Below are 63,421 nucleotides of genomic sequence, written 5' to 3' on the forward strand. Positions count from 1 at the left end.
TGTGTTCTAAAATCCACACAATAAACCCAATGAATATGAAGAAGCAAGCGGTAGTGACCCATAGGTCTAAGCTCCATGGTTGGAGAAAAAACCATGTATTGTTTTCATTGTCCTTCATTGGTACCAACATAAACACACCAGACTCTGTGTATGGTAACGTGAAATCAACAGACAAAAACCTATTTTCTCTGATGGTTATATCTCCCACAGCTGCGTCGAACATCTGTCTCATTTATTAATCATCTTTTTAGAAAACACACATCAATAGATAGAGCTATATAATCTTATTATAGAGATCGCTTTTTTTAATATGGAAGTGGATGAACAAACAACATTTATATTTTGGATTTGTAAGAAAAAGAGAACTAACCCCATTATGGACTTGCTCTACCAGAGTGTCGTAGCTATGATTTGGAGTATCGAAAGTGACGTAGCGGTGAATGACAGAGTAAGGCAACCTTTTAAGAGCAGCTTCAAAGACATCTATGGAGTAACCTGTTGGTATTGTTGCCTTCCTCGGATCAGCTTGCTTTACATCCACAAAGCCTAAAAATCCTCTCTTCAATGGAACACCTACTTTAAATATTTTCTTCCCGTCCGTTGGAATCTCCCATCCTCTCGGAATGACTGTCGACTTCCCGGGCCATATCACAGGACCCAACCTCTCACTTGTTGGATTTTCATTCACAAGTCCGTTGGTAGGTGTCCAGGATCCGATAATCCTCTCTTCTTTTCCAATAAAATTGATGATATCAAAAGTTGATGACTCGAGCTCCATGTTAACGAGTTTAAATTTTCCTGCTAAACCGTTGAAGTCTACATCCGACAGAGCCTTTAGAAGACTTGGACCGTAGCGAGAGACCCCTAGTGTCCCCAAATCCGTCGTGTTATTTAAGGATGCGCTAATAAGTTTATCATACCGTAAGTTCTTTGTGTCCGCTTTCTCCACGGCCATGGCCAATGCAGTTATCGAATCATACGCCCGTAACGCAAAAACGTTTGGTTTTGCATTAGCCTGCCCAAATATTGTCTCCCATCTCAAGCTGAAGTTTCCAAGCTCTTTTGAGTTGGGGATACGGCTTCTCAAACCCAACACCCCTTGCATATTCTCCAAGCTGCTACCGTGTTCGGTAGAGCTAATCCAATTCGTCATTCCATCTGTAAATATCCATACGTACCCTTCCCCCATCATCCCAATATCTCTAGCTTTCTGAATAACCCGAAACCCAAGATTTGGTGGCATGTGGGCAACAAACACCCTTGTCTGCATTGTCATGAGCTTGTAAAGCTGGTTTGTAATCTGATCATTGCTAGCCTCCAGTGAGATCACACTTCTAATCTTGTAAAGCGTCAGCCAAGTATGGCATGATTCCTTCTCCGAATTCGTTGTCCACATAAATTGCGACAACACTTCTCCATTCAAAGGATTTGACAATGGCCGCAATGGCTCTGACCTGTGATAAGTCATTAAGAGTGGCTCGGACGAAGTAAGGGGTCTTGGTAGATGTCAAAAGAGGGCTTGTTGCCGAGAATGTGATGACAGGTACTTGAGATTTGTTGGCCAGTCTAATCATAAACTCGGCTTGCAGAGAGCTTCGTGGTCCGATGATGGCGCTCACTTTCTCGTTCTTGATTAGGTCCAAAGCTGCTTGCAACACAAGAAACACACAAATGAAAATATTATGAGTAAGTTATACATCAATAACTTTCTGAGTCTAGACATTGTTCTCAAACTAGGTTTCTTATGTACTGTTGCTTTATCTTTTTTCTTTGATCCATTTTAAATAGTTTTGGGTATCTGAGTTTCTTTGTATATTTACTTCATTTCATTCTTTAATTTTTCTTTGTTGAAAAGGATCAACATGTTAATAGAAAAAAATCAAAATTATTTTGTGATTATGAGTAGAGTTTATCAATGTATAGATAAAGAGGTTAACAAGTTCAATTATATTTTAGAAAAGAAATTCAATAATAGGTATAAAGAGAGTAACTAAAATAAAGTATGTGTATTTAGTTATATTTCATTCCATATTAAAAAAAAAAATCAAGAGTACGCAAATGTGTGTGATTTGAAATTGGTCAATCGCTAAGCTATTAATTTTTTTGTAGCTCAGTTTGTTAAACTTCATTCAAAAAAAAAAAAATTGGCCAATAGCGAAGCCATTTTAAACTTACATGATACTAAAAATGTGCATTTACGTTTTTTAATGTATAATCGTTTGTCATCATTTAAATAGATTACATAAAAGTTCAGAATTTTTATGGATTTATTATTGGTGGTCTATTGCAGGTTGGAACATAAATGCATCCAACATTCACTACTTTTACATTTGTATTCATAAAAATTCACATTTATCTATATTTTATAGTTTTTATATTACAAGTATATAATATGTATCAAAGGAGAGTGGACTGATTTTCAAATACTCAAGGAAAGCAAAGTTCTCAAATCTAATATAATGTCTATGGGCTCCTCTCTTTTTTTTTTTTTCTGTCTGCTTCGATCCATTATTCCTGTGGGACTAGATATTAATTTTTCACTCTAGCTGTACGACAGGAACTTTGGTTGGTTAGATGTAGAAGACGCGGATGCGGGTGTGATAATTTCCCGAAACTGGTGGTTTCAGTTTCAAGTATTATTATGCCACTCATATGATCAGTATAGCGTTGAAATACTTATGATTAGTTGAATATTGAATGAAATAGCAGTTAAACAAAAAATTATTAGTATAATTTTATTCTACAATGATAAGCACGTCAAAAACTATATTATTATAGTACAATATTAAATATTTATCTCAGTATAGTTAGAAATAAAAATAATATGTATAATACCAATTTATATTTTTTTAACTTTTAGTTTGTATGAATGTCTAGTTTCAATTTAGAAAAAGTACTTTTTTGTAGAAATTAATGTTTGATTCCAAAATAATAGGTTGTAGATTAGATATATTAGCAATCGAGAAATAAATTATCAAGAAATTTTTAATTTTAATATTTTGTAAATATAAATTATGATAATTAATTAGTGAATATTAACTAGACAATGAAACTTTATGTTTATCTTTTTTAAAATAATGTTTAAATTTACTTATTATATGTATTATGATTTTAAATGAATTTTGTCTATTTCAAAGAGATTTTTTTAATAACCATATGTAACCAAACACATTCAAGGAAATTTTTTATGATTTTGAAAATCTAGAATGTTATAAATGATAAAAAAAAAGCATTTTCAATAATTGTTACTAAACGCCAATAATCTAATCGCTACCATCCGTTAGTTCGATGTTTTTGTAGGGGAAGAAGGACCATCTAACTCCAAACACTTGAAAGATAAAATGAAAATGGAGATATTAATTGTCCATCAACAATTTTCTTTAATAAATACAGACCACAGGAGATAATATTTCTTCCGTTTTCTGAATAGTCAACAGAATGTTTCATCTCTCTTCCAACGAAACAAGTTCATACAGATATTATCATATCACATACGATTAAAATTAGAACAGTGTGAGTCCATGTGTGTAAGAAAAAGAAAACCTCCATTTCCTAGTTATTTCCATTCTACCAAAGAACTTTCTTTAATAAGTAACAAAATTAAATCGGCTATATTTTGCACCCACCAAGAAAACAAAGTTGGAGTTTGAAAACCTTTTTTGTTGAATATTCTTGTAGTTTTGTGAGAAGTTAAAAAGGTTGAGAATAGCCGTTCATATATGGCTAAATACTTATAACAGAAAGTACTGAAATTCATTTAAGAAATTGGTTTAATTAACTCTGGCCGTAAACCTGGCCTTAGTTCGTAAGTAGGTGGTAGTACTAACGTTTCATTCAACAGCAACAGCGGAGAGGCAAAACAAGAGAGACAGAGAAAAGAACCTAACCTGCAGCTGAAGCCTGAACAGGATCTTCCAAGGAATCTCTTATATGAATCGCAAGTCTTGTGGTGTAATTAGAATGATTTTCGTAGAAATCAGACAACGACATATTAATGGAAGTGAGGCAGATCTGGGAAAAAGGAGTTTGGAGATCAAGAACTATTCCTATTTTGATTTCACTTGTTGGGTTTTTTCCTAAACCAACGTTCATCATCATAAAACCCCAAACGAACGGGACTCCCAAAAAGATATTATTAGCTTTTGTAGGGTTCATCATCTTCGTCCAAAGATTCTGGAACTTTATGTCACTCTTTAACTTTGCCTTTTTCTGTAGGATATATAGGACAGAAAACAAGTTTTATTCCAAGAATTATACATACAATTGAAATTAAAAAATAAAATTCATTAAAAGGTATGAAGATAAATATCTATTAATATATAATAATTTAAATATATTAAAATAAAAAAAATATTAATAAAAATAAAAAAATAAATAGATTTTAAATCCAAAATGTATTTATTTTTAAAAACAGAAAATGCGGTTCTAGGTTTTAGTGTTTACTGTTTAAAGTTTAGATTAATTTAGTTTTTCCTATTTAATAAAGAGAAAACTGCCAAAATAGAATGAAAGCAGCTTCTTTGTCCCTTTAGTAAAAAATATTTTTTGTCCCTTTTTTGACACAATTACACTTACCCTTTTTTAGACTAAATGAAATAAATAGTCTTAGGAATTAAAAAAAAATTATAAAAAATAGAATCAATTGATGAAATACCATATACAAACTGATATTTATTTGAATTGTAAAACTTGTTAAATTAAAAACTTTAATTATGTTCTACGGAAAGAAGATTTCATCTTCTACGATAAATGGCATGATGAAAATTGAATTCTACTTTAAACAATTTATTCTATTTTCTCTAGAACCAATAATCTACTTTTAAATAGAATTCTAAATACGAGGAATGCGATGTCTACGCATTGTAAATGTAGCTACATTTATTCTAAATGCAGCTTCTACTTCTATGAACAATTCTAAAGTTGAAAACAAAATCTAGACACGACTCAAAATGCTACATATGGTAGAATCTACTTATGAATTAGTTGTATGTTCTTCACATAGTGTAGAAGCTACATTCTACGGATAAAAATAACCATATTTTCAAAAATATTCTGAAAATATTTGGAATTTTTTTTACTTTCCTAAAACGTATTTCAACGATTTTGTTGTAGAAAAAATAGAGTTTCATTTATTTCTTTTGATTTATTTTCAAAAAATCAAAAAAAAGTAAATTTTTTTATTTCTTTTAAATTATACTTAAGAATATATATATATACATACATATATATATGTATATATTTAAAATTATAATTTACATAGATTTTCATTTATTTTTTTTGGTTATGAGATATTAAATAAAATTTTAGAAAAATAAAAATTGTATAAAAATTATATAATTATCAAAAGTAAAACTAAGCAGAATTCATATATTAAAGTAATTTGGGAATTCTTTTTTTTCTTTTTTTTTTGTTTCCATTAAGATTTTGCTTTAATTAGATTTTGGTTTAATTTGTTTTTGTTTTCTTTCTTTTTTGATCAAAATTCTTTTTTTTTTAATTGATGTTTTAAAATTGTTAATTGTTAAAGTACGATTTAGATTTTTTTTTTTAGCAAATACTATATTAAAAGTACTAATTTAAGTTGGCTTTATACTAAGGGGACAACATATGTTTATTTGTTCTATTGTGGCAAATTTTCCTTTAATATATACTATCCTTTTATCCTCTCATCCCCTATATATTAATTGAGAAATATTACAACTTCTTTTTGTAGCCACGTATCATCATTAAGTTGATTCTTTAAATCTCTAGAAAAATAAGTTGGTCCATCTAATTATATAATAATTTTTTTATTAAACTAACTATAAATTATTTATTAATGTTCTTTATTATTTCCTTAAATAAAAGTTACAGAATTGCTTAATATGGCTAAAGTATATATGACAACTAATGATTTTGAATAATAAAGATTTAATAACAATTATTGTATCTTTTATCATATTTGTTTAATTTTAAACTATTACAATAAATTAAACAACCACATTAACCATATAATAAAATTTTAGATTTTTTGTATATTTTATATTTTGAATTTTTAAAAACGATAATAAATAATTAAAACTGTTAAAAGTCTCATATTCAAATTTTGTGATCCATGGTTTAAAGTTTTTGTTATGACAAAATACAAATGATTACAAAATCATATAAGTAAAAAATCTAATTTAGTTAATTATTAAAATGTGTTAAAAATAATTATTAAGATTAAAAGATATATATATATATATATATATATATCATTTTAAATTAAACTATACACCATTTAAAATACATAAATATTCAAATTTTGAAATTTACTTTGAACAATGTTTTGACAAAAGCTTTGAACGAATATTGACAACTTAATTTTAAAAAAAATTATAGTTACTAAAACTATGAATCTCACAACAAAAATTTTGTTATCAGTAATTTAATTTTTTTGCTATAAAAGATACAAATGATCAAAAAGACCATACGAATAGAAAACATCATTTAAATACATTAATATTAAAAATGTACTATGTATGTTAATATCATTTAAATTTAATTACATATCCTATGAAATAGAAAAAAAAATATTGTTTGGATTAATAAATTGATTTATATGTTCGCACCAATTAATTATTTATGTAATAGTTACTGACTTTTTTATTATTCAGCATATATCTATAATTTCATAAAAACATATAATACATAAAATAATTTATATTTATAATGTTCATCCCGCACAAAACGCATGTATTAACCTATAAAAAGTAGGTTTTAATGTTTTTTTCTTGAAAAAGAGATGTTTTATATTTTAGGCAAAAGATCTTCTTTGAGTTTGACTTTTTTTATTTACGTTTTATTTAAATTAGCTACTAATTAACTGAGACCTATAAAAAGTAGGAAAATTTGTCAAAATAGACAAAAAAATACGCTCTTAGTCCCCTTAGTATAAAACTAACCTAAATTAGTCTCTTTAATATAATATTTGCTAAAAACTCAAATCTAACCCTTACTTTATCAATTAAAATTTTAAAAAACCACTTTTAAATATCAATTAAAAACAAAACACGAATTTTGACTAAAAGAAAGAATACAAAAAAATAAATTAAATCAAAATCCATTAAAACAAAATATAAATATAAACAAAAAAAGGAAAAAAAAACCCAAATACTTTAATATATGAATTCTGTTTTGTTTTTTTTTGTTGAGATAATTATCTAATTTTTGTTTCATTTTTTAATTTTCTACAACTTGATTTAATATATCTTAACCAAAACAAATAAATGAAAATCTATCTAAATTATAATTTTAAATATATACATATATATATTCTTAAGTATAATTAAAATAAATAGAATTGTTTTTTTTTTTTGAAAATCCTTTTTTGAAAATAAATCAAAAGAAATAAATGAAAATCGATTTTTATTTTGAAAGGAAAATCGTTAAAACACGTTTTAGAAAAGTAAAAATATTTCGAACTTGCCATATTTTTGAAAATATGATTATTCTTATCCGTAGAAATAGAATTTAGCTTTTACACTGTTTAGTGAACATACAGTTAATCCATAAACAGATTTTACCATATGTATCATTTTGAGTTGTGTCTAGATTTCGTATTCCTAGAATTTTAGAATTGCTCATACAAATAGAATAAATGTAGCTACCCTTATATTGCGTAGACAACGCATTCCTCATATTTAGAATTCTATTTAAAAGTAGAATATTGGTTCTAGAAAAAATAGAATAACTTGTTTAACGTGGAACTCAATTTTTACCATGTCATTTTTCGTAGAAGATGAATTTTTTTCCCATAGAACATAATTAAATTTTTTAATTTAATAAGTTTTACAATCCAAAAATACCAGTTTGTGTATATGGGTATTTCATCAATTGTTAAAATTTTCTATTATTTTTCTATTCCTAAAACTATTTATTTCATTAAGTTTGAAAAATAAAAAAGGTAATTATATTAAAAGGGACAAAAAAAAGAATTTATATTAATGGGACAATGAGGTTGTTTTTTCATTTTACTTTGGCAATTTTCCCTAAAATGTATAGTATTCCTTTCAAATGGGTTTAAATAAAAGTGAGTCTGAATAAATAAATAATAACGTGAGTTCAAATACATAACACCCAATTAAATGAAACGTATTTTTTCTACATTTTTATGGGATCAACTAAAAACATTTGTGGGATAATAACATCTTAAAGAAAAATAACTTGGTAGGGTCACAACATTTTTGATTAAAGAAAAGAAAACTTAAATTTCTAAAAAAAAAAAAGAAAGTATACTAAAACAAAAACCACCAAATTTCACGCGGGTCTCCGAGACTAGGACATGAGGACGTATCCTATGGGCAAATCCAAAACGATGAAAAAAGTCTAATAATTATAATTTTTTATCATTAATAATGTTAGGAAAAAATTTGCCAACTAACCCATTTTAGAGTCAAAATTAAGAGAGTAGCTTTGATTTTGATGTTATTAAACTGATAACATTTTATACATGTTTTGTCTGGTTATGTCCTTACAATTTTTAAGTTACCGGTGACAGAGTGATCAAATTATGACATCGACGAAAACACATATGGCTAGAAGAAATTAAGGTTGAAGATGGCGAATCAATAAATATGTAAAGCTCAATTTTTTTTTTGTTTGGCTTTTGTTACAATCATCAGATTTGATGTGTAACTTTCAAAAAGATAAAATGCAAACATAATTTACAAAGAAAGATGACAAACGATGGAGCAATGCCGACAACATTGTTTTCTATGTACAAAACAATAGAAAAGAACACCAATAAAATTACATATTAAATAGCTTATTCTATTTAGAAATGAATTAAAACATAATATATAGTATAGTAGAGTTTAGTGAAATTAACCTGGCCCTCAACCTCACCCACCCTATAAATATTAAATCTTAAACCTCATTCACTAAACCTTAACCCTAAAATATAAATCCAAAACCTAATTATCAAAACATTATCAAATAATATAGTAGTAGAAGATATAAAAAACACATTTAAAAAACCATCATATCGAATGGAACATGATAAAATAATATAATAGTAGAAGAAATTGTGTACATAAGTGAAATGGAATATCAAATGAAACAAAACAAGGCCTGGGCATTCGGGTCCTCGGATCGGGTTTGGATTGGGTCGTTGCGGGTCCAGGTCCTTCGAGTTTAAGAGTTTATATAGGACCCGACATGGTAATTTGAAATTCTCGGTTCGGGTCTTCTCGGGTCCGGATCGGGTCGGATCTTAGATAATTGGACCCAATATAGTAATTAGAGTTTGTCGATTTGGATTCGGTTCGGTTACGGATCGGGTTCGGTTCGGATCATGTCGGGTCCAACCCAAACAAATACCTAAAAACACAGAAAATATCTGAAAATAGTTAAATACCTAAAAAATATGAGAAATTTTATCTAAAATCTGATCCAAGGACATGAAAAATATCTGAAATTTTATCTGATTATCCCAATTATATTTTAAAAAATCTAAATTTTTATCCGAAACCCAAAACCATACCCAAAAACTAAAATTTGAAACTTAAAAAAATACTCATAATACCAAAAATAAACTAAAACATCCATATATACCTAATATATAGTAGAATTTTTGGGTACCCCACTCGGATCTCGGGTTCGGGTCGGGTCCAAGACCCGCGGGTCCATCACAACAAGACCCAATAGGGTAAAAGGACCGGGTCAGTTTCGGACCGGACCGGGATTTTTCGGATCGGTTTCGTGTCGGGTCTCCGGGTCCGGGTATAATGCTAATATAAATTTTCTCATCCCTAAATTAACCTTTGAGCAATCAAATAAAATAAAATTTAAAATTAGTTTAGATATTAAAAATGTATTAGGAATAAAAAGAAATTAAAATTATAAAAAATAAATAAATAACAAAGGCGCCAAAAGCCCCACGTGTAGTATATATATTCATCATAGAAGAAGAGTTTGTTAAAATCACAAGAAAAAACTATAGAGAAATCATGTACTAATGAAGAACAAGTTCTTACAAATTTTTTATTTTTTGACAAGAAAATCACAGGTACATGTTTTAGGAAAGTAAAAAAAGTTTCAACATATTTTTAGAATATTTTGTAACTCAATTTTTGGAAATATTATTTTTATCCGTAGAATACATCTTTTACACTGTGTAGAGAAACAATAACTAATATGTAAGCAGATTCTACTATATGTACACTTTTGAGTTGTGTCCAGATTTCGTATTCGTAAAACTTTTGAATTTCTTATAAAAGTAGAAACTGTATTCGGAATAACTTCGCATTCATCATATTAGAATTATATTTTAAAGCAGTTTATGATTCTAAGGAAAGTAGAATAGTTTGTTTAATATGGAATTAAATTTTCACCATGCCATCTTCCGTAGAATATGACATCTTCTTTCCGTAGAATCAGTCACGATTATTTACTAAATAATTTAACATTTAAAAAATATAGAATACATGTTCTAACTAGGTAGAGCGATTACATATGGTCAAAATATAAATTACAACCCGATTAAAACGTAGCATACACGTAACAACTAGATGTATTGTATTTTATAATTAACATTTTCGAAAAATCAAACGTAGTAAAAAACCTACAAACAATACATATGTATTGTAATTTACAAATAACAAAGAAGTACGAGTACAATAGAGGTTGGTGTATTTTATATTTAGATAGATCGTAGAGCAAACTTTAAAATATATACAACAACTTCTTTAAAACATAGAAGGAAAGTTAAAATACACATTATATCCATGTAAAATGGTTATATTATAGAAAACCTAGATTAAAATATATAAATTTTAATTTAATTTTTGTATAGTTAAACAGGTTAAAAATTCACAGATTTTATAGATTTTTTATACTATTCTGAGTTGTATATAATTTTTGATAATTAATTTTATTAATATAAGGGAAATTATCTCCAATATTGATAGAAAAAAATACAAAGGTATACATGGAGAAATTTATTTTCAATATGGCCTATTTTTCCAATTTCTCCTAAAATATTTATCGAGAAATTTTGTAAAAAGGACAAAAAATCTCACATTGTCTCCCAATAGTCTATTTTAGTCAAATTTACTCATTTTTCTTGTAAAACCCTTACTCAATTATAAATAATTGTAAATAAATGTATATTGTTAGAAAAATAGAAAAATAGACATTATAAATGTAATCTACTTTTAAAATAAATGTTTATTTTAAAATTTTGAATGATTTTTTCTACGAATTTAGAATTCATTCTACTTCAAAACTAGAGTAGAAAATTTTTTCCGATTTTTAAACTATTTACCATATGTATAACATACATTCTACCACTTACTCATTGATCTACTTCTTGCCAGTTGACACTTTATATCGTTCTTTTAGTTTTGTAAGGGAATAGAGAAAATTCCATAAAAATACCTTAACTAAATTTTATTAAACTTTTTACTATCCAAACTTTTTCGGTACCTAGTTTAATATCCCAACTAATTATTTTGTTTTTTTTAATACACAAACTTTTGAAACTCTATTTTTTTAATACGCAAACTTTGTTTATTTTAAATTAAAATACTAATAAGTTTCAAACGAAATTTAAAAAACCTCTAAAATCTAAGAAAATATTAAAATATTCTAAATGTTTTTTAAAATTTAGGAAGGAAGGTAAATTAGTGACAAAATTTTAAAATTTAATTTTGAAGGAAAATAAATAATTTTTTTTTCTATTTCAGAAAACAAACTAAATTCAATATTTAAAAATTAAAAATTTTATTACAAGATTTAAGGTTATACACAATTTAGTTACTTTTATTTCTCAAAAAGAAAATAAAATTAGAATTTTCAGAGATTTTTTTGGTAAATTTTATAGATTTTTTAAATTTACTTTCAAATATATATAAGTATTTTTAATTAAAATGAACAAATTTTGGGTATTAAAATGGGCATAGTTTTAAAAGATTGTATATTAAAATGAGAAAAATAATTAGTTGGGGTATTAAACTGTATAACGAAAAAATTTGGATATTAAAAAACTTAACGAAATTTAGTTGGGGTATTTTTATGAATTTTTTTCTTTTTGTAAACTATTATATCGTTTCTTTATTATTCTACCGATTCTATTCATGAATATGCATTTTACCATTTCTTACTTTTTACTAATTTTTATAAAAATTTATCTAGTAAAAAGGGTCCAGATCTATATATATTTTTCTTAGATTCAATTTTTTTAACTCTTCTATACTCATGAAAACAAAAGTTATTTTATAAAAGGTGAATTGGTTAAATAACCAAAACAAAACTGAAATTAAGAAATTAACCATGGCCTAGAGAGATTTAAGAAGAAAAAGAAAGAAAGCGCAAAGAGAATTTCGTTAGTTTTTTAATTTTATTTGTTTGTAGGGCCAAATTTCTCTTTTATAAATCCACAACATGAATTTGGTCTTTTTATTTTTTTCAGTTCAGGGTGTTATTTAGGAAAATTGGGTTGTATGACCAAGAAAAAAAACATAATGCGGTACATAGCCATATGCCCTAGATTTTTTATATACACATTCAATTTTATGTAATAATACATTTATACCCGTGAAGCTAACCAGTGCAACTTGCTGGAAAAAAAATTCTTAATTATTTATTGTTAAGTTACGCGTGACTTAATTATATTCACATTATTTCTTTTAACTTTATTTGGTACATTTTAAGGAAGTTAAAGGTCTCTCTATCAACGGTTTGCTCCACCCCATCGAACCCCCACCGCCGGCGACGTCGTCCATGTATACGTTTATTAGCCATCTCGAAATGTGTTGTGAAGGGGATATCGTCTCTGCTTCTTAAATCGCTTGAGACAAGAGGTCGTTACACTACAATCGGCGAGACGGAGCAATCCGAGCTTCTTTTACTTCACATCGGCGATTCGTATGAGGACTGTTGAAATATTGTAAGTTCTCGGTTATGTGCCTTCGATTCTATTCTTCTGATGCTCTTTTCTCCTATTTGAGATATAGTCAGCGCAACTCAAAACATAGTTCTTAAATCTAATCCATCGATGCCGCTGCATATCAGATCTGATAGGACTAGTAGAAAAAAATGATTTAGGGTTGAACTTGTCATGGTTGGTCGGACTCATCTGTTTACTACGAATTGTTCAGATAATTATGTTTGAAATGTGAATTCAAACTTTAGGAATTAGATCTATATTGGATTTCTATGCAGCTTGAAATGAAATAGCTTGGATACTCTATGTTATGTTAAATAGAATGCTTTGTTAAATATAATAGTTTACACTACTTAATATTATAATTATACTCAGTTGTACTATTTTTCTGGAATGAATTAGCAATCCGTATGAAGATTTCCATTTCATTTCCTGTTGCTGTTTATTCTGTTTTATGCATATAAATACTAGACTACATAAAATATAACTAGTAATTGACGACTATGCTGACTTTTCATATTATTTGCATATCTCATCTACTGACTTCACATGTTATTTAACTATCTCAGGTTTTTCATGGATGAGTTGGGTCTTCCAAGTAGACTGTTTGCAACAGGCTTTGAACCAGTTGGAAATAAAAGAGTTAACAACTATTTCAACTTCCGATGGATGGAGGTGATCAAGACTGCATTAGAGGATGAGCATTTGGTGATGTTGAATGCATCCCAGTTTGGAAAGTACTGCAGATGGGGGCCCACAACTTCTCAGTCATGTTTGTATATTACATTCTTGGTAACTCAGAAGGACTTCGAATTATGGTGCCTTGTGTAGAATGGAACAAAATTTTGTGCTATTTTCTATGTTTTGCTATTTGGGTTGGGATTTATATTTCTGTCGTGGGTTTAGTGATCAGTGGTTTTGTGTTTAGTATGGAGGGTTTTGGTTCACTCTGGCAAAGCAGTAGATAATTCAATGTCAGCATATAAAAATTACAGAATTTGAACAATCTCTTCCATCTTATTTTACCTTTTCTTATTATGTGCATATTCTACTATTTTGAGTATATATAATAGTACTTATATACCATTCATTTCATAACATATGTTTCTATTTGTTATGTAAATAGACACGGCTTTAACTTTAACAAGGTACCCATTTCTTTAATTTTCTTATTGCTTTCGGTTAAACCATTTGTGCTAAATTAATCTTTTGTATTTAGTGTGTTTCGATATGTGATTCTCATAACACTACAAAACCAACGACGTTACGTACTACGTCATCTACTCTCTCTTAAATTTCTATTTTAAGTGCCCCATGTAGCATGAAACATGAATTGCTACAGGTTTTACTTTGACACCATTCATTTCGCCTGATAGAGTAAAACTATCTTTCATAATTACATCTTAATACGTGCCTTCTTGGTATTATTTCATATGTCAAATATGTTACCAAGTCTTGGCTATTTATTCCATCGCCTATGTCATATTTTCTCACACCTGGTGACCTCGTCTCCCATGACATACATTCACCTACTTCAACAGTTTCTCTATTCTATATGTCTCGTGTAGAATAGAACAAGCTATTGTATTATTTCCATGTTTTTCTATTTGGGTTGGGTTTATATTTATGTTTTGGGTTTAGTGATCAGTGGTTTTGGGTTAAGTATGGAGGGTTTGGTTGACTCTGACAAAGAAGTAAGTAATTCAATGTCAGCATATAAATATTACAAAATTTGAACAATCTCCTCCTTCCTATTTTACCTTTTCTTATCACGAGCGTATTTTATACTATTTTAGGCATATAGAATAGTACCTATACACCACTCAGTTCGTAACATATGTTTACATATTTGTTAAGTAAATGGACACAACTTTAACTTTAACATAGCAACCTTTTTCTCATTTTCTTACTGCCTTTGATTAAACAATTTGTGCTAAATTAACCTTTTCCATTTGATGTGTTTCGATATGTGATTCTCATAACGCCACAAAACCCACGATATCACATACTATGTCACTTGTAACTGGTAACCTGTCAAAGGAAATGACAGAACTGGATGAATTGTGTGTTAAATACATGACATTATATTTTGTCAAAATCAAATATTACTTACCTAATTAACATGCGATATATGGCTACTTAGCCCTGGGACGGATCTGGATATCTAGGAAATTTAGGGTATCCGGATCCGGATCCGGATCCGTCGGATCCATGGATTTAATATCCGGATCCGGATTCGTGGTTTCCGGATATCCGGGTTTCGGATATCCGTCTCGATATTCTATTATCCGCGGATATCCGGATCCGGATCCGTCAATATAATTAAAAATAATTTTTTTAACAAAAAATACTAATTTTTTTAATATAATGCATAAATTAAATATTTATAAATATATTTATATATGTTTATAATATTGTAAAAACTAAAATATAATATTATAAGATTAATTCATGTATAAATATTAATATTAATAAAATTTAAAAATTTAATGTATTTTAAAAATACGGATCCGGATCCGGATATCCGGACCAAAAAATTAAGATATCCGGATCCGGATTCGGTTTGCACGGATCCAAGATTTTACTATCCGGATTCGGATCCGGGCACCCTGGATATCCTATTTTCGGAGCGGATCTCGGATCGAATCCGGATCTCGGATAATAAGTCCCAGGCCTATGGCTACTACGCAAATTAATCCTATTATTACCATTGAGACGGGCCTGACAGAGACGATAACATTGTAAAACTAATAACATGAATCAATTATATAACAATATATGTAACAAGGATTACATGGGATCAGAGTATACCATGTGGGTTAATTTTTTAATTTACCTGTTCACCGCATTTGAGCATTTGACCCACAAAAATATTCCCACATTGGTCAAGAACCTCTTAGCTCTCGACTCTCGACTCTCGACTCTCAACCAGTAAATTTTTAACGGAAGATTCCTGAAGTAGATTTTTTTAGTGCACCCTTCGGTTCTGGTAATTTAAGGACCCGACCTCCTTACCATTTTTCCCTATAAACACTCTTGTTCAATCATTTAAACTTATTTATTTTCGCGACGTGTGTAATCAAACCAATCATAAAAGCTACACCTTTCTAGGGGTTCGTTTACGCTTTTCTGTTAATCATGTTAACAAAATAATTAAACGCATAATCTTATATTTTATGGTTCGGTTTTGATATATAGTACCACCTTTGTTTAATTCTTAAAAAATAATAAAGTTTAGTGATCATTATGTAGATCCAAAATGGAATCTACGATCCATGATGACTGGTGAGCTTTGTCTCACTAATAATCCATGATGAATATAGAGCATTGTCTCACTAAGAAGAACAAAAGAAAGAATTTTATCTTTAAAAGACTGAATTAAATTGTTATTTTTGCGTGTTGTGCCCAATATTGAACCTCAATATTAAATAACTTGATGCACAATTTAGCCTTTGTTTGGATATGAAAAAAGGAACGGCCGTTAATAACGCGCATACTGGTAAAGTATGTCGAAAACTCTCCATTATCTTAAGACTGTTTGGCTTAATGTTCATTTCTCTCTCAAAAAAAAAATTAGCATATGTATTGCTACTTCGAGTATACCTCGTGACCTTGTAAAATGGTTATTGTTGTTTTTGAAAAGAAGTTTATTATTTATTAGTATCATATAAGTATGGACATGGTTAACAAAAAGGAAATTATGCACATGATCTGTATAATGTAATGGTAATGGTCAAACCAAAATTAAGTTACTGACAAAACATATTAAAATAAATTAATTGAAAATTTTGATATATTTGACCAGTCAAATGAACATTAAGCCAAACAGTCTTAAGATAATGGAGAGTTGTAGACATACTTTACCTAAATGTGCATTATTAACGCCATCTGTCTTTTTTTCGTATCCAAAAAAAAGATAAATGCAAAATTATATATGAAATGTATATTTATTCGAATTTCTCAGTATAATACGAAAACCAATTTTTGACTAACCAAATATTAGTCAAATGTTAAATACATATGAGCCAGCTTCCTAGGAGTATAAGAAGATGTCAATCGATGACACAAACGAGATCATGTTAATTAGATAAAAATTATACTGCTTGTGGTAATCAAACGCAGGGCAAGCACTTCCTTAGCCTCCTACGTTGACCACTAGGACAAAGCACATGTCGATATTAATCATAAGTGGTAAAGTATTAGACTGATTTTGTGCAGTAGTATTATTAGATAATTGAAGTGTTACCAATATATATAGCGATTTTGGTTGCTAAAAACTCTTTATAAAGGAGGAATGGTAGAAGCTCTGCCTTCTCTCTAAGATTAAGAGAGAGAGTCTTCGTGGTGGTTTCTCACGACAGTACTGACTCTGGCACACGGTGGTCTCTTCGACGCGGTGTGGCCAGCTCTGACTCCGGCGTTGCACCTTTCTCACAGTGGATGGCTGGCTTTTTGACTCCGGCGTTGTACCTGGCTTTAAGGTGAACGGCCGGCTTTAAGATCCGCGTCGTCTGATCCTTCGCAGTCGACGGATGTTTTATTTGGAAGCGTTCTCTGACTTTGATCTCGGCGGATGAGATCTCGTGACGATTCCGATGGAAGCTCTCCGGCGTTGAGTTTGTGATGATGAGGATGTAAGAGAACGGGAAGGATGAGATCTCGGAGATGGCTTGCTGAAGCTCTCCGGTGAAAGAGTGGGTGACGAAGTTGGGCGCGGTGGTTTATCTCCGGCGTGATTCGGCGAAAATCTCGGCCTTCGGATCACGGAGTGTGATCGTATGACGCGTGTTGCGGCGGAGTGTGATCGTATGACGAGTGTTGCGTGCTTTCGGTGGGTTCAATAAGTGGCGTCCATGCGAGTTGACCAGACGCGTGTGTCGCGTGATAATGGATTCAACGCATGGATGAACACGGGTGTGGGTTTGAGCTTTTAGGCCCAGGTTTTATGTTTTCCCTTTGTTTCGGGCTTTGGTGTGTGTTTTTTTATTGTAGTTTGGTTTTTGGGCTTTTGGCCCTTTATTAAATAAAATTAGATGGCAAAAAAAATATATATATATATATATATATATATATATAGCGATTTTGGTAATTTTAATTTCAAAATGTTCAATGTGAAGAAGTAATGAAAGTAGTCATGACATATGGTACGGCATCTGGCCAATGTATTAACTTTGACAAATCTTCCTTACTCTTTGGTAAGAGGATTAATGCAACTACTAGGCAAGAGATTAAAAATGTACTTGGCATACATAATGATGGTGGGATGGGAAAGTACTTGGGAATCCCAGAGGATATTAGTGGCTCTAAATGCAAACTCTTTGCATTTCTAAAGGATAACCTGATGCATAGAGTAAATGGATGGACAGATAGATGGCTCTCAAAAGGCGGAAAGGAGGTAATGATCAAATCCATTTTGCTTGCTCTTCCAACATACATTATGTCGACGTTTCTGCTCCCATTGGAGATTTGCGAAAACCTCGCTAGTGGCATTGCACAATTTTGGTGGACTTCGAATCCACCAAAAAGAGGAATACACTGGGCGAAATGGAAAAAGGTTTGTCTACCAAAAGAAGAGGGCGGGATTGGCTTCCGTTTAATCCAGGAGTTTAATCTAGCACTATTGGCAAAGCAATTATGGAGATTAATGCAGTACCCTGATTCACTGGTTGCCCGAGTCTTGAGGGGCAGATACTATAGGATGACCTCGCCATTAGGAGAAATCTCTGCAAGTAGTCCGTCATATGTGTGGACAAGCATTTACGCCGCAAGGAAGCTTTTGCTTCTGAGGATCAGATAGAAGATTCATTCTGGTTATGAAGTCAAGGTGTGGGAGGATCCGTGGATTCCAACGATACCTGCTAGACCAGCTACACCTGTAGCACCTGTGATGCACCCGAATATGAGAGTTAGTGACCTCATTAACCAGGAATTGAAGGAATGGGACGTAGGGCTACTAGAGGAGAAATAATGGAACTAAGTATCACTAAACTTTAAGCCTTTTCTTGGAAGTTGAAAGCGCCAAGGAAGATGTGCCATCTTATATGGCAATTGATAACGGGTCAGGTGGCAGTAATGAGGAATCTAGTAAGGCGGAATATGAGGTGCGATAATTATTGCCCAAGGTGTGGAGAATTAGAGGAATCTGTAACACATGCAATATTTGAATGCCCTCCAGCACTCCAATTATGGTCCTTATCAGCAACTCCTACAAACCCAGGTATATTTCCAGTGGCAAGCGTCTACACAAACATGGACTATCTATTCTGGAGGAAGAATGAAATCTTAGAACCAGACCAAGACAAGGATCCTTATCCCTGGATAATATGGTATATTCGGAAGGCTCGTAATGATAAACTTTTCAGGGGAATAGACAGAGAGCCCTTGGAATTAGTTCGATACGCAGAAAGTGAATGTCAAGTCTGGTTTAATGCGAATGAGATGATACCACCAGTAGTACATGCCAGCAATAATGAGGAAAGTCAGGTCTTAAGCTTGGGTAATATTTGCTTGTTAGATGGATCTTGGACAGCTTCTGATCGCTTTAGTGGATGTGGATGAGTCTGGATGGATAGCGGGGAGAACACACAACTTATGGGAACACGGAATTTCACTCGATGTGAATCAGCATTGCATTCGGAGGTAGAAGAACTGCGATGGGCGATGGAGAATATGCTCCAACACTCGCCATGCCAGAGCTTTGGAACAGACTGCAAGGAGCTGATTGCAATGATAAAGGAACCCCAAGAGTGGCCAAGCTTTGCGACAGAATTAGAGAATATATTGACGCTGCAGATTTGCTTCCCGGATTTCAAAATCATCCATGTGCCACGAGTGCGCAACCAGTTTTCTGATTTTTTGGCTAAGACTGCTAGGACCTTTCGTAGGGAGTTACTTTTCATTGGTTGTTCTATTCCGGTCTGTTTACCCAGACCACCTCAAGCTTGAGTAATAGAATGGCCGTTCGACGTCAAAGAAAAAAAAAAAAATTCAAAATGTTCAAAATTTTATACATCAATTTATTTTCCATTTCAACTTTAGTTGATCTATATAAATTTATTCTAATTAGTTTTTATCTTTAATTAATTTAATTTTTGTTATTCCTAGAACAAAAACAAACTGTATAAATTTTAAACTGAAATAAAATCTGATCTAATCATATTTTATATATTGTTAAATTAATTATGAAAATATATTTTATTTATTTATAGATATATTTACCAAATCCAAAATGACTAATTTCAAAAAAATAATTAAATTTAATTATGAAAAATAAAGACATTTTAAATTATTTTAAATTAATCTTATAATGTTTTCTCTGTTTTCACAATTCAGTATATATTTTAGACTATAAGATCTTCTTGGTCTGCATTTATATCACTAAGGCTTCGAATGGGAAAAGTGGATCTAGTGTTGCGGATCAAGCGGAACAAGAATGGGTCAAGCGGATCTAGCAGTACAAGAGTGGATCAAGCGGATCTAGCGGTCCAAAATATATGTATGAATGGTGAAAGTGGATAAAAAGTGGTTCAAAATACTGTATAGATTTAAAATAATTTATATTACTTTTTAATTTTATAAATCAAAGTATTTATTTTAAAAAAATATTATAACTTTAATTCAAATATAATACAAAATTATTTTAAACACACACACATATATATATATATATATATATTGGGATGTAAAATGAAATTTATATCTAACTTTGGATGAATATGTTTTTGATAAAGTAGTATAATAATTTAAGCTTTAATATTAACTAATAAATTAATTTTAAAATATTAGAAAATATAAAAATAACACATTGTTAAGAAACTAAAGTATGATGTCCAATATATATATAGCCAATATAATTAGAATGGACGTTCGGATACCTATTTGGACTTGGTTCTATTCAGATTTTAAGTTAGCGGGTTAGAGGTTTAAATTTCATTCGAATATTTATAATAAAGTATTTTGAATATGTCAAATTGAAATAAATTCATAATTAAACTTGAATTGAAAAACCAAAAAATAGTCGGTTTGGTACACATAAATTTAGAATTAAAAATAAAAGCATAAAATTAGAATATGAATAATTTTATAGATTATATAAGTTCTTATTTTGTCTAAGACTGAGTTTTTGTAGACATTTATATGGTTGTAACTATTTTAAAGTTAAAATTAGCATTTTTACATATTGTTTAAATTAAAATATAATTTATTTTAAGAATAAAGATAAAAGAGAAGAACTGCCAAAAACACTCAGAATTTGGAGTGTGTGTACTGTAGTGGGTGGTTCTTATTTTTGTTCAGAAGTTTGAACCACTTGCAGTCCATTATTAAAAAAAAAGTGAATCAACGTAAATATCACACATAAATGTTGAATGGCAAACCAAAGTGCAGTTGGCACACTCATGCGTATCCTCCGTCATCAACGTAAATATTACATAAATGTTGAATGGCAAACCAAAGTGCAGTTGGCACACTCATGCGTATCCTCCGTCATTTTTACCGCCTCCCATCCGAACACTTAAGTCTAATAAATCCTTGCTTATTCCGCTCAATCCATTTGATAAATCGGCGGAGAAATTTTGTGTTATATATGGTAATCCTTCTAATATCAAAATTGGATATCCGAAACTTAGCATTTGTGATGCAACATTTAATCCACTTTTTCATTTGGAATCTTAAATTCATAGATCTATCCGAACTACAAGAAAAACGAGGTTATGATTCTTTCCTGTGATAAGGCTATAAAATCTAACGAGAGGATAAATCTTCACTAAAACACACTAGCCTAAAAATTGATAATTATTCTGTTCCTCATTTATCTCTACAGATATTATACAATGTAAAATATTTTAGTAATTTTAAAATCAAACGTTATATTTCAACAAACTGTTTGCTAAGACATTCTTATTAGCAATTGAAAATTGATGCATAATAAATTAATACACGAATAATAGTCTCTCGATAATATTAATATCTTGTTATAATTAAGATTATTCTAATGTTTACTATCCAAAACAGCCCTAAACCAGCCTGGATATAATACAAAATGAAAAATAGGGACAATGTAACGTGGGTTCCTTTTTTCGTAAATCCAGGCTGGTTTCGAGACATAAGTGAAAAACATGTAGAATATTATTAGACCAAACCTGTCTACTCTTCCACTCCTTTAAAAATCATGATCATACGAAAACACCTATCCCTCCATCCCTCTTTGCCCCTCTTCTCCAACCCCCACACAATAGTATACCTTCTTTATTTCAAGAAAAAAAAATTCCAACATTTTGAAAATAATAATCTTACATTGAATGAAAAAGAAAATTTAGTTTCAACACTTTGAAAATAATAACTTTACACTTGTAGACAATTATTTGAGGATTTTTTTTTTTTAATAACTTTGGTATGATCCAAAAAGATTTCTAGGTCCAAGGACTAATCACAAAGAGGCCCATAAAAATCCGGGTTTTCTTGCCACTTAAGGCGTTTATTGGTGGCCAAGGGGAATCGAACTCAGGGCGGAAGCTTCAGCTGGAACTCATTTACCATTAGGTCAAGACCACCTGGTTGAGGATAATCCTTACTATCGTTTAAATTGGTTAGTAAATTAATTCCGGAAGCTATATATTTCAAATGTTACTGTTTACTAAAAGGCAAGCATGATTAACATGGCAAGCCGAGTAGCCAAGCTCTATTCCGAGTTCTCTAGTAGCCTTCTGATCATCTCTAAATTTAAGTCCCTATATATTAATTGAGGATGATTTAAAAAATTATAACCTTAAGTTTGTACTAATTAAAAAGAGACTCTGCTTAGAAGTCGCTTAATTAGGATTACAATTTAGCTTACGTGGTAGCTTAAGAATCAATTGAAATAAATGTTGGTACAAATCCAATTACTAGAGAACATTATATTAACCCAAAATATAAAAAGCATGTATTCTTTCTTTAAATAAAAGCTACGAAATTACCTAATATGATTAACATATATATAACAATTAATTACTATGAATAATAAAGATTTGATAACAATTGTTGCATTTTCTTCATTTCTGTTTAATTTTATATTATTAAAAAAAAAATTAAACAATCACATTAACCATATTATAAAAAGTTATATTTTTTATTATATGTTATATTTTGAATTTTTTTAAATGATTTTAAATTACAAAAATGAGGAAACCTTATATGTTATATTTAAAAAATATTAAAACGACTTTAAATTACAAAAATGAGGAAACCTTATATATTAGATTTTTCTTATATGTTAGATTTTTTCTTATATATTATATTTTAAATTTTTTAAAACGACTTTAAATTATAAAAATGTAAGCATACGACTAAAATCATTAAAACGACATGTATCAATTTGATGGTTGATCTGAAACCTTTCAAAACCATATAGAAGATAAATGTCAAAATAATTCAATTGTAGAAACAATACTGTTCACATTTTTCAAGAATGTGTTCGGTAGAAAAATAAGGTTTTTGTGTCATAATTTGTTTAATGTTTAATCCGATCAATCCATGATATTAATTATAGTTTAGTTCCATAATTTTTAATAAAAATTGATCTGGTCTATCGAAAAGAAATTATATAATAACAACAAAAAACATTGTATATATATAAATAATATGATCAAATATAAAAAAAAAATTATTGATAATATACACAAATACATTCACTCTGCGCAAGACGCCTGTCTCGTCCTAGATCATTTGTATAACACTTGTTCATTTCGAGGAAATTTAGCTCTGCTGTTAACCAGTTTTTTAATTATTATGTATCTCCCTCCCTNGTGATCCGTATAAATAAAATATTTTATTTTAATCAATAAATTATTTTAATATATAAAATATGCGTACAATACACACTGATATGAAATCAATACCGATGCTCCATGTTGAGATCTCTCTCATGTGACGTGCTTAAATGAAGATTATAATTGTGCTATACGTATAGATATATGTAACTATGTATGTATTAATATATGTATTAATATATGTATTATGCATATAAACGTACGACATTGGTTCCGCCAACACTAATGGCAGATCTCAAGAAGACGATTTCGACAATGTGTAGATCTTGTGATGGTAAGAATAAGACCTCGAGTTCTAGAAGCTCCACCCAATCGAAATTTGCCACGTTTGCTATGTAACAACTCGCTTTGCAAGCATATGTTATCTAATTAATACAACTTTCATTAATCAAAGCATAACTAAATCGTCAACGCTAAGTAAAAGGCCCTCATCCCCAAACCTTGTGGATTCTGTATAACTGATACCAATTAAAATAATTAAGGATTACAATAATAACATGCAAATTAACTGTAGTGTGATTTTAATAATATCAAAATATATAAATACATTTGTATATATATATATATATATTATTTTATTATTATTAATAATTTTAACTGATGTGGTGTAGTTTGGATCTTCAGAAATTGTTATATATAAAAAGAAAAAGAAAATACAAAAATAATCATAACAAATATTCATAATTTTTCCAAGCAAGGCTATGAACTCCCAAAAGCTCCATCAACTATTCCTCAGGTCACTTATATAAAAGTGTCTACATTTTCTGCTAGCAAGAAAAAAAAGATTTTTACTGTTTTAAATTTGGTGCTGTTCTTTTTCTTTCAAACAGATTTGGTCCTGTCCAGAAAAGGCAGAAACCATCCAATACTTGATACAAATATACAATTGCCTTAACCTTTAAGAGAAAACCTACTTGACAAATATACGCAAGAGTTGTATCGTTGTTTTTCACTTTTCTCGTTCTTTTAAAAACAAAAAAAAAACTGTTTCTTCTGTGAGATTTACAGTTTTTTTTAAACAGTACAGTAAAAACTATATAAATTAATAATGTTTGGACTATGATATTTTATTGATTTATAGAGTTATTAATTTGCAAAAAGTTTTTTTTCTGGATTTTTTATTTTGGAATAACTTTTTTTATAAATAAACAAAATAATTGATTTAACTGAATATACATTAGTTAAATTTTTGAAATTTGACTTTTAGGTTATTTTTATTGTATTTTTTGGTGTATATAAATTATGTTTTATAAAATTTAAATGTGGTTTAGATATAACTTTACTAAATATTAGCAAAAGATATTGAAGTGTTAAGAAAATATAAAAATTATTCTATTGCGAAATAAAAATAATAATACAATTGTTTTTTGTACTTGTATAAAATTTATATATTCAAAAATTATTAATTTGTGATTTTAATGAAACTATATATTTATATAGGATTTTCTAAAATATTATTATTTTATCGATTTGTGTCATATTTGAACTGATCAAATTTGTGACAAAAAAATTTATTAATTTATAATATTTATTAATTTCTTGAATATTAATTTATAAAGTTTATAATGTAGAATAAACCAGAATATCGTAACAGTAGAATTGCTTTTCTACATAAATTCCTATGTAGTCTAGTTTTTCTTTAAATAATTATTATTTATTATTTATGACCTTTGCGTATGGTGATTTGATAGCATTGCCAGAAACAAGTGAAAATAGTTAACTGAGTATCAGCTTAAAGCAAAATTTATGATTAGAAATATTGAGCGGCGGGGTATCAGCTAATATTGAGCGGCGGGGTAAACATAAAAATCGTGAAGATCTTTATTTTCTATATAGATTATGTAATTTTGAGTTTCTTAGTCCATCAACTTATTGGAAGTTTGGAACTACTTAAAAAATATGTATATACAAATTTTATAAGAAAAAAGTATTACATTAAGTTTAGATAAATAAAAAGTTTAGCATAAGAAGTATAGAAAAATAAAAAACAAGTGGATGTTAAATAGTGTTCCTAACTCTACGCCACAAGAAAAATAGTTCCCAAGTCGATGGAAAAAATAATCATTGGTTTAAAATAATTTTCATTTTTCCCATTAATTTGTATGCCATTTGTTATCTCCATTGATTTATTACAAGTATAAGAAGCATCATATATAAGCAAAGTGACACTATCACTCTCTCTACTTCTCTCTTTCTCTCTCTCTCATCTCTCTGAATCACTCTCTTTTTGAGTTGAATCTCCACAAACTTATAATCAAATACACAAGAAACACACACAAAAATTCGACCAATTCATCTGAATCTGAGTCCAAAACTCCCAGCAGAAGCACACAATATTCATGGAGGAGAAGTGGAAGCTGTCGAAGAAAGAGACAACATCTTCTTCTTCCTCTAAGTCAAAGTTCTCAAGAAGCTTCTCAACAAGTGCTTCATCTGCTAAATCTCCACTATTCGCAAGGAGTTCCTCTACTAAATGCTCTGTTCCTTTATCCTCATCTTCCTCATCTTCAATCTCTAGAAGCTTCTCAAGAAAAGAGAGAAAATCGTCTTCCTCTCCACCTTCTTCTATCACTCGAAAATACAGCAGCTTGGCTAAAGAACAAAAGGCAAGGTTTTACATCATGAGAAGGTGTGTGGCTATGCTTGTTTGTTGGCATAAACATGGAGATTCTTAATTAGATCTTCCTTTCTTTGTTACTTGTAATTAGATCAGTATGATTATTCCATACAAGTTCATTGTAAGAAGAAATTTTGTTTTTAAAAATTAGGGTTTCAATGCTCATTGTTCCGTTACATAACATTTTCCTTAATTACCTAGCTTTCATATGCTACACATACACAATCATAGACATGTGTATATGTATCATCAATGCAAGTATTTCTATTCAGATCGGGATTAGTTAATGTTTTTTGATAACTAAGAAAATATTAGTTTCAACTAAAAAAAACTAAGAAAATATTAAAACTACAATATCTGGAGTATTAATTAACTGGTCATTGATGTATCGAGAAGTACAGTGTTTTTGTTAGGATTTGCAATAAATAGTTAATTTCATTGTCTCTGGAAAAAAAAATTGAAATGATATAACACACAATCTTTCATTTTATATAATATATTTATCTGTTGGTTACTTTAATTGGTTCAAGATACATATTCATCTGATCAAAGATCTGAAGCTTTTTTCTTTGAATCTATTATTATGAAACGATAATGGAGTCCACTTAATGTCAATGTGATGATGATAAAACTTTATCAATATAATGCTATGATGCTGTAGATCTTGCAAACACCAATAATGTCTGGAACTCTACTGATATTTTGTTTTTTCTTAGCTTTATTAAATATTAATTTATTCCTTTTTGCATTTTATGGCAGTATTTGGTGGCAGTATTTTCTGTTTGCTTTCTGGGTTTTTGTCTCTTTGATTGAAGAAAGATTCCCTCTTGGCAAATGGAAAATATTTAGTACCAACATATTTTCACATTTTATTTTATAAAAACTTAGGATGAAATTGCTATATTGTGTATAAACAGTTAGTTACTTTGAAAATTACTAGCCGGCATTATTGAAATGAGATAAAAATCTATCTTTTCACTTTATTAGAGGAAAAAGTTGTGATTATTATATAGAGAATTGTCAATGACTCCATCTTTTGTCATTTATCATAAATATTTTTTTTTGGGTAAAATGTTAAATAACGTAAATATGTTTTGTTTAAACAGATAATGAAAAACGATCACGAGCGTTGCAGATTTTTTTTATTGATTTTTTCGTTGATTACCAAAATTATGTATTTTGCGCCAAAACTATTTTTTACAAGAAAGGAAAAATAATATTAAAAACTCAGAATTCAAAAACATCAGTAAACAGGAAATGTAAAAAGGAAATCAAGAAACACATATTGCACAATTTAAGGAAAAGGCATTCCAAGAAACTGAAAGTGCTGATGTGGAATTGGCAGGGGCGTTGGATTTGTCAGAGTCAACATTTAGGAAAATCTGAGGGTGGAGGGAGCTTCTGATTTGGAACATGGTCAGACCCCAACTCAAATGAATCTCAATGTGAATACATGAGCCATACACCTGACCCCATCAAACAACGATTAAAAACACATATAATTTGAAATTTACGTTAACCACTAAAATTAGGAAAATTTGTTAAAATAAAACAGATTCATGTTGAGTTTGTCCCAATAAGACTTTAGTCATTAGAAATTAGAGGATTAGAGCTTAGATTAATAATACAATTTTAATCCTAGGAAAATCGAATTACTAGGTCAACTAAAAAGAAAATATTATTTTCTTTACATTTTGTACAATTTAAATACCATTTATTACATATGCTGATATGCGAGAAAGCGTTGATGGAACGAAGACAAAGCTACCAAGCTTCTATATATGTCTGGTTTAAGGAGCACTTAGAAGCCAACGAGTCAGACTACAAGAACCTCTAATATATCACATCGCTTGCGAAGTGTGAATAATGCTGTAGCCAGAACTTTGAATCTTGATTCTTGAGTCACAGACTCACAAGGAAGCAGTTCTCCTGATGATAAGATTGCTTTGGTCAGGTCACGTCCACCATTACCGTCTCGTCCTGTGAGATCAGCTGGGTTTCGAGAAGCCAAGAGAGTGTAAGAGAGCGCCAGTGAAGATGGCGAGTATGAAACCAACTTTGTTGGATCAAGGAACCGAGACATGGGATGAAGAGAGTGGAAACACACGGTCTGGAAGACTGGAACAAGCTTGGAAGATGAAGAGCAAGTTTGATGACTACACCTAAGAACAAAGGTGGGCAGTGTCATAGAAGAAAAAGCAGTAGACGTCAAGGTGGTGTCAAGTTTCCAAAAGGAAGGCGGGTTAAGTTAGGGAAAATATCTTTTTTTGTGTAATTAAGGATTAAGAACATGATGAAAACTAGTCTCATAAGTAGATAATAGCAAGGAAAGAAACAGAACTATAAACCCTTAACAACCAGGCCATAAATGCGTCTCCAAAGAAAGTACTTCTTCAATGTTGTATAATAATAAGAGGGGACTAAAACAAGTCCACGTTCATATGTTTTCAAAACAGATTCAGCTTCTTTCTGACGTGAAGCAATGGTAGAGTTTGCCATGAAAACATTGTTTTAAGCTTATTTCTAGCTTCTTAATCATTAATCAATACTTTGACCCCCCAAAAAAGAACTTCAAGCAAAGAACCATGACAACAATTGGTGTTCAAAAAAAAAAAAAAAAAAAAAAAAAACTTCATTATCAGCTGTAGTCAAGTCGATGTGGGCGTAAGATGAACGGTCCATTGCACATTTGTTGAACAGGGTGCAGCACGCAGCCGCTTGCATCAAAGACTTTGTATCAAGCTTCGAAAACACCTTTAAAAAAAAAAAAAAAAAAAAGCAAAGAACCATGACTATGATAATCATATATCTATTCGAACTTGCTAAGAATTTGAAAACAAACTTTAAGAAAACAAAAAAGAACTCTGACTATGATGATCATATATCTATTCCAACTTTCTAAGTACTTGAAAACAAACTTTAAGCAAAAAAAGAAAAATTGATCAAAAGTCATTAGCTCAACTGGAAAAAACGCTGGCTACTGTGCCACGGATCCTAATTCGAGCGATTACTAAGGCGAAACTAATATTATATGTTAATAGTTTCGGGTTTGGGAGATCACGGATTTCTATCCCGAAACTCCTGGTATTAGAAAATAACGTTGACCTTACAAGAAAACATTCGCTATGGTGGAGAGAAATCAGTACATAGCACAAAAGTTACTAGTAAAAATCCATAGGCTAAAACGCTCTGAGACAGCTCTCGACAATGATAATTCGGACCAGGAAGCTGGGGTTAAAAAGAATAGTGATGATCCGGTTTCTTCACCAGATGATCAGTTCCGGTTTCGAGTGTTGTCCCAAGTTAAGTATCAGCACTGCTTTTTAAAATATTCTTTTGTTTGTTCCAAAATAAGAAATATATATATTTTTGTTTGCAAGGCTAAAATTTCTTGGCTGCTTCTAGGCTTACGAATATCAAGACGGGCTCTAACAGGAGATCGGCTCTCCTGATTCTTGATCTTCTTCAGAAGCTATTGTGTCCGGTGGTGGTCAAGATGGTTTTGCTTTGATTATACAAGTGTTACTCATTGTCGCTTTTCTTGCTCTCACTGTTTTCACCATAGGTGTTTTGACTACAAACCAAAATCTTTTTCCTAACCTGAATACAAGTCTAGACATAAGACCCTGAGAATGGGATTATGGGAGGTTGTCTACATAGGAGTGACTGAGTCTTTGGGGAAGAGAGAGAGAGCAGTTTATGAAGGAAGAGGCAGCAAAGAGGTCTAAGAAAAGTGGGAAGAAGAAAGCAACTGAGAGCCAAAGCTAGACAAGGAGGTTGTTTGTTCGAGAGACGAGATCCATTATATTTGTAAAGCTGAGCGGCTCTCTATCAACTAGTACTTGCGTAACAAGCGAGCAAGGACCAACAATGTATTAAACAAGAACAAGACTTGCAAATTTCCAAATAAAACGAAAAGAGTTTTGCCTTGAGAAAAATACGAAATAAAAAGAGTTGTGATGAAAACAAATTACATAGATGGAGCAGAAAATCTCTAAAAGAAACACTGGGGGATTGGTCCTAAAAAGCATCAACATTCTCACTTCTACACATCTTTTTGGCAAATTATAACAAAAGCCATTCTCTCCCTTTGTGTGAAGGAGAAACCCTAAAGTCCTCGCACCATTTCACAAACCCATCTTTACACCATTCTCTCTCTCTCTCTCACTCATCAGCCTAAGGAGGGATGCCTTGGTTCTATTGTATTAAAAGCCGTAAGAAACTACACGATTTTACAAAGATTTTTTGCAGAGAAAACAAGTCCTCTCTCTCTCTCTCTCTCTCTCTCTTATTTCCAAGTTTAGATCTTACCTAAAAATTCTCAAGACCCGTGCACCCTAGTTAAGCTGTACAACACTCCTTACACCATCTGAGGCTGGTTCACAGACTGCAAACCCATTCTCCTCTCTGCACATTAACACAACACACCACCACTTTCAGAAAAACACTAAAATATATATATATATATATATATATATATATATATATATGTTGTCTCAAAAGGCCAAACATGTACATTACCTCCAGCAGCAACGAGCTTTTCAACACGGGCAACAATATGCTTTCCATAAGTGTACTTCTTCAACGCGTTAAGGTGCACTTTAATCCTAGTCAGAATCAGCTCACGGCGCTGGTCATCGCACGTCTCCAGAACCTTCTGCACTACATAGTTCGCAAACTGATCCTTCATCATCGCCTATTTACATATACACACAAAGAGTGAGTTACGTTTCTTTTCAGTAAATAAACCTAAAAACGTAACAACAGAGACCTGAAGAGGCTCGTTCTCATCAGTAGTCCCCAGCATCTCATTCACGAGCAGCTCCCGCTCCTCTGGACCTCCAAAAGTCAAGCACTTCTCAACAACGTTTGAAGCGAACTTCTGCTGGCTCATCTGCACAATCTTCCCCGCTAGCTCCTTGATTATCACCGTGCGCTCATCAGGCTTCCCATGCTCCAGCACGTGCTGTGTGTCCCCCCCACCCCCACAAAACAATCAGTTTTTTGAACAAAACAGTATGAAAGTCGCTTTGTTCTTTTTTTGACAAACCTGAATGACATAGTTTCCATACTGATCTTGGGCCAACATGCTAACTGTGGAGAGGATCTCTTCCATCACCTTGCTCTGTGTATCCGGATCATGGCAGTGTTCCAACACCCTCTGCAGATGAAGACACAGAGAAAGCTTGAGATGAAGAAAAACAGTCAAATCAATGTTTTTTTTTTTTATCACGCTAAGGACCTGAATGACGCGGCAACCGTAGGGGTGAGTGGAGAGTGTCACAACTTGACCAAAGAAAGTTGAAATGATGAATCCGATGTTTTCTTCAGGCACGCACTCGATGCACTTCTGAACCACGTGGTTCCCGTTCTGATCACGCACGCACCGCATCACGTGACCATCGAGCTCTTTCACCATCTTGATCTTCTGGTCTAGATCAACCACCTCTATTGCCTACACAGCAGAACATATTAAGAACTGGAGAGAGACAGACAAAGGGTGAGAGAACAAGGCTTTACCTTCTGGATAACACGGCACCCATACATCTGTAAGCTAAGTGCCAAAACGTTGTCAAAGAGCTTCTCCGCCAATTCTCTCCTCTGTGCCGGGAGTCCATGCTCAAAGAACTGTTGCAAGATCAAAACAATCAGTAATCTTTCTTGTATAAAGCTAAAAAAAAAAAAAGAGATTAAAAAAATATATACCTTTTGGATTACATAGTTTCCGAAAACATCAGTCATCAGGGCAAGAGCATGTGGCATGATCTCCTCATAGACCATGTTCTTCTCATCAGTTGTTGCTGTCTCCAGCTTCTGCTGAATAAACCGGCTCCCATATTGATCCGCACTGGTTCAAAACAATACACGTCAGCTTGGGACCAATGGTAAAAAGACTTTAATACAAGAATAATAAATAAATACCTGAACTCAACAACATGGGTAGCTATTTCAGACAGCTCAAACCCTCTTGTTTTGTTACTCTTGAACTCTTCAAGCAGCGAAGAGCCAAAGCCCCCATCCATGTGCCAAGAGTCCATCACCCCTCCTGGATGATAGTTTCTCCCTGCTGCAGATGGAGGATACCTCATGTCAACTTCGCCGCCTCGCCTCATGGGGCTGCAAGGCGCCATGAGAGAGCTTTGCATAGCGTGGTGAGCCAATGGGCTTCCAGGGAACGACATGTTAGCAGACCCAAACGTTGGGCTGCCGTAGTAGCTGCTACGGCTGTTAGGGCTACCGGATTTGTACGGGACGCCGTACTGTGATTTCTGAGCTCCGAGGTAAGCTCTCTGGAGCTCCAGCATGTTCATGTACGAGTTACCGTACTGATGATCGGTGAGAAGATCGAGCGGGTCAACGTACTGATTGTACATTGGGTCGGCGATATGTGACTGGAGAAGACCAGCACCTCCTCCTGCCATCATCCGGTTACTGATCCTGCCGCCGAGGTTATGTGATTCAGAGAGGTTTTGGCCCAAACCTCTCCCATGGAGCCTGGAGTCCACTCCGGAGTATCCCACATCTTCATACATTGGAGAGAAGTTGTTACTCCCAAGCTGGCTCGCCATCAGAGAAGACACGCCTGGGTTTAACGCGTAGTTGTTGGGATAATAGTTTGACCTATCAAGATGCTGAGGATGGAAGGGACCAGGTAGTCCACCACCACCAGCAGACCCTCTCCTCCAGGAATCAGTTGCCTTATGGGCTTGGTTAAGGTCGCTATGTCCACCACCAAACATGTAGTTCCTGACCTTTTCCACATCCTGCTCAGCCTGACCACTGCCTGTCAGGTTCATGCCGGATAAAGCAGCTGCGAGATCAGAAGCCTCGGTGAGACCAGACGTGACGCCGTTGAAGGGGCTTTGGTTACTTGTGTTCCTCTTATCGTTTGAGCTCACTCTTCCGCTCCCAATGGGAGTGAGGCAGGGACTAGGCACCCTGCCAATAGCCTGAGGATCAGGAGTTCCGTTCCTAGACAGCGAAGAGCCTAGAACAGCTGCGTAGCTGAAAGGAGACGCGGCCCCAACGCCGCCTTGTGATGCAGATGGAGACTGGTTGTTTGTAGGACTGACCTTCTCATCAAAGGTGGCGTTGCGACTCGCAGGACGTGAGGGAACAGGATGGTCAGCCTGCACAGAGAGAAAGCAATCCAATTAGCTTTTAATCAACAGAGAATATATATATATATATATATATATTATTACAAACCTGAAAGATATCAGCAAAGCTCTTCTGCTTGCCACCAAGATCCAAACCAATAAGACCATTAGCATCCCACTCGGAAGAAGAAGACTCATGCTGCTGCTGCTTCATCTGCTCAAAGCCAGGAGGCATAGAGAACAAAGATCTACTACCATCATCCCCCTTCCTCCTATCCCCAATAACAGCGCTACTCCCTTTGACCCTCTGAGCAATCCTCAGATCCTCCCTAGACATCAACGGAGGAGGCAGCCTCGGGTTCAGCTTCATGTTAGCATAGTAGTAAGACAAGTACTCCGGATCCTTCCTTATCTCATCATCGTCCCCACCCACAAACCCATTCCCCTTATTGCCAAAGTCAATAAAAGGAGCCCCGCCGCTGAAAAGCCCCCCGGCGGCGGTGAAAGAACCGTCCACGGTCGGCGGCGCGGAGCCGCTTCTGTACAGGTTAAGCTCTCTCTCGAGCTCATCAGCTTCCTCCTGCCGCCGCTGCTGCTCGCCGAGCAACGCGCCAATCTCCTTCTCGTATTCGTCCCCAAAAGATGGATCTTGTTGCATCGTCCTTCTTCCCAGCTCTGGAATCATTACAACCCTAACAAACAAACCAAACAAAACCCACAAAATCAATTAACGAAGCGTAAAGATCAAACCTTTATTACAGTTCTTCTCTAAACCAAAACACACACCAAAGATCAAAACTTTAAAATCAATTCTCTACCAAAGATCAAAACTTTACCAATTTTCTCAGAAACCTTAACAACGACAAAGATGAAAGAGATAGCAAAAACTGAGCTTTTATAGTGTTGACGGAATTATGGAGACGGCGATGGAAGAACCTTTAGGGTTTTTATGCCATTTATTTATAAGTAAAAGAAATTTTAATGGAAATATTTATATTTATTGCCTAAAAAAATTAAAAAAAGGCATTTATCTATTAAATGAAAATAAAAAATGAAAAAAGAAGATAACTACGAACTTTGTGTTATGTTCCTCGTTTTAAGACCCTTTGCTTTGTGTCTTATGTTCTGTTTGGGTTTTAGAGCTCACGTATAAGTACACTTAAGGGTTATGCAGTGAATTCCCTTTCTTCCTTTCGATAAGTTCCATAAGCTTGGAAACTTTCTAAAAATACCACGAAGTTTAGATTCAGGAAAGGTTTCAAGAAGTTTGGAAATGTTCTTATATTTGAATAGGAATCATTCTATGACTTTTTTTTATAAAATTTCTTTAAAATCAGCATTTAAAATGGAAAAGACCTTTCAAAAGGACTATTTTCCTTTTTTTGTCATCGTACGATTCTATTAGAACTAAAGATTTAAGCGATTACATCCGGAATTATGTTTAATGGTAGCAAAATGTACTATTTTCCTTAGATTGTTCAGTACGTACGAAAACTATAAACAATAAACTTTTTAATGGAAAAAAGTAAAAACTATTAATAATCTTTAATACCCCTTTCGTTTCATAGAGATGCACGTAATATAACTAAAGAAAATGTTTCAACATTTTTTTTTTGTTTCCATTACATTTTTTATCAACTAGTAATGATTAATTTTGTAAACTTCAAAAAACTAATTGCATTTTCTAAAATATTTTTAGTTTAAAATTATGGAAAAAGCATCGCAAAAAAAATTACTGAAAAGTTATTGGTTTAAAATTACGAAAAAATTATCGCTAAAATATATGCATTTAATACTGTAATATATATTACAACTTTACAAGAGAGGCAATCAAGGAAGCATATTATGTTTAGAGACTTTAAGCAAGGTTGGGAGTCGATAAATGTTGTGTTCATTTACATTGCGATAGTCAAATTGCATTGCGTATTGGCCAAAATCAAATGTATCATACTTTGACGAAGCACATAGCTGTGAGATTTTATAAGATCATGGAGCTTCATGATAACATCTTATTGTGATGCAGTTAACATGTTGACTAATTCCATTACAGTGAAGAAGTTAAAACATTGTTTGGATTTGCTTCATGTTGGACATTTCTAGAAGCAAATGTACTTCCAAATAGATGAGATAAAAGTTTTGGAGAAATTTTTTTGTTGAACTGAAATTTGTTTATTTTCTAGTAGTGGTGATTTATTATTTCTTATATGTAAGAAAATTTATTATGTTTCCAACCATCTAGAGGAGGCACTGTGACAATTGAGCATATCATCTTTGCAGCGTTGTATTCGATCCAGAAGACTCCTATAGGCTTTCCACTCGTCTCCTACTACCCAGCTCCGAGTAACGTTTTTAGCCTCTCGGTTAAAGGAGTTTTCATTCTTGAGGAAATTAAACCGAACCGAACCGAACCGAATTTTCCAAACTTGTTCGGTTCGAGAGGTTTTGGTTCATAAGAAGATATCTATCTATAATAATAAAACAAGGTTTTCTCTCACCTTAGCCCTCCACGTCATCAGGTGGGGAAGGGCGTTTCAGACCACGTGGATAGGGAGAGTTTTTACGGGTTGCTGAATCTTAAAAGTGGAGTGGGCCGGCCTGTATATTTGTTATTATAATTTCTAATAGGCCACAATATTACAACAATAAATATCCATTATATCAACTCTTTTTCGTGTGTGTGGGGCTTAGCCCACTAAAATCCAGTGATCTTCTCATTTTCTTTGTCGATAGAAGTTCCTCTACGACGGCCGAATCTGCCAAGCTGAAACCCTGACGCTTCCACTTCACTAATTCTGATACCGTAACTGTTGTTAATTATGGCATTCATTCCTAGAGGAACACTTTCAATTCAGCCTCACATACGATCATCCAATATAAATATAGACCCAAAAGGAGTTTACAAAACAATATTTTTGTTTCGTCTTTTTTCTTTATGTTCTTAGCTCTCTCCAACAGTAGCTCTAAGCCTTTAAAGATGATTGATTTTCAGCTTCTTCTTGCCCAGTTGAAGGCAGATCTGTGTACCCAGACGGTAGTCACACGGGTTTTACGTTTTTGGGAGGCCATAGTGTTAAAAAGGGGGTGAGCTGATGGGGTCGACATGGTTGTGATGGATGAGAAGGTATATTTGTTTCCCACTTGACATTCGATTCATTTAGTTTATTGTAATAGATAATTGAAACAAAGCCAGCATCGTCATATATGGTTGCTTTCATTTATCGCAGTCGACGCTTATTCATACTTCCATTAGCGTTAATCGTCTTAACCAAAACTTAGGGATTTACGATCTAACCAGCTTTGATATCAGAAGGAGCAACCAAAACTTCTGGCTTTGGGAGTGTCATGTTTCCATAAGATTCACTAAACACACCAAATTCGATGAGCTAGCAGCAACCATCAATATAATTCCTCTCGAGATGTTTTGGTTCTGTACGTATGACCATTATCTCCTACTACTATTACTAACACCGATTTACCAGGTCTGTCCCTGTGATTCTCGATGATACCTACCTCTTTTACTATTCTTTGGTTGCAGATTTGGTTGGTGAAGTGAAGGGCATGAAGACCATTTTCAATGACGAGACACAGACCACAGAATGTATAATGGCAGGCTTGCAAATTGATAGGTTCGTTACAACTGCAGCTTTGAACACGTGGCTCAGAATTCCCAACCTATGCATTCATTGAAAATTGACAGGTTCGTTACAACTGCAGTTGTTTATGTGCCAGGAGGTTATAACCATCCTGGTAACGACATAAGGAAAACTATTGAATTTAATTCCACTACTTTGATAGCCACCAGCGACCAAAACTTTAGAGGACATATAAGAACAACTATTTACAGTTATTGAATTCAACTCCGCTACTTTTATGTTACATATGTGTGTTTCTGTTTATGTGCAGGGAGGTGATAACCATCCTGGTGACGACATGACTGGAGCTGGAGCAGGATCTGTGAAGACTAACCAACCTGATGGTCTGATAATTGAATTCATTGAGGGAACAGCTAGGATGGATAATGTTAGTCGTTGCTGAAGGAGGTAATGTCGACCCTGCTCTTCCACCTGTTGAACATGTTTTAGCTGGGTCTCCGGATGAGAATGAATCAATTACTGAGGACAAGCGTGAAGGGAAGCCACATTGCTTAATTTCACAACCTAAGGAACTTCTGAGTTTCACTCTCTTTTCTATCGCAGTGGCTGTTTTTTTTTCCACCTTTAAAACTTTACCTACAAGGAAACATAGTTGGTGCATGTCAATAAATAAAATTTTGTTGACACTGCCTCCCTTAACATCAATTTTTTTCTCATAGTTCACGGTTTGGTGGTTTTACCAAGCTGTTATGGGTTTACAATGAACCATAGCTGGTGCAATGTCTCTATTGAGATCTATGTTAATACTTGGAATCAATAAAGTCAGGGTAATCTCATATTGTTGTATTGGATATGGACTGGCATATTGTTGTACTGGATAAGGAATGGCGAGAAATACAAATTTGAAGAACAATTTTTACAAATCAGGGTCATCTGATATTGTTGTTTTAGGTAAGACAATGGCCGGAATTAAGAGCTAAAAAATATCAGATTGGAAGAACGACGTTTAGAAATTTGTTGGTGGTTTAATCTTTGAAAAACTTTTTATCCCTAAGTTTTTTTAAACCATACATATCATATTTACAAATACATTCATGCACATGAAACATGTTTCACTTTGAATTTAGCAAAAGTCATGAAATTATGTAAGGTACTAAAACTGAGATAAAATTAGATCTCATAATATTATTAGTTTTAACAAAGGAACTAGATTTTGACACCTTTTGAAGCGCAAAGCATTTTTGTTGATAATATATTAGTCCGTCTGTTTTTTCACTAACTGTTTAGACATGTAGATTTGGTATCGTTTTTTTTTTTTGATGAAATTTCAAATTTATTGATCACCTCTATAAAATATATATACAAATGCCTAAACTTTTATGAGGTATTTTTTATTTAATTCCAGCTTTTTTTTTTGGTTTGGTCTCGGTTGTTTTTTAGTTTTTCAGTCCAAGATGTATAGATACCGTACGGTTATTTATAAATTTGGATTTGGTTTCGGTTTGGCTATTTTGGTTTTTGGCTTGGTTTGGATAACAATGTTAAGAATCTAATAAAATTTTGAGTTTAATTTTGAGTTTATTCGATTATTTGGATAAATTTAAAGAAAAGAGAAAAAAATCAAAATTATATAGTAGTATAGTTTTAGTGATTTTTTTTAATGAATTTAAATATTTTTATTTTTACCAATATAATGATTGAAATTATGATTAATAAATGATTAAGTTTGCACTAATATGTTGATATTTCACGTGCATGGTATCTTGCCATATATTATATTAAAGAATAATCAAACGATGTTGTTTAATGTTATATAGGGATTCATAAAATATGATATAAATATTTAGGATATTAAATGTAAAAGTAATATGAATTGAACTTCTTTAATATTTATATAAAACCATGTAGTAAATAAAAGTAGGATGTCTTCTAGGAGGGTCTAATATAAGCATTTTTGTTGTAGTAACAAATAATGGAGTGTTTTATTATTTTTTCAATGAGCTTGAATAATGAAGTTTGTTGAAAAAAATATCCCTCAAATATTGACTGAATCTTATAAATAGGATAAGTAGATTTAGTGGCCGTGTCGTGGAGTAACTTAATGGAGTAATCAACATTAAAATTAAAAACAATGGCATTGCTGTAAATAAATTCAGACCTCCAAAAAAGTCTCATGTTTTAATAGTATAGATTTTTCTAAAAAATAAACTATATCAACATTAAAACTAAATACAATGGAATTGCTGTAAATAAATTCAAAAACTAAAGAGACCTCCAAAAAAATCTCATGTTTTAATAGTATAGATTTTTCTAAAAATAAATTATATCAACATTAAAACTAAATACAATGGCTGGCATTGCTGTAAATACATTCAAAAACCAAAGAGACCTAAAAAATGTTTAATGTTTTAAAAGTATAGATAACATGTAATTACATATTAAACTTTGCAATCGAAATCTTAAAATGTATACATTCAAAACCCATGAAGACAAGAGGCTGACTGCTCGATCAATTCAAAACAGCAGCCAAATAAATGGATAACCAGCGATTTTATTAACATTATACGCCGCAAAGATTTTCACAAATGTGTGACAATATCATTTCATTTTGTGACCGTGATTCTTGCGATTGTAAGCCATGATTAGAAGTAGGGCACGGCAAATTATAAGAGAAAACGTTACAAAATAATGACACGAGCGAATCAAAAATCTTCCAACGCACATATAGATTCATAATAACATGTTTTCCAACCAGTTCATAAATATCCTCTCAGAACAAAAATTCATGACCATCTCTGCAACAACACCTTAACTCTTACCATATGGCTAAGAAACCTATACCTGGGAAAAGAGACCACCCATCAGCCTTCAAAAGGATCCCGAGAAGTATGAGCTACTCCCGTGGTCCACCATGCCACAGCAGAGCACTCAAAGGTACCCTGCAGAATATTGCTTTCCCCATAACTTAGACATCACATCTACTTCTAAATAATTTTGTTAAAACCATTATGAGACCTCGGAATCCGAAGCTACAAGGCCGTGGTTATACGCGGACTATGCCACCATCCACCCTACAACGGTGGAAAGGATAAGAATATGTACAATTTCCGTAGAGTTTTTTGTTTCATGGCTTTACATCTACTTATCATAAGTTAGACTTAGATTTTACAGAGTCATATCTCAAAATGATTTTTTGTTTGTTTGAAAGGCCCAAACTTAAAATTATATAACGTTAACCATATGAAAAAAAGACTCAGAAAAGTTCGACGTAACCAGAAGTGAGAAAGAAACACCTATAAAATAAACACATGGTTTGTTCCTATCGATCTGAAATACGGACAAGAAAACATAAATAAAGACAAACATTTATATTAACACCACCACCAAACAAGTTATCACAACAACATCGTAAACAAAAACACTAAAACATACACACATACAAATTGAATACAAATGAGCCGCTCCAGAATGACACACATATACTAAAACAAAGAAGCCAACAAACCCGACCAAATACGTGGCAAAAGCCAACAACATATGGTCAGACACAAATTGTTGTATACTGATACACCTCCAAGTCAGCGCACATTACAAAATACATACTCCACTCTAAAAACCATAAACACATACAAATTTTACACACACACTACAAAACCAAATATCGATACTTGGAACTACCAAATATAAGGAACTCCGCGTTCGCGGTAAAAACCACTAGTGAAAACATAAATTCGCGCGGAAAAACCACTAGTGAAAACATAAAGTGAGCTCTCCCTCTCTCTGCACCAATGGCTTCTCGCTTGTATACAAACTCACCTCAAAACCTTCACTTTCTTGCTTCTCCCACTAAAACTCACTCTTTCAAATCCTCCGTCATCGTCCGTTGCGCATCCATTGCCACATCACCCAACAGATGGTCTCTCCATGGAATGTCTGCTCTTGTCACCGGCGGCACTCGAGGCATCGGGTTTCTCTCTCTCTCTCCACATCTATCCAATTTCCACGAACATAATCCTCTCAAACAACGAATCCTCAGACATTTGTGTGTGTTAACTGTTACTACAGGCGTGCGATTGTTGAGGAACTGGTCTGTCTTGGAGCAAAGGTTCACACTTGCGCTCGCAATGAGACAGAACTCAAAGATTGTTTGAGAGACTGGAACCGTTCGGGTTTCCAAGTTGATGGGTCGGTCTGCGATGTCTCTGATCGAGCTCAGCGAGAGAGCTTGATGGAAACTGTCTCCTCTCTCTTCCGCGGGAAGCTCCACATCCTTGTAAAGTAGTGCACATAAAGTGTTCGTTGTTATGCCTCTGAGAACAATTCTAAAAACATAATAATTTACTCCTGCTTTAAGGTAAACAATGTTGGGACGAACATCAGGAAACCAATGGTAGATTTCACTCCTGAAGAGTTTTCAACTCTCCTTTCCACGAATTTCGAATCGGTTTTTCATCTGTGCCAACTTGCATATCCGATGCTTAGAGCAACTGAGGCTGGATGTGTTGTGTCCATATCCTCTGTTTCTGGTTTCGTCTCTCTCAAGAACATGTCTGTCCAATCTGCAACCAAAGGTGTTTGTTCACACACTTTCCTTAAGGAGTAAAATCAACCGATAAGGATTTGATTCCCTTTTGTGTGTGTTTTAGGAGCAATCAATCAACTTACGAGAAACTTAGCTTGCGAGTGGGCTAAGGACAATATAAGGGTCAATGCTGTTGCTCCCTGGTATATCAAAACATCTATGGTGGAGCAAGTAATGTTCTCTCATTAGCTTAACTTGTTTTTAAACATTGTCTCGTTTTAATGTTTTCATGTCTTTTTGGTCCTCAGGTTCTTAGCAACAAAGACTACTTGGATGAAGTTTACTCAGTAACTCCTCTTGGTCGGCTTGGCGAACCGAGAGAAGTGTCTTCTGCTGTGGCATTTTTATGCTTACCTGCATCATCTTATATCACAGGGCAGATTGTACGTGTTGATGGAGGAATGTCTATAAACGGTTTCTCCCCACGACATGATTAGTCCACTCTTATAACATTTTTTAGTATATCTTTTTCGACTTGTGAAAGACAATTCGTCATATGAGACTTTAACAGCTTTCTGCGTTCGGTGTTTCATAAGAATTGAAGTTTATTTTCATGTTAATGACTTTTATGATAGCAAAAGTCTTCACTGTTTTGTTCAGTCTATAGATGGATCCAGAGGTTGCTGTTACTATCCAAGTTATGCGCTTGTAGATTGCTTCTTCTTTGTAACCTTTGCTAGGTGACTCATATATCTCACAAATGTTTTCCCGCAAAATCTGGAGGATATAAATGGATGGTCCTTAGCTTTCGTGTCAATCAATCTCTGCAGATGTCACTATGAGGAGCTGCATAATCTTTATCATTTTTGTTTTGTTTCTTATGGATGTAAATTTAATCTCCTCTACTTAAAGAGAGGCTGTAGCTAGTACTAAGTGATCTACCTTCGTTCAATATAGTATCTTAGACAATGATGGATAACAGCAGATGGAGTCTTCAAGGTATTACTGCTCTTGTGACCGGTGGAGCCAGAGGAATCGGGTTCGTCTTTCTTCTCCGTTCGCTTTACATCACTATCTTACCCACTGTCCTGCTTCTTTTAAACATCTTAACTGTTCAAAGTTTAGGTTTGCCATTGTAGAGGAGTTGACTGCTTTTGGACATGTATGCGATATATCTGAAACACTTCTCAATCAAAGTTTAAACGAATGGCAAAAAAAGGGTTTCAAGTGAGTGGTTCAGTCTGTGATGTATCCTCTCGTCCCGAGAGAGAAACACTTATGCAAACTGTCTCATCGCTGTTTGATGGAAAGCTCAACGTTCTAGTAAGTAACTTGATCTTCAACAAACCAATCAAGTTGAGCTTATTCTTGAGAGCAAAACTTTTAAAGACTCAACTTGTTGAACCTAGGTAAACAATGTAGGCGGAGTCCGCTCAAAGCCAACACTAGAATACACAGCTGAGGATTTCTCGTTTCATATAACAACAAACTTTATCATCTTAGCCAGCTTTCACATCCTCTCCTAAAAGCTTCAGGATCCGGAAGCATTGTCTTCATTTCTTCTATTGCAGGGGTTGTATCAGCAGCAAACTCTGTATCCATCTATAGTGCAACCAAAGGTACATATAGATGTTAAAATGGGCCTGAAGCCCGCGGGCCTAAACGGGTCTAGTATACTGATTTACAGCTCTAACCATGGTACCACCATTTAAAGTAAGTATATATATATATATATATATATATATATATATATATATATATTTGTGTATCAGGGAGCTCTGAATCAACTGGCTAGAAACTTGGCATGCGAATGGGCAAGAGATGGGATAAGGGCCAACGGGGTTGCGCCTAATATTATCAATACTCCTCTCTCTCAACCTGTAATCAAAAGAATAAGTTTTTATAAATATTAAGGTGTTGTTGGTTTATAGATTTTAACTGATTTAGAAAACTTGGAAGCCCTTGCATGTTTTCGACACCTGGTTTCGATTGTCTCTTGCGAGTGAAGTTACTACTCAAAGAGACAAATTAAAGTCCTTTTCGTCGATTTATTGATTATAAAGTCAAACTTTCTGTGTCTTGGACCACAATTTTAGATATTTTATTAGTCTCTTACGAGTGCTTGCTATTTCCACCACACAAACAAGCAGAATCATTCATTTTCTGTATATAATCTGTGGGGGTTCTGGTCATTACTAATCACAAGAAGAAAAAAAAAGAAAGATGGATAAGAGATGGAGTCTTCAAGGTATGATTGCTCTTGTAACCGGTGGAGCCAGCGGAATCGGGTTTGTCTTTCTTCTTTGTTAGATCTATATCAGCTCTTCTACTGAACACCCTGAATGGTCAAAGATTTCAATGAATTTTTAATGTTTAGGTATGCCATAGTAGAAGAGTTAGCTAGTTTTGGAGCTAGAATTCATGTATGCGACATATCTAAAACTTTGCTCAATCAAAGTTTAAGCGAATGGGAGAAGAAAGGGTTTCAAGTGAGTGGCTCAGTCTGTGATGTAACCTCTCGTCCTGAGAGAGAAACTTTGATACAAAAAGTCTCCTCGCTGTTTGATGGCAAGCTCAACATTTTTGTGAGTAAAATGGCCTTAAAATAGAAACAACTAAGCATACTTTTTAAAGAAAACTGAGAGAATATCTTCTTTGTTGTGTAACATAGGTGAACAATGTGGGAGTGCTTCGCGGAAAGCCAACAACAGAATATGGAGCAGACGATTTCGCTTTCCATATCTCAACAAACTTGGAATCTGCTTACCATTTTTGCCAGCTTTCACATCCTCTCCTAAAGGCTTCAGGCTATGGAAGCATTGTCTTCTTGTCCTCTGTTGCAGGGGTTGTATCCACGAGCGGCGGATCAATTTATAGTCTAACCAAAGGTAAGAGTTACTAATCAACAAGTACTTTGTTTTTTGTTTTGTTTTGTTAACTCCTTTTTCGTGATATAAAATCATTTACAGGAGCTTTAAATCAGCTAGCTAGAAATTTGGCATGTGAATGGGCAAAAGACAGCATACGAGCCAACGCTGTTGCACCTAATATCATCAAGACTCCGCTGGCCCTACCTGTAATAATAATAATAATAATAATAATAATAATAATAATAATAATAATAAGAATAACGTTTCATTTGATTTATTTATTTATTCTTGTGTGAATTTAGCTGCCTGAATTCCTCTAATCATCTGTCCATTTTTGTTTTTGTGGAAGTATCTTGAGGACGTCGGGTTCAGGGAAGGACTGTTCGGTAGAACTCCACTTGGTCGAGCTGGAGAGCCGCATGAAGTTGCATCAGTTGTGGTCTTCTTGTGTCTTCCTGCAGCTTCTTATATTACTGGTCAGACCATTTGTGTTGATGGAGGCCTAACGATTAACGGTTTCTCATACCAACCACACCCTTGAGAATGGTACTGTCACTTTTTGTAACTGTAATGTTCTCTTTCCAATAAAAATTTCACGCTATGTCATGTGTAATTCGCCCTGATTTATTTGGGCTAGTGAAAGGATATAGTGTCCAACGTAACAACGGTTAATCTCCACCCTAACTTCTAAATAACTAGATATTGTTGTAAAACGAAGATTTTTAGTTCTGAATATTTCTGTGTTTTATTAATGAATAAGAGATTTTTTTATATAAAAGGTTATATGAGAGATAAATAGAAATAAATAAATGGAAAGATTACAAATCATAAACCAACAAGTAATTGGAAAACTAGAAGAATGAAAACTCCTTGGCCGCCAATCTCTTTCTCTCTCCAAGTCGTGTCCACTTTTCTCTAGGGTTTGGGCCGTCTCTCTCTCTAGGTTTGTGCCGGTTATGGACATCCACTAATTGATTTATAACACTCCCCCTTGGATGCCATAACCATTCATGGATTGTAATACACTTCATGTTGTCTCATTAAAACCTTATTAGGAAAACTCAGTGGGACAAAACCATAATAAAAGAAAAAGAGTACAACAAGTACTACTCCTCTGATGTGAACCTCAGTGTAGGTTCTTTTAGTCTACGCGTCTGATGCGTGATCTTTCCTGAACGTACAGGAAGAGAGTAAATCAAATCGGCCAAGTTTATTACTGAACCGTAATTAAGACACTTTGACCTCTCATGTCTTTTCTCATGTCTTCTGACATCATGTGTGCATGGTCAAGAAGTGAACCTTTGCTGTCGACTACTCTTAATTAGGTCGGACAGTCTAAACACACTGTGGACAATATATATACTGAGCATGGTACTTATGAACTTATAGCCTCAGGTCGTAAACCTATGTTCCGGTGTATCTACTACACAGATGTGTACCAATATCTTTGTCCATAGATCTTTCTTTATTATCATCGACTATGCACTAATCTGATCGATCCATGTTGAGTCATAGACTTCTTTTATACATGTTCGTAACTTGTCTCATGAGTGTTCTAGATCATGACATGATCAATGATCATTGTTGTAATAATTTTTACAATCTTATCTAATTATGGCTTTGCGGCTGAACACACTCATGGATCTCGATCAGTAATCTCTCTTGCATTCGGTAATGCTATATATACATCAGACATTGCAGTCCTTTATCGATATCTTGATGGCGTCATATGACCTCTGTTGTTGTGGATCATATCACACTGAATATATTATTAGGTCATGGACCTCGACTATGCGAGCTTATGGACAGCAATCATGATGGCTGATCTTTCTTTTCCACTAGCCATGATCAAAGAAGAAGGGCTGGACACCTCTAGCCAGACACCCACACAGATTTAATAAATAATATGTATCAACCAATTAACCTCTCTTTAGGCTGGTTTAATATAAAGTAAACACAAGGAAATTTCGAATTTCTTTATAAGTATATGGACTGAATTGGATTGTCTTTATACAACTCCTTTATAAAATATATGCAGCTGCTTTGTTTCAGTCCATGAACAACTTAAGAACAATGTTGTTCTTTATCCATGAACAACTTAGGAACAATGATGTTCTTCATCCAGTGATCCATATGCTGCTTACTATATCTTTGTATCTAATTTCTTTTTTATGACCAGACCTTTGTCAATTTCGAAAATATGTAGCAGCATCCACCACATAGGAGCCTATCTCCTTATAATTTGTTCCATGGTCTCTGTGAGTCTCCTTGTGTAACAAGCTATGATCGAATGCTGTTAATGGGGAAAACATGAACACCTTTACACCTCGTGATCATGTACCATCTCTCACGGTTTCTTTTCCCTCACAAGACCCATCTATTTCACTGGTTTATCAGATGGCATTTCTGTATATGTGTATGGCCAATACACCTATCTCTTCCATATATACTTTATATCCCACGTTTATCTTTTCAATCTGATCTTTAATCTTTATGAGTACTCTTTCGTGGGTTCATGATCCTCGTTTATATCTTTAAACTCAAGTGCTACTACTTTATGTATCCTTATACAAATATAACTCTCATGTGTCGACACTTATATATATGTGTGGTTCCATTGTGTTCCAGACATGATCTAATTGATTTGAGATTTCATTATCCAGGACCTTTGTTACCTAGTAGCTTGGCGTCCCAAGCTACATGGTTTGGTACCTTAGATGTTTAGCTGCGCAGCCTTTTCTCAATGTCTGGTTTGGTTTCCTTATGACCTCGGATTTGTCTTATCCTTCTATGCACCTTTTCTTTTCGAGGTTCCTTATCTTTATGGAACACTTTGGTCTATCTTGTATAGACTCTGTAGCAATTTGACTATGTCTCTAGGACATCAGATTTCGTTTGGTGCTAAGCTAGTTATGACTTAGTCATTCTTTTCTTTTCTTTTCTTTTCGGGTCAGTATGTCTGGCATCTCGATTAGCTAGCTTTGTATAATTTTCTTTTCTTTGGACGTCTTAAATCATATTCTCTAGTCCGAGGATCTTGACAAGACAATGATGGTTAATACCATTCTATTTTACTTATCATTCTTTACCAGCTTATTACTTTCTCCTTCTAATGTTGGATAGTCGGATTCATTGACTCATGCAATCCGTGTACATGGCTCAATCTGATCACCCATATTTGGCTCAAGGTCTCTTAAAACTCGTGGGAGAAAGTCATACTTTTATCCAACATATATTCTCAATCCTCTTCTGAGGTTCCATCTTAGACGACACATATATGTTCGTGGTGGTTATTTCAAAGTCTCTTAAGATGATATATGTCTGGCTCATGACCCGTATTCAATCTGAGATGGGAATATCTATGCTCACTTATATGGTCGGATGCATCTTAACTTTATATACATGTAAAACTCATGATGTCCCCAAGCTTATAGACTTTAGAGTCTGAACCTTATATGTAATAGCCTGTATGGCCAAACTGTTATCAAGCTGTTATATCCGTGTTTATAGTATGGTCATGGACCACGGGTTTTGTCCTCACTCCTCCTCATGATCATAATATAATCTGCAGATGCTTGGGACATTATAGCCTAATGAGTTTATCTTGTGTACATGTTATACAACGTGAGATACTATGGGATAACTCTGTGTGCCCTTTTAATATCAATCTTTGCATCAAGTTTAGACTAGGATGGCTAATCCGGTCATGCCATAAAGTGTATAATTTTCGTGGGGTATACCAATCTGGTTATCATGGATTTTGCCTCTATCATACTGATCTTTGCATAGTCTAGATCAGTAGAGAATGCAAGTATAGTTTCGACCACTCTTTGTTTCCTTTGTCCATTGTTTCTATATGGAAACCATTCTTATATCATATATCATATAAACTTAATGGGCTTCTATGGGTGGATATAGAGCATTAGATCTTTCAAGCCTGCGTGCTCTTTTTAGGCACCAATGTACTTAGCCTCTTTAGGCACCAATGTACTTAGCCTAGCCGTAGCCCTTTAGGCAATTTTTTACTGGTTGCAGGCTCTTATCTGACTGACTATACCCGCAATATTGCCTTATATATTGGTGTTTTCTTAGTCATATCTAAAATCATTCATTCATCTTATAATATAAGTTCTTAATTCAAGAAAATCACAAACATAAAGCAAAGCAAACACATAAGTCAAAATCAACATTATTCTTTTAGACAATCAGATGTTTTAGCCTAATGATTCCCCATTACATATCTTATGGCACACTGACTTGGTCGAGTGTGGTGGCTTAGAAATGCCACAGCCGCCTCTCCCTTAACCATGGCCAAAACTGGGTCCACAACCACGGTTATAGTGATTCCTATGTCCATGATCGTATAAGGTGGTTTGGCTATGCCCACGTCCTTTCCATCCATCACGGTTACAGCCGTATGGTTTATCATGATGGACGTGGCTGTTTTCTTTAGATTTTTTTTTCTTTTCCTTTGCAGCCTCATTGGCTTCAGGTAATGGGGTTGGCGAGTAATCATTATTACCCTGTATCTATTACTTTAACTTGCATTATTGTCCTCGATGATACATTCACCGAGGCCCTTTGATTCCAGGACAATCTCTGTGTCTAATGCCCATTGTAAATAATTATCTCCAAAGAGATTTAGGGCAACATAATCTAGATTGCTGATTTTCGACATCTGTAATCATATATCACTCAATCTTTATAGGAAAATAAATCGTGGTGACTAAGTAAACAATCGAGTTAATGCATTCCTAATAAACAAGCCACATGGCTATAAGGGTGATATGCAATGAGGCCATACGGGCTAGGTGATGTATGATGCGGCCAAGCAAGCAATCAAGTAATGATCAATGCATCAGTAAGTAAGCCACACGGCTATGAGGGTTTAATGCAATACAATCAAGGCCACACGGCCATACAATCATGATGCAAGCAAAGAGGCCATACGGCTAGATAGATATATGATGCATACGATCCTAGCTTTCGGATTCTATATGTGATCAAGGTGATACGATGTATGCAAGCCACACAGCTATGATAGTAAGGTGCAATAAAGGCCACACGGCCAAGCTATGATGCAAACAATCTATTAGGTTTTTATCATCTTAGCAATACTAAATGTGGTTAGGGTATCAAATTTTATGAGAATAAAAATAATCTAGCACCTTAGCTTTCAAGAAATCAATAACAAGAATCAAAACTAAACTCAATTTGGATCAATATCATGCGATTTAGGGTTTCAAGGCCCTTTGGGATTCAAATTCGGTATTTAGGGTTTCAGATTCAATATGCAATTAATCTAGCAGACTTAACTCATAATTAATAGAATCAATCAAGCAAGCAAGTCTTATGACTAAGATTTTATGCCTCTCGGCCAAGTAGAAGCCACACGGCCATGAGTAAGCCATACAGCCAAAATAAGAAAACAAGCCGCACGACAAATGATTCAGATCAATGCATATAGTTTGTTGTGTAATTACAATCCTAGTATAGATGAATTCTATAAGTTCATACAATGCAATCAAACAAACAAACACACATGGCCAAGTAAAAAACAAATCATGCGGCCACTTGATTTTAGTTTCAATACAATCCTAACATTAGATTCTAAGTTTAATTGCAATCAATCAGTAGTGATCAGGTTCAGATATGAATGCAACAAGGCCACACGGCCACATAATATGATCTAGAACAATTAACCTAGAATGTATCAAGGCCACACGGCCACAACTCCAAATTCGATTTCTAGATTATTAAGGTTTTAGTTTAAACAAGATTAGCAATTCAGATTTAAGTTTGAAACAATTCTAATCATAGTTCTAGGCGATCAATCAAACACTCAAGTTTCAAATCAAAAATTAAAACCAATTTTCCAAAATTAGGATTTAGGGGATTACGAAAACTTTGATCTTTGATCAAAGGGATTTGATTTGAGATTCAAAAACCTTTAAGGTTATGATTTTAATTGATCAATGAATCAATCTCGATTTAGTGTTTAGGGGATTAGACCTATTCGAGCTCCGATTTACTCTTTAGAATTTGATCTATTATCCTATGGCTTTCATCTTAGGGATTAGATTTTTAGTGTTTCAATCTTTACAAACAATCCAAATTCAATTCTCATGTTCTTAGAATTAGGATTATCTTTAGTTTGTAGTTTGTTGAAACCGGACCACCAAGATGAATGGATGAACCTCGAGCTGTACACGGATGGACACGAGCTGGTTACTATCGGATCGTCGTCGGATTCGAGCTGGAACGGGATGCGTCAGCTTCCAATCGGGTTCGCGAGCTGGTTGATCGGGAACGCGAGCTGGCTGTGATGCAAGCGGGAAGCTGAGGTTGTCTAGGATCAGGAACACCTTAGGGCTGGAGCTGATCGGATGCTGACGAGCTGGTACGCGAGCAAGAACGAATTAGGGTTCGTCGGGTTCAGATTAGGGTTCCAAAGCAAATCGGCACGCACTGTATCGGGGCGTGAGGGCGCGTCGGTAGTCCGATCGACAAACGGTTTGCACTGACTGATTCGTCTTGGCAAGAGCTTCGATTTGATATCTTGATCGTTTTCTGGGTTCTCACGGTTTGGGAGAACAACCCCTTTGAAGTTCCGAGGTAGATTACTTTTCATTTAGGGGTTTGGTTTTAGGCTCAGGGTGTTATAGGCTATCGTGCTGATAACGTGTTGTAAAATGAAGGTTTTTAGGTCTGAATATTTATGTGTTTTATTAATGAATAAGAGATCCCTTTATATAAGGGGTTACATGAGAGATAAATGGAAATACATAAATGGAAAGATTACAAATCATAAACCAACAAGGAATAAGAAAACTAGAAGAATGAAAACTCCTTGGCCGCCAAACTCTTTCTCTCTCCAAGTCGTGGCCGCTTCTCTCTAGGGGTTGGGCCGTCTCTCTCTCTCTCTAGGTTTGGACCGATTATGGACCGGGCCGATTATGGACATCCACTAATTGATTTATAACAGATATAAAGTTGTTCTGATGTATTTGTTTTAAAATCTTATATATTAAAACAGAAGTCACAACCTTGATTCATGTGTGATTTTTTTTTAAAAATAGACTTATTTCTAGAAAGTCATGTTTCATTTAATCTCTAATCTTATCATTTAAATTTTGGTTCTACCAAAAAATTTTTATTGGGCTATCAATAATTGGATTTAAACAATAGATGATTCATTGGATTTATAGATAGTATAAATTAAATAAATATATAATTTAATGTTGTAATATTATACCTCCATGTGTTAAATATTTGTCGATATTAACTTTTAAAATTATAAAGATTTTTTTAAATAAAAAAAATTATATTATTTAATAATGATTAATATTTACTACCTTAAATCAACGAAAACAAATTTTAAACTATATAGTTTATTTTAAAAATTAAACAAAAACTAAATGTTTAATTATTTACTCGATAATATAAATCTATGAAGCAAAAAGTTTAATTTTTTAAAAACTTTCTAAATTTGTGAAATGTTATAATATCTTTGAATATGATAATAAAACAAAAATTTACTAATCTATATATATATATATAGTTACGATTTTAACAATGAAACAATAATCCGAAAATATATATAGAAGAAGATACAAATACATGTGAAAGTTTGAAACAATCTATTCAATGAAAAAAATCTACCGTAAACTTATTATGTTTTAAAAATTGATAGACACATATATATTATAATATATACCAATTTAGAATTGAAAACAAAATATTTATATAAAAATAAATGAAAAAAAAAACCGCGCAAGTTTCATTTTTTAAAAACTTTCTAAATTTGTGAAATGTTACAATATCTTTGAATATGATAATATAACAACATTTTACTAATCTTTATATACATAGTTACAATTTTAACAATAAAATAATAATTCCAAAATATTTATATAGAAGAAGATACAAATACATGTGAAAGTTTGAAACAATCTATTCAATGAAAAAAATATACATGTTTTAAAAATTGATAGACACATATATATTATAATATATACTAATTTAAAATTGAAAAAAAAATATTTATATAAAAATAAATGAAAACAAAAATATGCACGGTTGCGCGGATTGAGATGTAGTATTTGTTTAAAACATGAGTATCATTGATAAATAATTAAAACTAGACTTTGACGTCACTATAATTATCCGAGTTCTATATTTGTTTTAATACACTAACACTAATTTTATATTTGTGTAAGACATAAGTATTGATAAATAATTAAATAAAAATAAAAAATAATTTTTGGATTTTTGGACTGATCATAACCCAAACGAGTTTAAACCTAAAACAATTAAAAACTAAATGGATTTATTCAGAAATATTTATTTTTTTGGGACTTATATAATTAAACTTAAACCCAATAATTTATAGGGTTCGGCAGGTTCAGACTACGAGATTCAACTCTAATTGACACTAGAGTTTGATCCGTACACCGGCACGGATATTTGGATAATATAATATACATATGAAACTAATGTAATGGTTTCACAAACATGTATTCATGTAGATGTATGTCCCATTTATAATATACTAGATCCTTTCTCCGCGCTACGCACGGATAATATATTTAAATTTGTTACATTTATCATTTTTATTTATTTGTGAATTTTTGTATATTATATATAACTAATTTTTAAATTTGATTTTTTTTTATATTTTTAATTTGAAGTAAGTATTTCTATTATATGTAACACAATTAACTAATAAAATATGAAGAATCAAGTCCGAGATTTTAGAGTTATGTAGAAAATATAATTATGTATAGAACATAAATTATCTTAGTTTAAAAGATCGAAATCTCATCTCCAATAAATTCACGAAAAGAAAAAGTACTCCAATAACCTACTTAAAATATAAAAATCTATTTTCAAAAAAAAAACGTACTTAATAATACTTTCTTTCGTATAATAGTTGAAACTAACAATTGAATATCGATCTAGAATATTATTTTAATATATCTAATGGTAAAATATTGATTTCTGTTTGTTTTCTTTCTCCAATTATAATGTACAGTTCGACCGTTTCTTTTTTTTTTTGGATCAAACTACTAATATCATCAGATGGAAAAGCTTAAACTCCAAGAATGGAGTGAGTATTTGTGCTAGAGAAAACTGATTTAGCCACTAATATAGTGAGATATTATAATATTAGAAGTTATGAAAACTTTTCTATGTTGTGCTACTCTGAACATAATTAAATTGTTGTCAATTGATTCTATATTTGTGATAACTAGAAATACATATTTATGTCTTCCTTACATCATCCTTAATTGGTTTACGGTATGACTATTTCTAATATACTGAGAGTAACATAATATTAGATAATGATTATCTCCTTCCAATTAGGAATGCACAGAATGAGAGAAATTCAAGGTGAGACCACTTTACAATTTTGTCCTCATATATATATATATATATATATATTTAGTTTATAGATTACTCTATCAGTTTTAAAATGTAATCATTTTTAATTACAATATGTAATATTTAAAAGTTATTACTTTAGAAAACTGTCATTTAATATATAAATTTATTTAATTACACAGTAATTCACATAATTTAATTGGCAGCACAATATCCAATAAATATAAAGTTACATTGAAATTTAAAAACAATTTGTATAGTAAAATAAAAATAAAATACTTTTAACCCATTATTTTATAAAACAAAGGGAATATTAATATTATATTGAAACATTAGAATAGTAAGAATCAGAAAAATTGAAATCTCAACATCGATCTTTTACTTCGGCTATGCTTTAGACCATCTCCAATGTATTCCTCTATTTTCTTCTCTATAATAAAATAATTTCATAATAGAGATGTATTTGTCTCCGAAGTATTTTTCTCTTTTCTCTCCTAAAAAAGAATATTCTTGATATATTCTTTTCTAAGTTTACAAATTATATTTTTTATTTGTGAAAGTTGAAAACCAGCTCAATTTATTTTAGCATTTTATAAAATTATGATATTATTTACACTAAATATTTCCTTACAAACTTTTATGTAAAAAATATATAATTATATTTATATAAATAATATATATTTTGCAAAAAAAAATATTTTCGGTTATAATTATTTAAGTAAGAAGTTAAAGAATCATTTTGTAAAAACAAATAGAAGAGGTGACATGGAAAAAATATAGTTTCTCATTGGCCGATTAATTTCGCATGCGTGGACACTCTATCTGAAGTTTATATCCTCCAGTTTTAATTAAAATATGTAATGTTTAAAAGTTATTACTTTAGAAAACAGTCATTTAATATATAAGTTTAATCGGTTACACAATAATTTACATAATTTAATTGACCACACAATATCCAATAACTATAAAATTACATTGAAATATAAAAACAATTTATATAGTGAAACAAAAAAATACTTGTAAACCATTATATTATAAAGAAAATGGAATATTTAAATTATATTGAAACATTAGAATAATAAGAATCAAAAAAGCTGAAATCTCAGCGTCGATCATTTACGTCGGCCATGCCTTAGACCATCTCCAATGTATTCTTCTATTTTTCTCTAAAATAGAGGAATTTCATAATAGAGATGAATTTGTCTCCGATGTATTTTTCTATTTTCTCTCATGAAAAAAAATATTCTTGATATATTCTTTTCTAAGTTTACAAGTAATACTTTTTATTTGTGAAAGTTGATAACTAACCCAATTTATTTTAGTATTTTATAAAATTATGATATTATTTTCAATAAATATTTCTTTACAAACTATTATATAAATAAAAAATATAATTATATTTATGTAAATAATATATTTCACAAAAAAATATTTTCGGTTATAATTGTTTAAGTAAAAAGTTAAAGGACCATTTTGTAAAAACAAATAGAGGGGGTAACATGGTAAAAATATAATTTTTCATTGGCCGATTATTTTCGCCTACGTGGACACTCTATCTAAGGCTTATATCCTCCTTTTACTACTTGTTTGATAACATTTATGATATATTGGCAGTTTTTAACTGTCCATAAGTTGTTGATTGCTCACAGTTAGATATAAAACCAATTAAAATGATATATTATATAACATATTCGTCAATTAATACTTTTAACTATAGTAACCATTTTTGATGTAGTTATTTATAACTTTAAACACTAATTGTTATATTTATGTATATTAATAAATATATCTTTCCAAAATAAAATATATTTATGTTTTAATAAAATAGATCGATAGATATGTATCTAAAAATTTATATGCTAAACAAATTATACTTCTATGTTCATTTTTTTGAAGAAAATATTAAATTAAAATTTATTTGTTGTATATAACTCAAATATATACATATATATGAATTATGTTAATCATCAAATTATTTAACATATATTTAAAAAATAAACTTATATGTTTTATGAAAAAAAATTATATTTTATATTTGATATGTGAAATGAAATGATAATATAAATGTATATATAATATTTAAAGAATGTAGTCATATTTTAAATAAATTTGTTTAATTTATAGTAAAATTTGGTTTGAGAATAACCCGGTTAGAGGATAATTGTAATTTTGGTAAGTTTTGTTAGAGAAATTTTATAATAAATGATTTTATTTAATTAGTTAAGTTAGGTAAGTTTGGATAAAGAAGAATCCAAAAAATATTTAATTAATTAATAATTATTAATCCAGTGGTACAAACTAGTAAATGTTAAATTGGAATAAGTTTTTTTTCAAAAGGTAGTTTAGTTTTAATAATATAGATGTGAAATGAAAAATAATATACATGAATATATATAATATTTAAATTTTGTAGTCACATTTTAAATAAATTTATTTAATTTATTGTAAAATTTGGTTAGAAAATAATCCAGTTAGAGGATAATTGTAATTTGGTAATTTTTGTTAGAGAAATCTAATAATAAATGATTTTGGTTAATTAGTTAAGTTTGAATAAAAAAGAATCTAAAAAAGTAATTAATTAATTAATAATTATTAATTTAGTGGCACAAGTTGGTAAATATTAAAGTGAAATAAGATTTTTTTTTCCTAAACTTATTTTAGTTTTAATAATATAGAATGTAAGTTATACGTTATAAGGGTTGAACCAAAAAAAAAGTTATACGTTATATAAAGAAACATTTACACAATAGGTCACATTACCTCTTTTTTATTTCACTGTAAGACACTTTCCACTACTCATACATTTTTTCTTAACTTTCTCTTGTCTCCTAACTAATCTAGTTACATCCTTTAAAAAAATATATATAACTAAACTTGCATCAATTAATAAAGTCCCGTGAATTGCTATAAACCATTGATTTAATTATATATTGGATGGTCAAGATTTGTTCTCTCTCTCTTTTCTCTGTAAATCTTATCCACCGTCAAAACCATCCCAGCCGCCCTCGTCAAAACTCGATGTTGCGAATATGATTGAGTCACGATCGCACGAGCTTGAATGCGGGTAACTCTAACCACGGTGAGCTTCTTTACCCGAGCCGCTGCACTATTTATCACCACCAAGCTCCGGTCACGGAGAAGTTTCTTGTGCTGCCATGTATCTGTTTTCATTCTTCATGTTGTTTCATTTTACCGCCGAAAATCGCAGCGAACAAATCAACATGAAACCAAGAGCAATAAGACCAAGTTAAATGATTTGGGGATGTCTTTCATTTTTTTTCCTACTAATGAGCTAAAAATTCCCAAATTTCCTGCAAAATTTGTAACCCTAAGAAACTGGGGAAGAAGATGACACAATTACGATGATGTCATTAATAAATTAATTATTAAAAAATATCGTGTACACGTTGACATGTGTATATATGTACAGTTAGATGTTTATTAATTAAGTGTAGACATGTGTACATTTGTGAAAACCATTAAAATCACTCATATACTATGTACAGGGAAAATGACCATTTAATTCCTCAAATATTAGAAATTAATAGTTTAATTCCCCAACTATTGTGTATGCAAAATAATTCCCCAAATCTTAGTTGACTTAGCAAAATTGAACTCATAAAAAGTCCACGTTAGAGAGTAAACAGAGACGTTAATCTCTTTTTCAAACGTTTTTTTAATAATCTTCTTCCTCTATTTTCTTCCAAATAAAAAAACTACTAAACTCTAAATTCATTCTGACGACAATTGGAGAGGTTAATTACAGCAAATTATTCTACGAAAACAACAATCTGAACTATCTGAGGATGAAGAACAAAAACCATTACCCAGAAAAGGAAAACTATTCTCGTTTGGTTAATATATAAGAAATTAAGAAGTTCATGAGTGTGTAATTGTTTGCTGTCAAAAAAAAAAAAAAAAAAAAAAAAAAAGAAGTTCATTGGCGAAGAAGTATCATCAATGGCGGAAAACGGGGCGGTGGTTGTTGTCTGCCTGATGAATCTGATGCGGTCAGAGCTTAGTTCAGAGAAAATTCCTATGTCTGCTTCCAATGTTGGCCTTTGATGAATGTTGCTAACTTGCTATCAAAGTCATTCATACTTCTTTACGAGTTACGAGGTACCACAAAATTTCAACTTGCATTTGTAGTGTTCCTGAGATTTTCCATCTCTGTGTGTTTTGCAATGCTAATACTTTTGGGAATTAGTTGTTATTTGTGTTTACCATTCACAATAGCCTATTCAATGTTTAGAATTTCATAAAGTTCACTGATGGTGGTTGGCAATGTGGACCACTGTTTTGTCTTATCATTGGACAAACATCTAGCAGCTCATTTTTTTGTCTTGCCAATTGCAGAGGATTTTGGTTTCAAACACATTCTCTGGATGTACTGAATTCTCTTTTGTTGCAGGAAGGACCCCATGTCATTGGAGATAAATTTGAGCTAGGGAACCTCAAGGTATTATATCCTATGTAGATCAAAGCTAAGTGGTATGTGTTGGACGCTTCCGTCTCCTCTTTGAGATTCACTGGAAATCTCCTCTTTAATCCTCTTCTACATCGATTTAGGGTTACTTTTGTTTGATTTGGAGAAAATAGAAGACATTCATGTCTTTGAGATGATTATAAGAGAAGGATTAACGTCTCTGTTTACTCTCGAACGTGGACTTTTTATGAGTTCAATTTTGTTAAATCAACTAAGATTTGGGGAATTATTTTGGATACACAATAGTTGGAGAATTAAACTATTAATTTCTAATACTTGAGGAATTAAATGATCATTTTCCCACTATGTACACCATTTTCATTTTTTTGTGTTTTCTGATATTTTGTGTTATGATTTTAAACTTAACACAAACAACTACATTCTTTTGATTTACCCTCCGATATACACGTGTACACGTCACATGTTGTACACGTGTACGAATACAAAACCAAATTATACCATTTGACGTGTACACATCTACTTCGAATGTGAATCACAAAATAGATCAAGTCAATTTTCACTATTCACATGTACATCGATCCATAAATAATTATTTTAACACTATCCGCATACTCATTGTTTTAATAATATATATACACACATAAAAATGTACACATGTACAAATATAATCATGTACACATGTAAACATGTACACATGTGCACATGTATACATATCATTTGTAAAATTTGATATATTGTATTATCTATTTTGGTATTTCGATTAGCAACCACCAATCCACCTATATGTGCATAGATTCGCCACGAATATTAATGGGCTTGTAATTTAAAACAAACAGTTACATTCTTTTGATTTACCTTCTGATATACATGTGTACACGCCAAAATGATGTACATATGTACACGCACACAACCAAATTTATACTCTTTGACGTGTACGTACTTCAAATGTGATTCATAAAAATAGATCAAGTCAGTGATAAGTAACAAATCCATCAATGTTTATAGTGAATCTGCACACATGCATGTGGATTGTCCATTGCTTAAACAAAACCAAAATAAATAAGAAGATAGATCAAGTCAAACATAAGATTTTAATGATTTTAATATTTTTTTTAGCATTTGGGATTTCCTTAATACTCATTTATATATCATGATTTTAGTGGTTTCAAGATCTTATTTTAGGTGATTTTAATCATTTTAATCATTTTAGATTTCATTTAGATGCTAATATTGCTTTATGATTACATAATTGCATAAAGCATGGGATGAATTACAGAATAAGACGTTTTGGTTCAAATTCGAGAGGTTAGTTGTGCGCGTTTGGAAGAAAAGGTTCGTTGGCTAATTAAACAGAAGAGGAAGCTTGATCGAGATGATTTCACGGTGGCAGAAGATATTGATCATGAAGAGAAAGACGTGACGACGAACAACGATAGTGTTATTTGCGGTGGAGAGAGGCTTCGTTCAGATTCTAGGATTCAAATTAATGGTAGATAGAATTTTGACGTGGCCGCTTCCGCCTTCCGCCTCAAACTAAAACGAATCTGCCATTTTTGCAAGACCAAGCTATTGTTGCTTTTGTTAGAAAAAAATGAAGAAGAAGATGAAATAAGTGAGTGGATCCTACTAGTTAGGTTTTGGTTAGAAATGAATGAAATGAGTTAAAGAAATTGTCGAAGGAGTAGAATGTGTTTTCTAGTGTAATAAAAACTCAAAATGTGTCTTTATATCAAAATGTGTCTTTATATAAAGTGGATTTCACTTTAAAATGGAGTGGGCTACCCACGTAGCCGCCATACTTTAACCACGCTCTATCTTCTTCCAAGTCAAGTTGCATGGGTGACGTAGCTCAAGTTGAAACCCACATGTTTTTATTTATATATATATACACCACCAACCTTCCTTCTCTCCCACTTTTCTTCAACCAAAATAATTCTTCCTAAGTAATCATAAAGACCATGTCTGAATCCCGTGTGCGTTTGCATTTTCTCTCGCTAATCTTGCTCTGTTGTGTCTCCCCTGCAAGCTTCTTCACTATAAACACAGATGATAATAGTTATGTTGCTTGTGGTCCCCATCAGAGTCAAGCTCTCACTGAGTTCATGAACGAGTTTGATAGCAGCCAGTGCAACCTCACCGATCCATATAATGGAGTCTGGTGCGATAACTCGACCAGTGCGGTCACAAAGCTACGACTCAAGGCCTGTCTCAGTGGAACTCTAGAGCCCAACAGTAGCCTATTCAGGTTACATCATCTTCGTTACCTTGTCCTCCGTCAAAACAACTTCACCTCCTCTTCACTTCCTTTGGAATTAGGCAATCTCAACAGGTTAGAGGTCTTATTTCTTCCCAATAATAGATTTGTAGGCCAAGTTCCTTCCTCACTTAATAACCTAAGCCTTCTTTACTATTTAGACCTTTCCCAAAATGATCTCACCGGTAGTTTCCCACCTGTACGGAATCTAACAAAGCTCTTTTTTTTACACCTAAATAGTAATCATTTCTCTGGAACTCTGAATCCCAACAGTTGTAGCCTGTTTAAGTTGCACCACCTCCGTTACCTTAGTCTAGGTTACAACAACTTCAGTTCATCACTCCCTTCTGAGTTTGGAAATCTCAACAGACTACAAGTCTTGGATCTTTCCTCCAATGACTTTTTTGGGAAAGTTCCTCCCACAATTAGTAACCTGACCTCCTTAACCGAATTGTGGCTTCACCAAAACAGACTCACTGGTAGTTTCCCAGTTGTACAAAATCTGACCATGCTCTCATATATATATATGGATGATAATCACTTCTCTGGAACCATTCCTTCCTCTCTCCTCACCATGCCTTTCTTATCAATTCTCAATCTGCGTCGAAATGATCTCACGGGATCTATAAAATTTCCTAACTCCTCTACCCCATCTAGGCTCGAGGAAATGTACCTTGGGTATAACCATTTTGAAGGAAAAATCATAGAGCCTATCTCAAACCTCATCAACCTCAAGATTCTTGACCTTTCTTCCCTTAACACAAGTTACCCGATTGATGCAAGCCTCTTTTCCTCGCTAAAATCTTTGCTGATCCTTGATCTTTCCGGTAATAGTATATCTCCAGCCAGTTTAGGTTCAAAGTCAGACATCCCAAAAAACCTGGAGACTTTGTGGTTGCAAGGCTGCGGCATCAACGAGTTCCCAAATATCTTAAAGATCCTTGAGAAGTTGGAGAATATAGACATTTCAGGAAATGTAATCAAAGGGAAAGTCCCCCAGTGGTTATGGAAGCTTCCTCGTCTAAACACAGTGTTTCTCACAAATAATTCATTTACTGCTTTCGATGGTCCAGTGGAAGTTTTGGTGAACTCATCGATAGTGAATTTATTTGTGGAGAAAAACTATTTTGACGGAGAAATTCCTATTCTGCCACTCTCTATCAACGTCTTCGCTGCTTCATACAACAGATTCACAGGGAGCATACCTCTTTCAATTTGCAATTATCGGGGTCTAACGGTTTTGAAGCTACATTACAACAACCTCACGGGTCCAATTCCTCAATGCTTATGTAACTTGACGTCTGTGAATCTTCGGAAGAACAACTTGGAAGGAAGTATTCCTGACGCCTTTTATCTCAGTTCTTCTCTACGATCACTTGATATTGGACACAATCGACTAACCGGGAAGCTTCCAAGATCTCTTCAGAATTGCTTATCTCTCGAGTTCTTAGTTGTTGACCACAACAGAATCAAAGACAAGTTTCCTTTCTGGCTCAAGGCTTTACCAAATTTGAAAGTACTTATCCTCAGTTCAAACAAGTTATATGGTTCGATATCTCCTCCGGATCAAGGTCCTCTCGGGTTTCCAGAGCTGCATATATTTGAGATATCTAATAATAACTTTACTGGAAGCTTGCCACCGAGATACTTTGTCAATTGGAAAGCAGCCAACGAATATGGTGGTCTGTATATGGTTTACACAAAAACTACTACCGAGAAATTGTCTTATGTCGATCTAGAAGCTATAGATTTGCACTACAAAGGTCTATCAATAAAGCAAGGGAGGGTCCTTACTTCATACGCCACCATTGATTTCTCTGGGAATAGAATTGGAGGACAGATTCCTGAATCAATTGGTCTCTTGAAAGCATTGATTGCACTCAACTTATCAAACAACGCCTTCACAGGCCATATTCCTCTGTCGTTCTCCAATCTTGGCAAGCTCGAGTCACTTGACCTATCAAGCAACCAACTCTCAGGGACCATTCCTAGTGGACTTGGGACCCTCTCCTTTTTGGCCTACATTAATGTGTCTCACAACCAACTCAAAGGTGAAATACCACAAGGAACGCAAATAACGGGGCAACCTAAATCTTCGTTTGAAGGAAATGAAGGGCTTTGTGGTCTTCCACTCCAGGAATCTTGCTTTGGTACTCATGCGCCACCAACACAACAACCTCCAGAAGAAGACAAAGAAGAGGAGGAACAAGTGTTGAACTGGAAAGCTGTAGTTATTGGGTATGGACCTGGAGTGTTGCTTGGAATTGCAATAGCACAATTCATTGATTCATACAAACCGGAATGGCTGGCCAAGATAATTGGCTCGAACAATCGCAGAAACCGTTAGGTTGATGATTCCTCTTGTATGATGCATTTTCTTACGTTTGTTTTATCATTATCTGATGCTTTGTTCTGTTTCATTTTATGAAGTAAAAATTGTCACTACAAGAAAACAGCGGCATACTGAGGGAAAAAATCGTCGGTATGTCGTCGGAATAACGCTATTCCGACGACATACCGACGAAAAAAGTCTTCGGAAATAACTCCTCGGAAATTCATCTTTCCTCGGAAATCCCTCGGAAATTTCCGACGGAATTCCGAGGAAACCCTATTTCCTCGGAATTTCCGAGGACCACAAGTTCGTCGGAAATTCCTCGGAATATTCCGAGGAAGATGTCGTCGGAATATTCCGAGGGATAAAATTCCTCGGAATATTTCCAAAATTAAAAAAAAAAAAAAAAATTTATTTTTTTAAATTGAAATTCGAAAATATAAAATTAAAACTGAAATAGAAAACATATTTAAAATACAAAAAATAATAAAATAGTTTTTATAAATAAAAAAAAATGTTTTATAAATACAAAATTAATTTTAAAATATGAAATCATCTTTTACAAATCCAAAAATCGAATTTATATACAA

The 63,421-nt window shown here is 32.8% G+C and overlaps 5 protein-coding genes and 2 pseudogenes across 6 annotated transcripts in view; 5 read left to right on the top strand and 2 right to left on the bottom strand.

Annotated features, from left to right (window-relative positions):
* The window catches only part of LOC106339007, a 23,444-nt pseudogene extending 19,264 nt beyond the window's left edge, over positions 1 to 4,180 (bottom strand).
* Positions 4,181 to 25,870: 21,690 nt separating this feature from the next.
* On the top strand, positions 25,871 to 28,863 carry LOC106340044 (uncharacterized protein DDB_G0271670). Its single transcript, XM_013778913.1, has 2 exons — positions 25,871 to 26,341; positions 27,675 to 28,863. The coding sequence occupies exons 1-2, from the start codon at positions 26,052 to 26,054 to the stop codon at positions 27,703 to 27,705; spliced, it is 321 nt and encodes a 106-aa protein (XP_013634367.1). The 5' UTR covers positions 25,871 to 26,051; the 3' UTR covers positions 27,706 to 28,863.
* A 1,373-nt stretch (positions 28,864 to 30,236) lies between these two features.
* Positions 30,237 to 34,395, bottom strand: LOC106342105 (pumilio homolog 1). The gene is made up of 10 exons (XM_013780937.1): positions 34,266 to 34,395; positions 33,539 to 34,121; positions 32,252 to 33,459; positions 32,036 to 32,177; positions 31,850 to 31,957; positions 31,572 to 31,784; positions 31,380 to 31,490; positions 31,101 to 31,295; positions 30,851 to 31,025; positions 30,237 to 30,736 (listed from the first exon to the last, which is right to left on the bottom strand). Exons 2-10 carry the CDS (start codon positions 34,112 to 34,114, stop codon positions 30,690 to 30,692), a joined length of 2,775 nt encoding a protein of 924 aa, XP_013636391.1. The 5' UTR covers positions 34,115 to 34,121; positions 34,266 to 34,395; the 3' UTR covers positions 30,237 to 30,689.
* Positions 34,396 to 40,748: 6,353 nt separating this feature from the next.
* Positions 40,749 to 42,287, top strand: LOC106340107 (tropinone reductase homolog At2g29260, chloroplastic). Its single transcript, XM_013778969.1, has 5 exons — positions 40,749 to 40,989; positions 41,088 to 41,295; positions 41,377 to 41,593; positions 41,669 to 41,775; positions 41,853 to 42,287. Exons 1-5 carry the CDS (start codon positions 40,811 to 40,813, stop codon positions 42,039 to 42,041), a joined length of 900 nt encoding a protein of 299 aa, XP_013634423.1. The 5' UTR covers positions 40,749 to 40,810; the 3' UTR covers positions 42,042 to 42,287.
* A 228-nt stretch (positions 42,288 to 42,515) lies between these two features.
* Positions 42,516 to 43,180, top strand: LOC106339008 (annotated as a pseudogene).
* Positions 43,181 to 43,672: 492 nt separating this feature from the next.
* On the top strand, positions 43,673 to 45,149 carry LOC106337116 (tropinone reductase homolog At2g29310-like). Of its 2 annotated transcripts, none has more exons than XM_013776161.1 (5): positions 43,673 to 43,832; positions 43,922 to 44,129; positions 44,216 to 44,432; positions 44,514 to 44,620; positions 44,764 to 45,149. In XM_013776161.1, the coding sequence occupies exons 1-5, from the start codon at positions 43,768 to 43,770 to the stop codon at positions 44,953 to 44,955; spliced, it is 789 nt and encodes a 262-aa protein (XP_013631615.1). In that variant the 5' UTR covers positions 43,673 to 43,767; the 3' UTR covers positions 44,956 to 45,149. The 2 variants fall into 2 exon arrangements, with proteins under 2 accessions (XP_013631615.1, XP_013631616.1); XM_013776162.1 differs by having other exon boundaries at positions 43,779 to 43,836; positions 43,897 to 44,129.
* Positions 45,150 to 60,148: 14,999 nt separating this feature from the next.
* LOC106342749 (receptor-like protein 12) overlaps positions 60,149 to 63,421 on the top strand; it is a 5,387-nt gene continuing 2,114 nt past the window's right edge. The window contains exon 1 of the mRNA XM_013781770.1: positions 60,149 to 62,936. Within this exon, the coding sequence (XP_013637224.1) occupies positions 60,204 to 62,846 (2,643 nt within the window). The 5' untranslated portion in view covers positions 60,149 to 60,203 and the 3' untranslated portion in view covers positions 62,847 to 62,936. The remainder of the gene's footprint in view (positions 62,937 to 63,421) is intronic.

The sequence above is a fragment of the Brassica oleracea genome, chromosome C4 (assembly GCF_000695525.1).
Source record: "Brassica oleracea var. oleracea cultivar TO1000 chromosome C4, BOL, whole genome shotgun sequence".
NCBI classification, from domain to species: domain Eukaryota; kingdom Viridiplantae; phylum Streptophyta; class Magnoliopsida; order Brassicales; family Brassicaceae; genus Brassica; species Brassica oleracea.

Coding starts and splice junctions, on each gene's coding strand:
- LOC106337116 (XM_013776162.1), top strand. CDS start 43,779: ATGGAGTCTTCAAGGTATGATTGCTCTTGTAACCGGTGGAGCCAGCGG. Junction 44,130..44,215: donor ATGGCAAGCTCAACATTTTT/GTGAGTAAAATG, acceptor TGTGTAACATAG/GTGAACAATGTGGGAGTGCT. Junction 44,433..44,513: donor AATTTATAGTCTAACCAAAG/GTAAGAGTTACT, acceptor AATCATTTACAG/GAGCTTTAAATCAGCTAGCT.
- LOC106340044 (XM_013778913.1), top strand. CDS start 26,052: ATGGAGGAGAAGTGGAAGCTGTCGAAGAAAGAGACAACATCTTCTTCT. Junction 26,342..27,674: donor AGGTTTTACATCATGAGAAG/GTGTGTGGCTAT, acceptor TGGAATTGGCAG/GGGCGTTGGATTTGTCAGAG.
- LOC106342105 (XM_013780937.1), bottom strand. CDS start 34,114: ATGATTCCAGAGCTGGGAAGAAGGACGATGCAACAAGATCCATCTTTT. Junction 33,460..33,538: donor GCTTTGCTGATATCTTTCAG/GTTTGTAATAAT, acceptor CTCTCTGTGCAG/GCTGACCATCCTGTTCCCTC. Junction 31,785..31,849: donor GGTGCCGTGTTATCCAGAAG/GTAAAGCCTTGT, acceptor TCTGCTGTGTAG/GCAATAGAGGTGGTTGATCT.
- LOC106340107 (XM_013778969.1), top strand. CDS start 40,811: ATGGCTTCTCGCTTGTATACAAACTCACCTCAAAACCTTCACTTTCTT. Junction 41,594..41,668: donor TGTCCAATCTGCAACCAAAG/GTGTTTGTTCAC, acceptor TGTGTGTTTTAG/GAGCAATCAATCAACTTACG. Junction 41,776..41,852: donor AAACATCTATGGTGGAGCAA/GTAATGTTCTCT, acceptor TTTGGTCCTCAG/GTTCTTAGCAACAAAGACTA.